Source organism: Miscanthus floridulus, chromosome 3 (genome assembly GCF_019320115.1).
Source record: "Miscanthus floridulus cultivar M001 chromosome 3, ASM1932011v1, whole genome shotgun sequence".
In the NCBI taxonomy this organism is placed as follows: domain Eukaryota; kingdom Viridiplantae; phylum Streptophyta; class Magnoliopsida; order Poales; family Poaceae; genus Miscanthus; species Miscanthus floridulus.
The window spans coordinates 82,891,013-82,963,101 of record NC_089582.1 but is presented as its reverse complement, the minus strand read 5'-3'; the positions used below and the strand labels follow the sequence as shown (position 1 = coordinate 82,963,101).

General features: G+C 46.4%; 2 pseudogenes; one reads left to right on the top strand and one right to left on the bottom strand.

Annotated features, from left to right (window-relative positions):
- Positions 1 to 47,425: 47,425 nt before the first annotated feature.
- On the bottom strand, positions 47,426 to 49,204 carry LOC136543948 (uncharacterized; annotated as a pseudogene).
- A 6,216-nt stretch (positions 49,205 to 55,420) lies between these two features.
- Positions 55,421 to 56,446, top strand: LOC136546008 (carboxylesterase 15-like; annotated as a pseudogene).
- The last annotated feature ends 15,643 nt before the right edge of the window (positions 56,447 to 72,089 follow it).

Below are 72,089 nucleotides of genomic sequence, written 5' to 3'. Positions count from 1 at the left end.
ACTTATCAATAGCAAAAACAACAGTCATGAGTTCTTTTTCAGTTGTTGCATAAGTAAGTTGAGATCCTATCAAAGTTTTGCTAGCATAAGCAATTGCATGATGCTTTTTATCTTTAGTTTGTCCCAAAATTGCCCCCATAGCATAATCACTAGCATCACACATAATTTCAAAAGGAAGCGACCAATCAGGGGGTTGAATGATTGGTGTAGAGATGAGTGCTTTCTTATGAATGTTAAAAGATTTCAAGCATGCATCATCAAATTCAAAGGGAACATCCTTAGCTAAAAGATTTGTAAGTGGTCTAGCAATATGTGAAAAACCTTTTATAAAGCGGCAGTAAAAACCAGCATGACCAAGAAAACTGTGGATCCCTCTAATATTTATGGGAGGAGGTAATTGTTCAATTACTTCAATTTTAGCTCTGTCTACCTCTATCCCTCATTCGGACACCAAATGTCCAAGCACTATGCCTTCTCTAACCATGAAATGACATTTTTCCCAATCAAGGACTAAGTGCTTTTCTTCACATCTTTGCAAGACCTTGTCTAAATTTTCAAGACAATCATCAAAAGTTTTTCCATAAATAGAAAAGTCATCCATGAAAACTTCCATGATTTCTTCAATCATATTAGAAAATATAGACATCATGCATCTTTGGGAAAAAGCTGGAGCATTACATAGCCCAAAAGACATTCTACGATAAGCATAAGTTCCATATGGACATGTAAAGGTGGTTTTGCTTTGGTCATCTAGATGGATCAAAATCTAGTGATAACCTAAATACCCATCAAGGAAACAAAAGAAAGAGTGATTCACCAGTCGCTCCAACATTTCATCAATGAAGGGCAACGGAAAATGATCTTTCTTTGTTGTCTTGTTAAGTTTTCAGTAATCAATGCACATCCGCCATCTAGTGACGGTTCTTTGGAGGATTAACTCATTCTTTTCATTTTTAACAACAGTCATGCCTTCCTTTTTAGGCATAACTTGAACAGGGCTTACCCACCACTATGTGGCACTAGATAGATGATCTCGGCATGCAAGAGTTTCAAAACCTATTTCTTAACAACCTCTCTCATTGCATTATTAAGCCTACGCTATGGCTCCCTAGAAGGTATAGAGGTAGGATCCATAGGGATGCGATGGGTGCAAAGGGCAGGGCTTATTCCCTTAAGGTCATGGAGCGAGTAGCCAAAAGTAGAATGATGCTTTTCTAAGACAGTTAGCAGGCATACGGATTCTTCCTGAGAGAGTTTATCACTCATGATTATAGGAGAATCCTGATCATTATTGAGAAAAGCATATCTAAGACTAGAAGGTAGGGGTTTAAGCTCAATGGTGGGCTTAGGTGGTTCAAGCAATTCATCTAGAGGTTCAGGGTCTATGGGATTTTTGTCTTCCTCCTTGATGAAGAACTAGGCATCATCTTCAAGGCTGGGTTCGATCAAGTCATCAAGAGATGCAACCTTAACCTCTTCCATTGGGTCTTACTCAGGAATTGGCTTAGTCTCAGCATTTAGAGAATGAGTAATGGGTACAGTGAGCTTAAAGTTTTTCCCAAGTCTTATATTCAATTTCCCTAATTGTCCTTCTTGGATAAGTCATTCAATTGGTTATCCTATCAACAGGTCAAACTCCATAATATCAAAGATAAAGAAGCTCAAATGAACTTGGTTCCTTTCACCTAGATAGGAAGGACATACAATATCCCCAAACTCAGGAGAATGTATCCTGAAAGACCTTTCAATAACTTTGTTGTTGGGGTTAATGGCATGTGTTTCAATAAATCATAAGCAAAAGATGCAGACATGATATTAACACCCACAACTGGATTGTAAAGAACATCAAAAGGAGCTTTGTTGAATTGGCAACAAATGGATATAGAAGGTGAATCTAAGCAAATCACATAAGAGGAAAGCTCTGATTCTTCTAGCCATTCATTGCTTATAATGGATACTAGCTCTTTCATAGTCTTTTTAAGCAAAGCTTCCTCAGAAGGGTCTAAAGGTTCTACATGAGATGATGATTTCCTAGACTTCTAGGGTCTCCTCATTGTATGGAAATTCGAGGTATTTACATATTCATCAAAAAGTTCATCCTCAAATTGAAGCATGAAATCCGAAATTGGAGTTTCCTCCTTTTTCGGTGGTTTAGAATCTAGGATAGCTGAGGTTTGTGATTGGTCTGGCAAAGATTCGGGGTCAGCTATCTGGGATTCCTCCTCTAATGGCTTCTCTTCTACTTCTTTAGGGATGTTCTCTAAGATTTTTGTAAGAATGCTTCTTGATGAGGACATGACACCCATGCATATGACCATGTTTGGTGCATGGTATGGAGGGGTAGGAGGCCAGTAAGGGTGTCTAAGTCAAGAAGGAGGCCTGAGGCTAATTTGGTTTGAGTCCCCGAGGTGGAGGCCCAAAGCAACTCAAGTTCGAGTCTGCCTCGGCCTCCAGGACCAGTCTACATTAAACTGGTCACCTAGGATGCATCCGGACTCCGTTTTTGACAATCCACATATAGTTCAAAAGCTAATTTGATATGGAAGCCAATACAAGTGGTCTCATATCAAAAGCTATTCAGAATCTATGGGAATTGTTGAAACAATTTAGCATCTAGAATCTATCTAGGTGCTACATCACCATATCTGGTCCAATGGGCTGTGCATCATCTTTGAGCCTATTAGGGGGGCGCATCTAGGGTAGGCAATGATCCTAAGACCTTTATAATCATATACCACCACCATCATTAGGTTTTGGATTTTACTTAGATTAATCTGTCAAGAATAGTTTTGCTATTCATCGATTTGTGAGACCCCAACTATAGCAGAACCGTCCAATTTATAAGAGCACAAGTACAAAAAATGATCGCTGAAATGATCAAATTCTCACACTTGAGCCCATATAAACCCAATAGTCAACTAAAAACCATGAAGGATTTCAAACCAACTTGCATACAACCAAGATCGCAGTAATTCAACATAACACATCACATGTTACAATATTTCACCAACGGTTCGCAGATAGATTACAACACATCGGAGTCATAGTTATTACAAACCAAGTCTTGTGAAGTAGCAGAAGCAAATAGTTTAACTCACACACACGAGTTTAAATACAAGTATCAGCTTGCCGATCACATCCCACAAAAGCATTCAGATAAGATAAATAGAGATCATGCCCGTGATCTAGTCTTCGTCACCCGCTGGGTGGAGACAGTACTTACAGAAGCCCTGATAAAGAAGGTCATCTGCAACAAGAGGCAATAAACCATGAGTACGAGAATATACTCAGCGAGACTTACCCATCAGAAACCAAAATAATTGACACCAAGGATCATGCATAGCTTAATTTAGTGGATCTGGCTGACACTTTCTTTTTGCAAAAAATCATAAGTAATAATGATCAACTCTTAACCTGAGCTAGCAGTGACTTTTAGCCATTAACCTATCATCTATATTAGCACCTATACTAAGCAATCACTTGATTAAGATGCAAACATTATTAACCATAGCAGGTATAAATTGTGGCAACATTATCATCATCCTCTATTTAACCATATCGTTAGATTAAGTGAATCTACGTTGCCGCTACTCAGTCAAGTTCTCACTATCCAGGAGAGACGGTGACTCAAATCGATTCCTATCCAGCTGGAGGGATATTCCTAACACAAACCTTGCTTCCCCCATCAGGGTCGCAATCAAGTCACCTTTGGTACAACTTAGGAGAAAAAAAGAAAAGTCGTGGGTCCAGACAGTGCCGCATTCTCAAGGGTGACACTCTGCCAGGAAGTACATGACTTTTAAACACCTGACCCCTTGGACTCTCGCCAATGTCCCCAAGCACCTCCTTACTTCCTCCATAATGTGCATGTCCCCCCGGTTCCCGGCCTGAGTCAAACTACTAGGCTTCGCGGTCGGAATGACTTATCCGGCCAGCTAAGTGTTAGGCTGCGTTCAACATGACAAGAGGACGTACAGCGTATCGGTCCTTAAATGACACAGATGGAGTCACTATGTCCAACCCTACACAAGACTCCTCCCGTTCTTAATTCATTATTAACATGGTTCTTTTCCATGATAGCAAATATAGCCAACCGTGACCCACCTCATCCTAAAGCTCGCAGGTGATAGGAAATCACCCGACTTCTACCGCACTAAGCATGGCTAAGCATTTAACCCGTTCCTAAACTTAAATAGGATTCAAGTGCGATATCTGGACAAGGATAGATATATAATGCAATAATTGGTTCCAACCAATTCCTATACTTAATGCATCAGCAACAATAAAAGATACTCAAGATATTTGTAAAAACATGGGAGACTTAATATGCTCCGGGGCTTGTCTTTCAAGAAAGAGGATGGGCGGTGGTCAGGGCACTCGGGCAACTCCTCTTCGGCGGTTGCTTCGTCGGTTGCCTGAACATCGAGCAACTCCTCCTGGCTCGCTCCCTCGAACTCCAGAAGTGTCACTCCCTCCGGCACACCTATTGCATGTATGCGCAAGATAAATATCATGGATGCACATGAACGAAGTTAGGGATGCTCGGGGAATGCACATGCTTACTGCAGTACACATATTCTAACTTGAGCTCTATTCAAATAACTTTAACTTACCAAGTTTAGACAACCTAATATACAATAGCTCATCTTCAGTTAAGGACCTAGCACCTGCACCTAAGCATTTTCTCAAGTTAGCCTAACACCTAAACAATCAACAAGAACGATGCTACAAATCATTCACACCATCATTCATATTTCAGCAAAATTGGGAATATACCACAGCATAGTAAATTTACTATAACTAAAGATTTACAACTCCAAATGACATGCAACAAGACAATTTGGAAAGCTTATGAAATTGCCTAAAATTCATTTTCAGGCCTCAAGGCATGATTCCAAAGTTTATCAGGTTGAATTTACATAAACACATAATCAGGTCTAAACAAGACAAAGAGCAAGCAAAACTGTGATCCAACTTTGAACGACTGTAACCCCTAAACTACTAGGCCAAATGTCACCAAATTTTAACAGGAGCTAGATACATTAGTTATCTACAACCTTTGTACTCCCCACTTTCCTAGCGAACCAAATTATCATGGTGAACTTTGCAAAGTTCCCATAACTATCCAGAAAGACACAATGCAAGAAAATAATTATTAACTTATGTTACAAACATATAAATGGACACAACCAACTTTACTAACTCATCACATATATCAAAAGAACACCAGAAAGTAGGGTGCTCATTACCAATTCATTTCTTTTAATGCCTTTCTTAATTTATTTCATTATTTAAGAGGAATAATAAACATATATGAAAACTGCACCATTTAATCTACAAAACTTATAGTGGGCACTACATGCACCAAGTACGCTACTGTAAAAATGTCAATCAAAGTTACTAATAGAAACGTCCTACACAAAAATAACAAGGCAGCGAGGCTGATTTTGGCCTAAATTAGAAACCCTATTGAAAAGTGTCAAACAATAGATTTCATATTTTTCTTAGCATCCTAAAGTAACTAGGACAACCTCCAATAAATTTCATGGGCATTGGATTCATAGATTAATTATTAAAATTCACTCAAGGATCATCTAATGATAAAAGGGAAATTAATAACTCAAAAACTAGTCACGCAATGACTCTAAAATTTTTACCAGAGCTTCTACTCATCAAGAAGAGATCACAATCCAAATTTCATAATTTTTGGATCACAGGAACTCTAGATATGAGTTAAGCAAGTTTGCATCCATTTAAAAACACATTTCAAGTTACAATTTAATTCTTCTAGAAACCTTACTACAAGTGCTCATGTTATATTTTTACTAAATACTACACTTCACCAAGATCCTAACAAAATTGGAACCACTCAATTTGGATCTAGCAAACTCCAGTTATGAATTTTACAAAACAGCATCAAAATCTGCATTTAAATCACCAAAAACCTAAATATGGTTCACTGACGCGCGGGACCTGCGGGGTCAACGGTCCCACCGGCCAGAGGGAGCAGAGCAGAGGAGCGGCGGTTGACCCATGCTTGCTCACTAGCGGTGAGGACTCCGGCGAGGCCAAGGGCACCGGCGTGCTCGCCTCGACGGGACGCACCAACTATGCGCTCCCCTCAACCACTACCGAGCTCTAGCTAGGACGGCGCCGTGCATGGCAGACGGCAGAGGGAACCCGATGGTGCTCCAGCGAGGTCCGGCCATGTAGGGCATGGCTGAGCTTGGTATGAGCTTCAAGGGCTCATGGGGAAACTGATGGAGGGTAGAAAAGGGAGTGAGAGGGCTCTGGTGGTGGTCGGCCACAGCGAGCTCCAACTCCGGCGAGGTCTGGACAGCGACGGGAACGACAATGCAGCCACAACCGAGGTTGGGCGGTTACGCAGAGATGACAACATGATAGAGGAGCTCAATGCAAGACTATGGGCAAGATGGAGCGAGGTGAGACGCGGCGGCGAGCACGCGAGAGCTCGACGGAACTCTCGGCGGCCATGGCGCCCTACCACGGGGAAGAAGAAAGGCGGCCTCTACCTTTACTCTCTGGCTCAACAGTGAGGTGGACGAGCTAATGGAGACTACTATGGAGTTGTGGGCTAGCTAAAGCGAGCAACGACATGACAGCAAGGGTGCACGGCTAGGCGGAGCAATGGCGATGGCGGTGGCTCTGCTTTCTTGGTGCCTCAGACGCACGCGAGAGGGAGAGAGTGAATGAGAGCGAGTGGGAGGGCAGACGAACACAGCCTCTTGCGGTTGATAGTGACAGTGGCACAAGGCCTACCACAGTGCATAGTGGCCATGTGGCAGTAGTGGCCTGTGGCCGGTCAGCCACTGTGCCGGTCTGAATTTTTTTTATTCAGTGTTCATCGGTGCCGACTGACAAAGCAAGTTCCTCACCCCACAACTCCTAAACCGTGATGATCTAGCTCATGGCATAGTTGACAAAGTTGGAGACCTAAGTGAGGACTACAACTTTGACAATTGGAGCTAGAGCTAGTTTGGCCTGGTTAGGGAGATACAAGGCTCCAAACATCGATACTTGAAATTGAAAATCAGCTCTCAGACTTAGAAAATTTTCTGTCTCCAAATAGCCCCCAAAACTGACTTGTGGGCCCTTTTTGAGCATGTTCTGCACATTTTCATGAGATGGTCATAAAATAACTTTTGTTCCTTATAAATTTTTCTACAACTTTGCTTAAGGGAGCATAGCCATGCAAATAATCTAAGCTATACTTTTTAAATAGTCAAACAAAAGAGCTCTAGGGGTCAACACAAGTCAAACTATTACTTGGAAACACAATTAGGCAATATGGTCAACATGAACATTGTTCCTAATGACATTCTAAGTGTAGCTAAGTTGTTTAATAGGACATTTGACATGAATTTGTATAGACCACACATGAGCACACACAAATGATAGCATAAAACCAAGCAATTCAAATAGAAATACACATGAAATGATAACATGCATCATGGTATGATTCTTATGAATGAGATGATGATGCACATGCTCATGTGATGCAAGTATTTTAGTGCAACCATAACACTAAGGTGTTACATGCCTCCCTCCTTGTAAAAATCTCGTCCCAAGATTTGACAAGCATACCATTGTTGATAGAATTTCTTATAACCTTCCCTCAAATAATCTTCTCTTTCCCAAGTTGCATCGCGTTCACTACCCTGATTACTCCACATGACCTAGTAAAACTTGACCACCCAACTCTGAGTCACTCGCTCATGAGTGTCAATTACTCGGACTAGTTCTTCTTCAAAAGTCAAATCAGATTCTAACTCGATAACCCCTAGTGGAACTCTCTCTTCAGGGACGCGAAGACATTTCTTCAACTGAGATACGTGAAAGACATTGAAGATAGCACTCATCTTAGGAGGTAATTGGATCTTGTATGCTACCATACCACTCTGTCCTATAATTTGAAACAGACCAACATATCTCAGTGCAAGCTTTCGCTTCACACCAAAGCGTTGGACACTCTTCATGGGTGAGACATTCAGATAAACAAAGTCTCCAACTTTGAACTCGATAGGTTTCCTATGGTGATCAGCATAACTTTTCTGCCTAGCTTAAGCTATGGCCATATGGGTTTGTATAGTATAGACTTGTTCTTTAGCTTCGTTAACAAAATCAATACCATAATATCTCCTTTCACCGGCTTCAACCCAATTCAACTGGGTTCTACACTTCTGGCTGTACAAAGCTTCAAACGGTGCCATCTTGATACTCTCTTGATAGCTATTATTATAAGAGAATTCAGCTAAGGGCAACCATTTTTCCCATGAACCCTTAGATGAGATGACACACGCTCTCAACATATCTTCTAAGATTTGGTTCACTCGCTCAGTTTGTCTAGAGGTTTATGGATGATAGGCGGAGCTTCTTACTAACTTAGTTCCCAATAACCCATGCAAGTGCTCCCAAAAGCGAGCAGTGAACTATGGCCCTCGATTAGAGACAATAGTATGAGGTACCCCATGAAGTTAGACTATCTAATTGAAGTACAACTCAGCATAGTCAGTTGGACAGAAGTCTGTGCGAATAGGAATGAAGTGTGCAGACTTGGTCAAACAGTCTACAATCACCCAAATGGAGTTAATATTCCTCTGAGTAGTAGGGAGTCCAACAATAAAATCAATACTTATCTCCTCCCATTTCCAACCTGAAATAGAGAGTGGCTGAAGCAATCCAGCTTTTATGTGCACAGCTTTAACTAGACAACAAGTGTCACACCTAGCCACATAAGTGGCTATCTCTTTCTTCATCTTGGTCCACCAAAAATGAGGCTTCAAATCATGATACATTTTGCTACTACTAGGATGAATAGATAATTTAGAGGAATGTGCTTCGGATATGATTTAATTTCTAAGCTCTCTATCCTTTGGGACCACTAACCTATCCTTGAACCATAACACGTCATTCTCGTCTACCCGAAAATGCTTGGTTTCTTGCTCTTTCATCTTGCTCTTGATGTGGAACACACCTGGATCTGTCTTCTGTAGCTCAATAATTCGACTCTGTAGAGTACAACTGACAGTGATGTTGTGAAGGACTATAGGATGTAGGAGTTTTGACAAATGGAGGTCACTTTCAATCAAAGAGTGGCAATGAGATTTCCTGCTTAAGACATCCACAACAACGTTTGCCTTGCCAAGATGATAGTGCACTAGGAGGTTATAATCCTTGATCAACTCGAGCCATCTTCTCTGACGCATATTCAACTCAGGTTGAGTGAAGATGTACTTAAGACTTTTATGATCAGTGTAGATGTGGCACACATTGCCAAGCAAATAATGTCTCTAGACCTTCAAAGCATGAACGACTACAGTGAGTTCTAAGTCATGCGTAGGATAATTCACCTCATGCTTCCAAAGTTGGTGAGAGGTATAAGCAATGACTCATCCTTCCTATATAAGAACACCTCCTAAACCTGTGCCGAAGGCATCACAAAACACATCAAAAGGTTTCTCAATGTCCGGTTGCGCCAAAACTAGAGCCGAAGTTAGAAGAGTACGTAGGGTGTGAAAAGCCGCATCACACTTGGAAGTCCAGACAAACCTCGTGTCTTTTTGCAGCAACCGAGTCATAGGCTTGGTTATTTTAGAGAAATCTAGGATGAAGCGACGATAATAACCAACCAACCCTAGAAAACTCCGAACCTCATGCACCAAGATTGGAGCCCTCTAGTCCAACACTTCTTGCACCTTGATGGGATCCACCATAATTCCACCATCAGATAACATGTGCCCGAGAAAAGGTACCACTCGAAGCTAGAATTTACACTTGCTAAACTTTACATAATGCTCGTGTTCCTGCAATCTAGTGAGAACCACTCGTAAATGTTCAACATGATCTTCTTCATTCTCAAAATAGATCAAGATATCATCTATAAATACTACCACAAATTTGTCCAGCTCGGGCATAAACACCGAATTCATCAAATACATGAAGTGTGCGGGGGCATTGGTCAATCCAAAAGACATAACAAGATACTCATAAAGACCGTATCTTGTAGAGAAGGAAGTTTTTGGAATATCCTCAGGTCGGATTTTGATTTGATGATACCCAGATCTCAAATCAATCTTGGAAAAGACTTTTGCTTTAGACAACTGATCAAATAAGATATCTATGCGTGGCAGAGGGTACTTATTCTTGATTGTGACTACATTCAAAGGCCTATAATCTACACAAGTGAGTGATCCTTCTTCTTCACAAAAATAGCCAGACACCCCATGGAGATGAACTAGGACGGATAAGGCCTTTCTTTAGAAGTTCATTTAACTAGTTCTTAAGTTCGGCTAGTTCATTGGGAGGCATTCTATAAGGTCTTCTAGATATGGGCACTGTACCAGGTAGCAACTCTATCTTGAACTCCACATCCTGATCTAGGGGCAATCTGGGCAAATCATCGAGAAAAACACCTAGAAAATCACACACTACAGGGATATCTGCAATAGCCTTTGGTTGCACTGCATTTGCCACACAAGAGAGATTGATGTCCCTAGGTACTTGCACTAGAAAACCTTCCTGATTACTAGGGTCTCTGAGCATGACTACTCTAGTCAATGTATCAATAAGCACCCCATGACTGCTCATCCATTTCATTCCCAATATCACATCAATATGCAGCCCCGGTAAAACTATCATATCCACCTGATAACTTCGTCCCTCTATCTCAAGTTGCACACCCCCGACAACTAGCTTTGTTGGGATATTACCACTGGCAGCCCTAATACAATAACCCTCACCCTCGATAGTGTATGTTTTCTATTTACACTTGGATGCAAATGTGGGGCTCATAAAAGAATGGGAAGCACCTGAATCAAATAGTACAACTACAAAGTGTTGATCAACTAGAAACTTACCAGTAGTGACTACCTCTCCTGAAGGAATATCAACAATATTAGTGTAGTTCACCTGCCCCCATTGGCCACCTTGGTTGTTATTCTTCTTGGGATAAGGACACTTCCTCGCCCAGTGACCCGGCTTGTTGCAGTTTCAGCATGGCATGTTGCTTGGAGGAACATTAGAGCTGCCTTGACTAGTAGTGCCCTTTGGAAGACCAACTATAAAAGCCTTGCGAAATCCAGTCTTGCCTGGATTCTTCTTCAGCGGTGGGCGGAACTTAGCAGCTGATGCCGAAGGATGGAATGGAGCCTTAGATGTGACTGGAGCTTTGGACTATGAGGCACCCGCCTCGTAGGCTCTCTTGCGATTCTTTGAAGCAGCATAAATAGCATTGTTGTTTTCTTAAGATAAAGCATCACTAACAAACTCATTAAAGGTAGCACACTTAAAATTTCCCATAGTCTTCATCAACTTGGGACTAAGTCCTCGCTTGAAACTAGCGATCTTCTTTGCATCAGTGTCAACAAACTTAGTAGCATACCTTTCAAGGTTATTAAAAGCCTACAGGTATTCATTCAAGCTCTTGTTCCCCTATGTGAGCTTCATAAATTCAGTGTGCTTGATTACCATGAGACCAGGAGGAATATAATTTTCCTTGAAAGCAGACTTGAACTGATCCCAAGTGATTTGGGCATCAGTAGGCATAGTGGACCGATGATGACTCCAAATACCAGCTGGCCCATGCAGTTGGTGAGATTCATACTCAGTCTTCAGCACCTCAGTCAAGCAAAGCAGACAGAATTTCTGCTTGAGAGTGTTCAACCACTCATCAGCTTGGAGGGGCTCCTCAGCCTCCTTGAAGATTGATGGTTTAGTGTCAAGGAAATCTTTGAAGTCACTATACTAATTTGGTTTAGGTCCTTGGCATGCACCACGGCCATCATGATTTGCAATGGTGCGGAGAGCATTTGCCATAGTGTGCTGTCCTTCAACCAGTATTGCCATCAATTCTGCTAGTGTGGGCGGTGGTGGCGGTGGGAGATCATCATCATCACCAGCCACACCAGTGGCACGAGTACATGGCATCTGCAACAATGCGCAACCAGCAATTATTGGTGATGTCAGCACATTGGAGAGGAATAATGTAATTACGCCAAACTGAATTTATTAGAGAGAATGTAAAATTCATGCGATAAAGTAGAGGCAATAATTCATTCTCCAATCACCACATCATCAATAGATTACTAGTGCCATTCGTAGTGCATTCCAACATGACAAGTTTTAAAATCCACTAACTAAGATAAGCATTCCAAAGGGAGTGAATTAAGGTACATTAGATGCCACGTTCGAATTAAAAGGTACTTCCAACATCTACCATAGTACTGAGTCCATTACACAATGGTGGCAAAAGCTTAAACTAGTGAGACTTGCTAGCTAACTCTCATCAAAGTGGTCACTGTCCACATCGGAGACGCCCTGGACTTCTTTAGGGTCATCCTCTTCCTCTTCATTTGCAGGTTTAGCTGCAATTACATTCATATACACATCCTCTTCTTCTTCATCGGCCTCAATCACTTGATGTCCACCCACATCAGGATACCTTGGAATGGGCTAAGGAATAGGAAATAGGTGATTGTTCAGGTGATGGTGTTTGACCTGAAGCTCCTCTAGCTGCTCTTGGAGCATATTCTCCCTTTGAAAAGCATTGTGGTTAGCCATGATCCATCCCTAATGCCTTTCTTCTACCAACTCTAGGGCTACATCTCTATGATAGGTCACACGGTCCAACTCCTGTACTGCCTCATCTCTCTCTATGGTGAGGTTCATAAGCTGGTTATGAAGCTCATCTCTCTCGCGAGCTACTTGCCCCCACTGCTGCAGACGATAATTTGCAATGCCTCAAATCTCATTTACCTCTAGCTGAGCTTGCCCACATGCCTCCACCCTATGGCGATACTTGCGGGCACGCAACCTGAACTTGCGTTGGGCTACCATTGCCTTGCCAGCTTCTTATAATACACTATAGAGGGTGTCCTGCCTGACTCGACAAAGATTCAAGATGGCCATCATAGCACTCATTTCCACATTATCGCTTTGAACACGTTCACCATGGCCTCGAACCAAGGCATGGCCAGCTTCTTGAGTCCACTCAGCATCTATAGGAGCCACTCGGGGAATGGATGCAGCTGGTCCCCCACCAATTCATATCCGAAACTCTGTGCTATGTCCATAAGCACATCAAGAGCAGCAACTTGCGTGGCTTCCCATGGGCTTTGCCCATTAGAATCGGTGCTCCACCCATGCCACAATAGTCTCGTGGGGTTCTACAGCACCACCAAGGTCACATTGTACCATGGCACATCTCCAAATGGCAATGTCTGCACCCACGTGTAATAGGGCGCCTCCGGGTACCCAACTGAGCTTAGCACCCTCTAGAGCAAGGTAGGCGTACCAAACTAATCCAAAAAGGTGCTGCTACAAGGAGGAAACACCGACGTGGCCATCTGTATCAAAAGGGATGCAACTCTCGTGAGAGGATTATTTTTCAAGGTAGTCATAAGTAAGTTATAAGGGAGGGAGTAATGCAATATGAGTGACATGAGTGAATATGATGTATGCACATTCCATACGTCCTCACAAACCTAAGAAAAGTTAAGTTCTAGCGGAATATATGGTGGCATACACACGTTCTCTCGAATAGCGGTAACTAGTCGATCTACACGATGTGTTGTTAGCAAACCTACAAAAAATTTCATTGTAGTCCAACCCAAAAAGATATAATGCTCACAATGAAAATAGTAAACTAAGATACTCTCCTTATATACATCCCCGGATATATATACTTTGGTACCCAAAACTACACGACAGATATACCCACAATTAAGTACATTCATATGTACATGTATGCAACATGTAAATATTGCAGTAACCACAACTAACTCTGCCCTAGACCGATAGTTGAACGGTCATGCATGCTCTCACAACTCACACTTACATTGGCGTAGAGGCAATTGATCCATACATTACCATTCAAGCGAATGACACCCATGCAATAGCACGCCGAATGGACGACGAAATAGAAACAACCACTTTCCTCCAAGTTAGTAATTATATAAGCCACATAAAAGTCCTTATGTGGGCTACAAGAGATGTGATCACTGGCATACTATAAAATTTCAGATTTTGAAACACCTATATATAACTATAAGTTGGAAAATAGTTTTCACAACAAAATCTTTTGTTTTTAAATACCCGTATGACATGTTTAGTGTTGAATCTAGCTCTGATGCCAGCTATAGCAGAACTGTCCAATTTATAAGAGCACAAGTACAAAAAATGATCGCCGAAATGATCAAATTCTCGCACTTGAGCCCATATAAACCCGGTAGTCAACTAAAAACCATGAAGGATTTCAAACCAACTTGCAAACAACCAAGATTGCAGTAATTCAACATAACACATCACACGTTACAATATTTCACCAACAGTTCACAGATAGATTACAACACATCGGAGTCATAGTTATTACAAACCAAGTCTTGTGAAGTAGTGGAAGCAAATAGTTTGACTCACACACACTAGTTCAAATACAAGTACTAGCTTGTCGATCACATCCCACAAAAGCATTTGGATAAGATAAACAGAGATCATGCCCGCGATCTAGTCTTCATCACCCACCGGGTGGAGATAGTACTTACAGAAGCCCTCATAAAGAAGGTCATCTGCAACAAGAGGGAATAAACCTTGAGTACAAGAATGTACTCAGCTAGACTTACCCACCGGAATCCAAAATAATTAACACCAATGATCATGCATAGCTTAATTTAGTGGATCTGGCTGACACTTTCTTTTTGTAGAAAAGCATAAGTAATAATGATCAACTCTTAACCAGAGCTACCAGTGACTTTTAGCCATTAACCTATCATCTATATTAGCACCTATACTAAGCAATCACTTGATTAAGATGCAAACATTATTAACCATAGCAGGTATAAACTGTGGCAACATTATCATCATCCTCCATTTAACCATATCGTTAGATTAAGTGAATCTACGTTGCCACTGCTCAGTCAAGTTCTCACTATCTGGGAGAGACGGTGACTCGAATTGATTCCTATCCAGCTGGAGAGGTATTCCTAACACAAACCCTGCTTCCCCCATCAGGGTCATAATCAAGTCACCTTTGGTACAACTCAGGAGAAAAAAAAGTCGCGGATCCGGACAGTGCTGCATTCTCAAGGGTGACACTCTGCCAGGAAGTACATGGCTTTTAAACACCTGACCCCTTGGACTCATGCCAATGTCTCCAAGCACCTCCTTACTTCCTCCAGAATGCGCACGTCCCCTCGGTTCTCGGCCTGAGTCGAACTACAAGGCTTCACGGTCGGAACGACTTATACAACCAACTAAGTGTTAGGCTACATTCAACATGACATGAGGACGTACAACGTATCAGTCCTTAAACGACACAGACGGAGTCACTATGTCCAACCCTACACAAGACTCCGCCCGATCTTAATTCATTATTAACATGGTTCTTTTCCACGATAGCAAATATAGCCAACCGTGACCCACCTCATCCTAAGCTCGCAGGTGATAGGAAATCACCTGACTTCTACCGCACTAAGCATGGCTAAGCATTTAACCTGTTCCTGAACTTAAATAGGATTCAAGTGCGATATCTGGACAAGGATAGATATATAATGCAACAATTGGTTCCAACCAATTCCCATACTTAATGCATCAACAACAATAAAAGATACTCAAGATATTTGTAAAAACACAGGAGACTTAATATGCTCCAGGGCTTGCCTTTCAAGAAAGAGGATGGGTGGTGGTCAGGGTACTCAGGCAACTCCTCTTTGGCGGCTACTTTGTCGGTTGCCTGAACCTCGGGTCCTCCTCCTGGCTCGCTCCCTCGAACTCCAGAAGTGTCACTCCCTCTAGCACACCTATTACATGTATGTGCAAGATAAATATCATGGATGCACATTAACGAAGTTAGGGATGCTCGGGGAATGCACATGCTTACTGCAGTACACATATTCTAACTTAAGCTCTATTCAAATCACTTTAACTTACCAAGTATAGACAACCTAATATACAATTGCTCATCTTCAGTTAAGGACCTAGCACCTACACCTAAGCATTTTCTCAAGTTAGCCTAACACCTAAACAATCAACAAGAACGATGCTACAAATCATTCGCACCATCATTCATATTTCAGCAAAACTGGGAATATACCGTAGCATAGTAAATTGACCATAACCGAAGATTTAAAACTCCAAATGACATGCAACAAGACAATTTGGAAAGATTATGAAATTGCCTAAAATGCATTTTCAGACCTCAAGGCATGATTCCAAAGTTTAGCAGGTCGAATTTACATAAACACATAATCAGGTCTAAACAAGACAGAGAGCAAGCAAAACTGTGATCCAACTTTGAATGACTTTAACCCCTAAACCACTAGGCCAAATGCCACCAAATTTTAATAGGAGCTAGATACATAAGTTATCTACAACCTTTGTATTCTCCACTTTCCTAACAAACCAAATTATCATGGTGAACTTTGCAAAGTTCCCAGAACTGTCCAGAAAGACATAATGCAAGGAAATAATTATTAACTTTTGTTGCAAACATATAAATGGACACAACCAACTTTACTAACTCATCACACATATCAAAGAACACCAGAAAGTAGGGTGCTCGTTGCCAATTCATTTCTTTTAATGCCTTTCTTAACTTATTTAATTATTTAAGAGGAATAATAAACATATATGAAAACTACACCATTTAATCTACAAAACTTATAGTAGGCACCACATGCTCCAAGTCGGCTACTGTAAAAATTTCTCCCAAAGTTACCAATAGAAACATCCTACACAAAAATAACAAGGCAGCGAGACTGATTTTGGCCTAAATTAGAAACCCTATTGAAAAGTGTCAAACAACAGATTTCATATTTTTCTTAAAATCCTAAAGGAACCAGGACAACCTCCAATAAATTTCATGGGCATTGGATTCATAGATTAATTATTAAAATTCACCGAAGGATCATCTAATGATAAAAGGGAAATTAATAACTCAAAAACTGTTCATGCAATGACTCTAAAATTCTTACCAGAGCTTCTGCTCATCAAGAAGAGATCACCATCCAAATTTCATAATTTTTGGATCACAAGAACTCTAGATATGAGTTAAGCAAGTTTGCATCCATTTAAAAACACATTTCAAGTTACAATTTAATTCTTCTAGAAACCTTAATACAAGTGCTCATGTTATATTTTTACTAAATACTACACTTCACCAAGATCCTAACAAAATTGGAACCACCCAACTTAGATCTAGCAAACTCTAGTTATGAATTTTACAAAACAGCATCAAAATCTACATTTAAATCACCAAAAACCTAAATATGGTTCACTGACGCGCGAGACCCGTGGGGTCAACGGTCCCACCGGCCAGAGGGAGCAGAGCAGAGGAGCGGTAGTTGACCCATGCTTGCTCACCGATAGTGAGGACTCCGGCAAGGCCAAGGGCACTATGGGGTGTACGACCCCGGATACCCACGGCAGACCACATGGGCTGCGCCCCTAGGGGTGGCCTAGCCCACAAGAAGAAGCCTTGCGGGGCACGACTCTGCTCGGCGCCTTCCGCAAGACATTGGGAAGATATCCTAAAGATATTACAAGATCTATTAGGATATGTATGATCCTAAGATTCCTGTAATCAGTTATTACTTTCCGATTATCTCTCAGATCTAACCGACTTGTAACCTTGCCTCCCAGACTATATAAGGTGAGCAGGGACCCCCTCTAAAATCATGGCATATCATACGATAGCTAATACAAACCAACAGACCATAGGAGTAGGGTATTACGTCATACTGATGGCCTAAACCTGTCTAACTCGTGTGTCTCTGTTGCCTTCTTATTCTTGATCCCACGCTCCTCTGTCGATCAATCTACCTTCGTGGGATACCCCTCGGAGGACTACCGATGATATTCTACCGATAGTTGGCATGCCAGGTAGGGGTGTGTGGGCATGCTATTTCCTTGTCGAACAAGATGGCTTTTTCTGCAGGCCCTTCGTCCCTTCTACAGCCCGGCCAGATCTTCACGGTCAGATCCATCTCGTGGGTCATCAACACTGACGGAGTCGGAGAGCTCCTCGAGCTGGGGCAGATCGGTTCTGCACCGACCACCCCTACACCTGCAACTGCAGATTTGATCTCGAAACCAATTCTAAGGTCTCTTTTAGCAATGACTCGCCGCCCGCTTCCTCATTACCAGAGGAGGCAGATCAACAATGATGATTTGATCGAGTCCATCGATCGCGTTGGACTAAAGCTCATCGACTGTCTCTCCATCGCTGAATTCGCTCTAGACACTCTGGTTCAACGCCGACCACCCTCCGATCTAGATCTATCAGAGGCTGCCCGAGAAACTACAAGGGTTACAGCCCTACCCTTTGGATTCACCAATGCTGCCGCCGCTTACCAAAATGCCCTAAGGGGCAAACTCACTGACCAGGTGGACTCCACCCGTCTACTCGCCGATTAGATCGCCATCCAGCTTCCGCCATCCGTCAAGACGCTACACTTAGGCAAAGCCCCAAGGTGCCCCTCCAGACCATCCTAGAGGAAACTCTAGGCTCCAAGTCTCAAGGCTCTACGGAGACCCTCACCGAAACCTTCTCTAAGCAATTTCTCCTTCCACCCTTCCGGGGGGCACGATCTTCAACGTCAGCATCGACAGCCCTCCTCAGAATGGCAAAATTGAGGAGGAGCGCGTTGCTTGGGAGAACCAGAATGTGAACCACATGTAGTGGTGAGAAAACAAGGCAGCCATCGCAAGGGCCAAGGCTACTTGGAATAATCGACTCGATTCTCAAGGAAGACCGCTCCCGCTCCACTGCGACCTCGATGAAGAATTTCTCCACGTCAACGGCCACGACGTCTTCAAGACTCCAAGCACCAATTTGGCAATAGTCGCCAACGAGCTCGCTCGTTTCCCTCAAACGCTTGAGCTCACCAAGATCACCGCCATGCTTAAAGTGGCTCACTGTTAGGTCAATGAGATTCGTGAGGATCAGAGACCTTCGTGCTCTACGAGCACGATTCACCGATCAGCCGCGCCGAGATCCAATCGCTACCCCAATCAAAGCCATTTCACCAACTAGTCACTACCTCTCCAGGGGGGACCCGGGGGACATTGCGCTGAACACCATCACCAACATGACCAGGAGGTCGAACAGGATGCTCAAGTGCATCTCAGCAACCTCTGGGATGCATGACGGCATATCGAGCAACATCGCTTTGGTCGCCATAAAGACGAAGTGCATCGCCACCAGGAGTATGAAAAGGAGTATGGCAACCCAGACTCAGCCCTCGAGCCTATTCCCGACCGCAATGCCATATATGACGGTGTTGACAACACTAAGGGACCTCCAACTTTCACGAGGGCACTCTGAACGCTTCGGTGGCCCTATGGTTTTAAGATCATCGGGGCCGAGCCCTACAAAGGAAGAATGAACCTGACTCAGTGGCTGTAGGCCTATGCCACTACTGTCCATGCCGCCGGAGGAGACACCAACATCATGGCAAATTATCTCCCCATCATGCTCATGCCACCCGCCATGAGCTAGTTTACTAGCCTTGCGCCGGACTCCATCGGATCATGGGAAGAGCTAAAGAAAGTCTTCACCGACAACTATATGGCCACGTGTACTCGACCTGGCACAAAGCATGATCTTAGCCGCATCAACTAGATGAGGAACTCTATTCCCAACATCACAGAAGTTGAAGTCATCACCGCCTTTATTCGAGGACTCCACCATCGCGAGCTTCGCTCCAAATTCAACCGAAAGCCGCCCATCGGTATCGGTGAAATGATAACTACCGCCAACCAGTACGCCGACATCGAGGAAGCCGAGGTGCGCTTCAATGAGGATGCAAGCACCCAATGCCCGCCTCACCATTACGATGATCGCCTTGATGACCGACGTCACAGTGACCGCCGCCCCGACGACCATAGCTACCATCACGATAGCGGCTGTGATCGGACAGGTGGACATAGGCCTAACCAAAATCGCCACCGCCGGCCAGAACACATCATCGCCGCCGTTAGTCAACCTCGCGCCAAGCGTAACTACAATGAACAATATCAAAAGATCCTTGATGGCCCATGCCCTCTTCACAAGAACGCCAAACACAAGATGAAGGACTGCATGGGTCTAGCTAGGGAGTTCGAGGACAAGAGGCTTGATGACGACGCCAATGATGGAGTCAGAGGTCGCCGACCACCTAAGGGCAACAACAATGCCTTTCAAGACAACGATAAGGTGGTCACCACGATCTTCGGGGGCCTCGCCTCCACTGAGAGTAGAAGGGAACGGAAGCTCGTTGCCCGACAAGTGCTCGCCGTCACTTCAGAGGAAACCACTACTGACCCCAGCTATCACCCATGGTCTGAGGTCCTCATCACATTTAGTAGGGCCAACCAGTGGGCAGACATACCCTACATAGGGCATTTCCCCCTCATCCTCGACGCAACCATCCAGAAGGTGCTCTTTAGAAAAGTCCTTATTGACAGTGGTAGTGCTTTGAACCTACTCTTCGCCGGGGCCCTAAGGGAGTTGGGCCTCGCGATATCAGATCTCACACCCTCAGACTCCTCCTTCTAGGGTGTGGTACCTAGAAGGGCATCCAGACCACTTGGAGAGATCACCCTACCAGTATAGTTTAGCACGGCAAGCAACTACTACGTCAAGCATATCAACTTCTATGTCACTGACTTTGACACCACCTACCATGCCATACTTGGCTAGCTAGCTCTAGCCAAGTTCATGGCCATACCGCAATACACGTATCTAGTGTTGAAGATGGCTTCACCTATAGGAGTCCTGGCTCTGTGGGCCAACCTCTCTATTGCCTATGCCTGCAAGACAGAGAGTCTCGCTCTCACCGTAGCCACCGACCTCTCCATCCAGATGGCTAGTGTGGTCACCGAAGCCAAGAAAGCACCCGCTAATGACATGGAGATTCTAGAGCTAGAGCTTCCCCATGCCTCTGCTAAGTCCAAGGAAATCAAGGAGGTCGGCCTCAGCCTCGACGACACCTCTAAGACCATGAAGATTGGGGCTCACCTTGACCCCAAATAGGAAAGCGCGCTCATCTCCTTCCTACGTGCCAATGCCGATGTGTTTGCTTGGAAACCTGTAGACATGCTGGGGGTACCATGGGAGAAGATCGAGCACTCCTTAAATGTCTCGCCGACCGCCAAACCGATCAAGCAGAAACTCTGCTGATTCACACCAAACAAGAAGGAGGCTATTAGGGTAGAAATAAAATGGCTCTTAGCTGCTGGGTTTATAAAAGAAGTGTATCATCCAGATTGGTTAGCAAACCATGTTCTTGTTCAAAAAAAAGAATAAAGAATAGAGAATGTGCATTGATTATACTGATCTTAACAAACACTGCCCTAAAGACCCCTTTGGCTTGCCTCGGATAGACGAGGTTGTAGACTCTACCGCCGGCTGTGAACTACTCTCCTTCCTTGACTGTTACTCCAGCTATCATCAGATCTCCCTCAAGGAAGAAGACCAAATCAAGACGTCGTTCATTACGCCTTTTGGTGCATACTGCTACAAAACTATGTCCTTTGGACTCAAGAACACCGGGGCTACCTATCAAAGGGCCATCCAGACATGCCTTGACCAACAGACCGGCCGCAACGTTGAAGCCTACATCAATGACGTGGTCGTCAAGACCAAGATAGCCGACAACCTTATTGCCGACCTCGAAGAAACCTTCGCCATCCTGAACAAGTACCGATGGAAGCTGAACCCTTCAAAGTGCGTCTTTGGAGTTCCATCTGGTATACTACTAGGCTACATCGTCAGTGCTCAAGGCATCGAGCCTAATCCTAACAAGGTCTCCGCCATCACCAATATGAAACAACCAACATGCATCAAGGATATACAGAAGCTTATAGGTTGCATGGCTGCTTTAAGCCGCTTCATATCACGCCTCGGTGAAAAAGGGCTACCTTTCTTCAAGCTCCTCAAGGCCTCCGAGCGGTTTGCCTAGTCGGAGGAGGCAGACTCAGCTTTTGAGCAGCTCAAAGTTTTCTTAACAAAGCTACCGATCACGACAATGCCAAGACCAGATGAGACTCTGCTAATATACATCGCCGCCACTTCTCACGTTGTGAGCACAGCTATTGTCGTCGAATGCGAAGAGGCCAGGCATGCTTATAAAGTATAACGTCTGGTTTACTTCATCAGCGAGGTACTTAATGAGCCCAAAACTCATTATCCTCAGGTACAAAAGCTGTTATACACCATTCTTATAACATCGCATAAACTCTGACACTACTTTGAATACTACAAGATCACTATGGTCACTGAGTTCCCTCTAGGGGACATTCTCTACAATAAAGAGGCCAATGGCTACATCATTAAATGGGCTATTGAGCTCGGCACCTATTCCATCGAATTTAGAAGCAGACCTACCATTAAATCACAGGCACTTGTTGACTTCATCGCTGAATGGACCGAGATCCAAGAGCCCATCACCGCTGCTTGCCTCGAACACTGGGTGATGTACTTCGATGGTGCCCTTAACATCAATGGTGCTGGTATAGGTATTCTATTCATCACATCGACCAAGGATAAGCTATGTTATGTTCTCCGGATACACTTCCTGGCCTCCAACAACGCCGTAGAATACGAAGCATGTCTCCATGGTCTTCGTATAGCCGTCGAGCTCAGTATCAAACACCTCATGGTGACTCCGCGCTGGTTATCAACTAGCTCAACAAGGACTGGTCCTGTTCCAGTGAGAAGATGGATGCTTACTGTGCTGAAATCAGAAAGCTTGAAGGAAAATTCTATGGCATCGAGTATCACCATGTGGTACGTGACCAAAATCAACTCGCCGACCACTTATCCAAACTGGGTTCTTCTCAAGCCATGATCCTGTTGGGGGTCTTTGTTTAAGATCTCCCAGCACCATCCATCAAAGAAGATAAGGAAGTCGAAGAGGTTCCCCCTACCGAGTAGTTGGTACTTGCGGTACCTTCACCGATCGTCGATTAGAGGGAGCAATTCATCAAGTACCTAACCAGCGCCGAGGTACCCATAGGCAAGATTGAAACTAAATGCCTAGTTCATCGAAGCAAGCTTTACATGATGGTGGACGGCAGCTTGATGAGGAAAAGTGCCAAGGAAGGGATACTACAGAAATGTATCACCCAAGAGGAGGGAGTCAAGCTACTTCTTGAAATTCACTCTGGTTCCTGCGGCAACCACGTGGCCTAAAGTACACTTATTGGCAAGGCTTTCTGAGCTGGTTTTTATTGGCCCATAGCCATCACTGATGCAGAAGACCTCGTTCAATGTTGTGAAGGATGTTAATTCTTCGCTAAGCAAATACACGTGCCAGTGCAAGAGCTGCAAACCATTCTAGCTTCTTGGCCCTTCGCATGCTAGGGACTGGACATGATCGGGCCTTTCAAGCCAGCACCAGGTGGTTTCCGATACGTATATGTTGCAATTGACAAGTTCTCCAAGTGGATTGAATATAAACCGCTCGTCTTGGCTACTGCAAAGAAGGCAGTTGAGCTCTTCGAAGATATCATCCACATATTTGGTCTACCAAACAGCATCATCATCGATCTCGGAACTACGTTTACTAGCCATCACTTTTGGGACTTCTACGAAGACTGTTGCATCTCCATCAAATATGTCTCCATTGCCCATCCAAGAGCTAACAGCCAGGTCAAACGGGCGAACGGTATGATCCTTGATGCCCTCAAAAAGCGCCTGTATCAGAAAGAAGAAAAGCACCCAGGCAGATGGCTCAAGGAGCTTCTAGTTGTAGTCTAGGGATTGCATACTCAAGCTAGTCACAGCACTGGCATGACTCCATACTTTTTGGTCTATGGCTCAGAAGCCATACCCCCAGCGGACGTTACTTTTCGAGCACCTAGAGTGGAAAACTATAATGAAGAGCAGGCTGAGGCTGTTTGGTCTGAGGACATCGACAGGGTCGAGGAAGAACGCCTAATCACTTGCGTTCATATAGCTAAATATCTGGAAGGCTTGCGGAGGTACTATAGCTAAAACATCAAAGGTCGTTCATTTGCTGTCGGCGATCTCGTTCTCCGTATAAAACAAAAGACTGAAGGGTTGCACAAGCTCTCTTCCCCTTGGGAAGGGCCTTATGTCATCAAAGAGGTTACTCAACCAGGTTCTTATCGCCTAAGTGACTTAGAAGGAGTCGGTGTTCCCAACTCGTGGCACATCGAACACCTTATATGTTTTTATCCTTGAAACACTCCAGATATGTACTCTACAATTTTAGATTCAGTAAAGTTTTGGTCTCCATAACTTGTCTCTGTTTTGTCTCTATTGTGGTTTAACACCCACTTGTGGTCGCCAAGCTCTATGCTACTTCATGACAAACTCCAATACGTAATTGCCGTAACTGCACCGACCACGTTTCTCCAAATCGCCGAACATGATTTCTCTAAATCGCCGAACATGATTTCTCCAAATCATCGAACATGATTTCTCCAAATCACCGAACACGATTTCTCCAAATCGCCGAGCACATTTTCTCCAAATCGCTAAACATTTTTCTTGATCAGAGAGCAACATCCTTTCTCATTTGTTCTCTTTGGAGATGACCCAGTCTCCGATCTCACCCTACACGTGCTACGGGCTCAGCGCTCTGCGTTACGGGTGGTCGGCTGCAGTCCCTTGGTCACACCTATTTGTCCTACATGTCTACGGGCTTTGCGCTCGATGTTATGGACTATGGGTCAGCCAAGGCTGAGAGTTCAACATAGAATACATTGCTCAAACACCGCTTATGCTGCCTTTATCTCCAAGTTCGTATAACAACTGCCGAGCAGCACACGTTCCGCGCTATTTTTTATGGAAAAGGCCCAGTCACCGATTTTTCCCTACACGTGCCATGGGCTCTATGCTCTGTGTCATGGGTGGTCGGCTGCGGTTCCTGGGTCACGTCTGTTACTCCTACACATGCATGGGCTCCATGCTCGACGTTATGGACTATGGGCTGGCCAAGGCCATAGGGATTAGTAGCAGACCAACTGTTTGGACGTTATTTAAACTATGCATAATCATGTTAGGTTTGAAGATGCGAAGATTTTTTCGCTGAACTACAAGCAAACTGCATATATTGCATATACATGCACCTTATAACATTTATTCGATGAATAATTGTTTCTTGCGCTTTCGCACGTTCTAATCACACTATCAAGCTTTTACAGATGATAATCTATGAGCAAATTACTGAGCTTCGCCATTATCATCCATCTCACCAAACAGGTCTATATTGCTGGCCAGCGCCTTTGCTGCGTCCTCCACTTCATCCTCTAGCTGCTGTGTCCCCGCGTCGTCCAGTCCTTCGGCAAACCTACCCCGTATCGACTGAAGGTCGATGGTTGGGTAATGGGACTGAACAACCACGAGGACATGGGTAGCGACGGTTGTAATGGTGTCGCGGTTGAAGGTCTTGAAGTTCTCCCATGCTACCTTGCACCTCTAGATTATGGTGTCGGGACGTTGACGCCTGCCGTCGTGCTGAGCGGCCGGTTCTAGATCGATGCAGTCAAGCACCGGCTTAATTACGGCGATTACAACATCGAAGTTCTCCTTTTGGACCTTGGCCTCCTGCACCAGCACGTCGAACTGCGCTTTGGCTTTATGACGATAGCCTACAAGCGTTACAATGATCCATTATACAAAGAAGCTACTTCAACAGTAATTCCGACAAGGAGGAATTCACCTTTTAGCTCCTCAACAAGTTTGTTCGCTCGCTCTGCTTCCTTTGCCTTCTCCTGGCGAAGTTGGTCGATGGCCTGGCGCATCTAGCCGAGCTCAACGTCTTGCTCTACAAACACAACAGTTGTCAATGAAACTATGGTTGTTTAGCAATACAAAACTACATTTATTGATGTATCATACCTGCTTTCTATTTGGATACACTGTTGAGCTGTTCGATTTTCGTCTCTAGCTGCTCAGAAGCACTTTTTAGTTGGTCGGAGACAGTGGCTAGCTGCTCAGACTGGCTTCGCACCTGCTCGGACACAGCCACTGGCTTTTTGGAAAGGACCCCCTTCTAGTATTCTAGGTCCCACGTGTTCAACTCCGCAAGGTCTTGTTCGCGTTGGGCCCTCTGGATATTCTTCTCCGTGAGGTTCCTAGCCTCTTTGAGTTTTTTGTTCTCCTCGGCAAGGGGCTCCATTTGCTTTATCAGCTGGTGGTGCTGCTCGGCAACTCAAGATATTTCCTGCATAATGCACGATGATAGTATTGTTAACCAATTCCAATAAACAATCAGGACCTTTCTAGACAAAGTATTCACCTTGATTAGTTTCATCACACTAGTAAGGGCAGTCTCCAGTCTCCTGAACTCCTTGGTGGTGTCCTCCTCTTTGACAATCACTATTTCATCGCCGCGCTTTCAGAGGATCTAGACTGCTTGGGGTCGAGGTTCATCACGCATGATCTCCTCCGCCTTGTCCTCCTCCGTTGTAGCCAGGGGGCCACCTGGGGGCTCGATGGTTGGATAGCAGGTCCGACCATGCCCTCCGAAGCATCAGGGACTATCGTCTACTCCTTCAGTGCCAAAAGCTTTTCCGCTCCTGATTCCACCATTGCTGAAGGCGCTGTCGCTGATTTGTTCGCCGTTGTAGGCAGTCACTCGTAGCTATCAAGCCCACCAGGGGCAGCAATTGGCTCCCCCGTGTGCTCCCGAACACTTGGGGACTCTAGGATGTGGTCTACTGGCATCTCCACCGCTCTAGGGCTAGTTTCTGGTTGCTGCTCAGTCTGAGCGGGTGGGGCTGGATTAGTTGTTGGCTTTGCACTATATCAAATCAGTTATTCAGTCACAACAGAAGTAAGGGAAATACAGCAAAGTAACGTTAGCACAAGGACACTTACGGTTTGGTCTGACGGTTCAATTTCTTGAACCGGTGGTGCTGGCCTGAGCCTCTAGGTGTAGCCGTGGGGTCGACTCCTATGCTCGGTAGGGGAATTCTTGGCTCTTCCTCGGCCAGCCTTGGTTCCGCCTGCTACTCCAGGTCTGCTTCTATTTGTTGCTCGGGGACCTCCGTTGCCCGCCCCACAGGGATTTCCGACATCTGCTGCGCAGCAATTCCCTCCGCTCATTGCTCGGGGACTCTCCTTATCGAAGCTTCATGGACTTCTTTGCCTACCCCAGTTTGTTCCTCCACGCATGGGTTGCGTGGAGGCCCTTTCATGCTCAGGGGAGGGTTCATGCGAATCTCGTCGTTGTCAGACCAATCGAACACCGTGGTTCTTCGTGTATGATTGGTCTAGTCATCATCAAGAGAGATGTCACCTAGTTTGTAGGGAGCAATAGCTGTTGTTTTCCTCTTCTTCTGGGCTAGCTCATCTGCCGCCGGCCTCTTTCCCTAGGTTTTTGCCGACACCAGGGGAGGACTCTCCGTCCGACCAGTATCCATACCTTCGGATTCCAAGGAGACACCGATGGAGCTTTCTTTAATTTGAACTGGTCATCGTGCATCCACTTACGGCAGCCAATTGTTTCTCGGCACACCCGAGAAATACACCGCCCTGTCCTGCGAATGGATCTTAACATGAGTAGGATCAGTTTATTGCTCGGTAGTATAAATAAACTTCTTGGAAACACATAGTCAGGATATTCACCTGAGGAGGCAGATTCTTGCAATTGAAGGGCTTCGTGTACCCTGACAACCTGAAGGAGGCTAGCAGAGTGAATAGCTCGGCAGTCTGCTCTTCGACGTTGTTCCTAGATAGTATTTCTGGCCTCTCTCGGGTACCGTCGGTCTCCCCTTTGAATTCAAAGCCTGGGTGCGCCCTCTCTTTATAGGGTTGTATGCGGCGCACTATGAAACTCGCCACCACCAATCCACCATTGGTCTTCACGCCCTTTATCAAGCCGAGGAGTTCATTCACTTGCTCCATGTCGTCATTGCTCAGCAGCTCTGACCAACTCCTTTGGCTTTCTGGGATGTGGTTGGCGTTACAACGAACCGCTAGGTGGCTTTGTTTCATGTAGAACCATCTGGTGTTCCACCCCTTCAGCGACGTGTTCAGTGGTATGGTAAGGTATTCACTCGCCATCCCATCCCGAAGCTAGAGATACACCCCACCGACCACCTTAGAACCAGCGCCACCTCTCTTCTTCAGCCAGAATAGGTGATGGAAAAGATTGAAGTGGGGTAGGATTCCGAGGTATGCCTCACAAAAGTGGATGAAGATTGAGATGTGCAAAATGGTATTGGGGTGGAGATTGCATAGAGTAACCTCCTAGAGCTCCAATAGATCCCTCAGAAATTGGTGAACAGGAAACCCTAACCCACGCCAGAAATAGTCTTCTAATACCACTGCTTCATTAGTATGAGGTGTGGGAAAGGACTCACCGAGAGCTGGCCGCCATCCGGCGGTAGCATGGTCGGGGAGAACGCTGGCTTCCACCAATCGGTTTAGCTCAGCTTCTCCTGTTCATGATGGCACCCACTCCTCATCACGTCGGGCCACGATGTCCGCCTTCTTGGGACTCGTCTTCTTCAATTTTGCAGCTCCTCTCTTCGGTGCCATCTCTTAGATCTGGTTAGGGTTCGACGATGGAGGCAAATGTGGTTGTGGATTCGATGACGCGAAAGATGAGGAGGAAGATGAAGTGGAAAAGGTGCGAACAGGGTCTACAGTGGCACTATTATATATGATTTTCCCCAAACCGTTCCCACGATCTGCGTCGCTCTGATTTCTCCGATGCGGAATATGGGCCATTACCTGGGCTTCTACACAACCGCAGCTCATGTCACTCATTTATCACTGCCATTAGTTGCTCCTCGCCAAAATATCGCCGACTTCTCCACCATTTATTGAGGCTCGATAACTGACACTATACAGCCGTTACTCTAGTTTTTTCTCCACGGTTCGATTTCTCCGATAACTCCGCCTGCAGCTTGGGGACTGGCAGCCTGCTCCATTGGTCTTTGATTGATTTTTCTAGTTTTTGACCCTGGCACCACATGACTACATCATCTGCTGTCAGGCTCAGGGACTAAGTGGGCACACTTCACCTTGTGGTGAATGTGCTTTCTCTCTTTTTGGGCCACGCCCAGGGATTGGCTGCCTCCTTGGTTGGTTTTTCTACTATTCTTCTAGTTTCTGACCCTAGCACCACATGACTACATCATCTGCTGTTAGGCTTGGGGACTAAGTGGGCACACTTCACCTCATGGTGAGTGTGTGGAATTTTTTCTCGATGACTACATGCCTATAGAAGAGTATTGACTCCTATTACTTTGTTCAGACTCTAAGTGGGCACACTTGGTCCACTGCGAAGAAATTTTTGATTCTAAACTTGAGCTCCTTACACCCTTATGGCAAGCCGTACTTGGGTCACACTGCTCGGCGACAGGTCACACTGCTCGGCGGTAGTTCACGCTGCTCGGCGATAGGTCATGCTGCTTGGCAACGGTTCTCACTGCTCGGCGATGGTTCACACTGCTTGGCAGTTCAGCATGGTGGTTGGACCATGAGCTTGACTGCTCGGCGTTATTCGCACCTGCTTGGACGAGCTCAAGACAGTGTTGCACAATGGGTACAAGGCGCTCAAGGACTAGCTGTGGGGAGTACGACCCCGGATACCCATGGCAGACCACATGGGCTACGCCCCTAGGGGTGGCCCAGCCCATAAGAAGAAGCCTTGCGGGGCACGACTCTACTCGGTGCCTTCCGCAAGACATCGGGAAGATATCCTAAAGATACTACGAGATCTGTTAGGATATGTATGATCCTAAGATTCCTGTAATCAGTTATTACTTTTCGATTATCTCTCAGATCTAACCGACTTGTAACCCTGCCTCTCAAACTATATAAGGCGGGCAAGGACCCCCTCTAAAATCATGGCATATCATACGATAGCTAATACAAACCAACAGACCATAGGAGTAGGGTATTACATCATACTGATGGCCTAAACCTGTCTAACTCATGTGTCTCTGTTGCCTTCTTGTTCTTGATCTCACGCTCCTCTACCAATCAATCTACCTTCATGGGATACCCCTCGGAGGACTACCGACGATATTCTATTGATAGGCACTGGCGTGCTCACCTCGACAGGACGCACCTAACTATGCCCTCCCCTCAACTGCTACCGAGCTCTACCTAGGATGGCGGTGTGCATGGTGGATGGCGGAGGGAATCCAACGGTGCTTGAGCAAGGTCCGGCCATGTAGGGCTCGATTAAGCTCGGTATGAGCTTCAAGGGCTCGTGGGGAAACTAATGGAGGGTAGAAAAGGGAGTGAGAGGGCTCCGATGGTGGTCAGCCACAGCGAGCTCCAACTCTGGTGAGGTCTGGATGGCGGCAGGAATGACAATGTGGCCACAACTGAGGTCGGGCAGCTATACAGAGATGACGACATGATAGAGGAGCTCAATGCAGGACTATGGGCAAGATGGAGTGAGGTGAGATGCGGCGGCGAGCGCGTGAGAGCTCGATGGAACTCTTGATGGCCATGGCGCCCTACCGTGGGGAAGAAGAAAGGCTACCTCTACCTTGACTCTCTGGCTCAACGACGAGGTGGATGACCTAACGGAGACTATTGTGGAGTTGTGGGCTAGCTAAAGTGAGCAATGACACGACGGCGAGGGTGCACGGCTCGGAGATCTAAGTGAGGGAGAGAGTTAATGAGAGCGAGTGGGAGGGCAGACAGACATGGCCTCTTGCGGTTGACAGCGGCAGCGGCGCTAGACAGGCCACGGCACGTGGTGGGAGTGGCCTGTGGCTGGTCGGCCACTGTGCCAGTCTGAATTTTTTTGATTCAGTGTTCATCGGTGCTGACTGACAAAGCAAGTTCCTCGCCCCACAACTCCTAAACCATGATGATCTTACTCATGGCATAGTTGACAAAGTTGGAGATCTAAGTGAGGACTACAACTTTGACAATTGGAGCAAGAGCTGGTTCAGCTTGGTTAGGGAGATACAAGGCTCCAAACATCAATACATGAAACTGAAAATCAGCTCTCAGACTTTGAAAATTTTCTAAGTCTCCAAATAGCCCCCAAAACTGACTTGTGGGCCCTTTTTGAGCATGTGCTGCACATTTTCATGAGATGGTCATAAAATAACTTTTGTTCCTTATAAAATTTCCTACAACTTTGCTTAAGGGTGCATAGCCATGCAAACAATCTAAGCTGTACTTTTTAAATAGTCAAACAAAAGAGCTCTAGGGGTCAACACAAGTCAAACTATTACTTGGAAGCATTATTAGGCAATATGGTCGACATGAACATTGTTCCTAATGACATTCTAAGTGTAGCTAAGTTGTTTAAGAGGACATTTGACATGCATTTGCATAGACCACACATGAGCACACACAAATGATAGCATAAAACCAAGCAATTCAAATAGAAATACACACAAAATGATAACATGCATCATGGTATGATTCTTATGAATGAGATGATGATGCACATGCTCATGTGATGCAAGTGCTTTAGTGCAACCATAATACTGAGGTGTTACAGCCCTCCCTCCTTATAAAAATCTCGTCCCAAGATTTGACAAGTATACCTTTGTTGATAGAATTCCTTATAGCCTTCCCTCAAATAATCTTCTCTTTCCCAAGTTGCATCGCGTTCACTACCCTGATTACTCCACATGACCTTGTAAAACTTGACCACCCGACTTTGAGTCACTCGCTCATGAGTGTCAATTACTTGGACCAGTTTTTCTTCAAAAGTCAAATCAGATTCTAACTGGATATCCCCCAGTGGAACTCTCTCTTCAGGGACACGAAGACATTTCTTCAACTGAGATACGTGAAAGACATTGAAGATAGCACTCATCTCAGGAGGTAATTGGATCTTGTATGCTACCTTACCGCTCTGTCCTATAATTTGAAACAGACCAACATATCTCGGCGCAAGCTTTTGCTTCACACCAAAGCATTGGACACTCTTCATGGGTGAGACTTTTAGATAAACGAAGTCTCCAACTTTGAACTTGATAGGTTTTCTACAGCGATCAGCATAACTTTTTTGCCTAACTTGAACTATGGCCATATGGGTTTGGATAGTATGGAGTTGTTCTTCGGCTTCGTTAACAAAATCAATACCATAATATCTCCTTTCACCGGCTTCAACCCAATTCAATGGGGTTCTACACTTCCAGCCATACAAAGCTTCAAACGGTGCCATCTTAGTACTCTCTTGATAGCTATTATTATAAGAGAATTTAGCTAAGGGTAACCATTTTTCCCATGAACCCTTAGATGAGATGACACATGCTCTCAACATATCTTCTAAGATTTGGTTCACTCGCTCAGTATGTCTAGAGGTTTGCGGATGATAGGCAGAGCTTCTTACTAACTTAGTTCCCAATAACCTAGAATAGAGTGGCTAAAGAAATCTAGCTTTTATGTGCATAGCTTTAACTCGACAACAAGTGTCACACCTAGCCACATAAGCGGCTATCTCTTTCTTCATCTTGGTCCACCAAAAATGAGGCTTCAAATCATGATGCATTTTGCTACTACCAGGATGAATAGATAATTTAGAGGAATGTGCTTTGGATATGATTTGATTTCTAAGCTCTCTATCCTTTGGGACCACTAACCTATCCTTGAACCATAACATGTCATTCTCATCTACCCAAAAATGCTTGGTTTCTTGCTCTTTCATCTTGCACTTGATGTGGAACACACTTGGATCTATCTTCTATAGCTCAATAATTCGACTCTGTAGAGTACAACTAACAGTGATGTTGTGAAGGACTATAGGATGTAGGAGTTTTGACAAATGGAGGTCACTTTCAATCAAAGAGTGGCAATGAGATTTCCTACTTAAGGCACCTGCAACAACATTTGCCTTGCCAGGATGATAGTGCACTAGGAGGTTATAATCCTTGATCAACTTGAGCCATCTTCTCTGACGCATATTCAACTCAGGTTGTGTGAAGATGTACTTAAGACTTTTATGATCAGTGTAGATGTGGCACACATTGCCAAGCAAATAATGTCTCTAGACCTTCAAAGCATGAACGACTACAGCGAGTTCTAAGTCATGCGTAGGATAATTCACCTCATGCTTCCAAAGTTGGCGAGAGGTATAAGCAATGACTCGTCCTTCCTGCATAAGAACACCTCCTAAACCTATGCCAGAGGCATCACAAAACACATCAAAAGGTTTCTCAATGTCTGGTTGCGCCAAAACTGGAGCCAAAGTTAGAAGGGTTCGCAGGGTGTGAAAAGCTGCATCACACTCGGAAATCTAGACAAACCTCATGTCTTTTTACAGCAACCGAGTCATAGGCTTGGCTATTTTAGAGAAATCCGGGATGAAGCGATGATAATAACCAGCCAACCCTAGAAAACTCCGAACCTCATGCACCAAGGTTGGAGCCTTCTAGTCCAACACTTCTTGCACCTTGATGGGATCCACCATCGGACAACATGTGCCCGAGAAAAGGTACCTCTCGAATCTAGAATTTACACTTGCTGAACTTTGCATAAAGCTTTTGTTCCCGCAATCTATTGAGAACCACTCGCAAATGTTCAACGTGATCTTCTTCATTCTCAGAATAGACCAAGATATCATCTATAAATACTACCACAAATTTGTCCAACTCGAGCATAAACACCGAATTCATCAAATACATGAAGTGTGCGGGGGCATTGGTCAATCCAAAAGACATAACAAGATACTCATAAAGACCGTATCTTGTAGAGAAGGCAGTTTTTGGAATATCCTCAGGTCGGATTTTGATTTGATGATACCCAGATCTCAAATCAATCTTGGAAAAGACTTTTGCTTTAGACAACTGATCAAATAAGATATCTATGCGTGACAGAGGGTACTTATTCTTGATTGTGACTGCATTCAAAGGCCTATAATCTACACACATGCGCAGTGAGTGATCCTTCTTCACAAAAATAGTCAGACACCCCACGGAGATGAACTAGGATGGATAAGGCCTTTCTTTAGAAGTTCATTTAACTAGGTCTTAAGTTCGGCTAGTTCGTTGGGAGGCATTCTATAAGGTCTTCTAGATATGGGCGTTGTACTAGGTAGCAACTCTATCTTGAACTCCACATCCCGATCCAGGGGCAATCCGGACAAATCATTGAGAAAAACATCTAGAAAATCACACACTACAAGGATATCTGCAATAGCCTTTGCTTGCACTGCATTTGCCGCACAAGAGAGATTGATGTCCCTAGGTAGTTGCACTAGAAAACCTTCCTAATTACTAGGGTCTCTGAGCATGACTACTCTAGTCGATGTATCAATAAGCACCCCATGACTGCTCATCCATTTCATTCCCAATATCACATCAATACCTAGCCCTGGTAAAACTACCAGATCCACCTAATAACTTCGTCCCTCTATCTCAAGTTGCACACCCCCGACAACTAGCTTTGTTGGGATATTACCACTGGCAGCCCTAATACAATAACCCTCACCCTCGACAGTGTATGTTTTATGTTTACACTTGGATGCAAATGTGGGGCTCATGAAAGAATGGGAAGCACCTGAATCAAATAGTATAACTATAGGGTGTTGATCAACCAGAAACTTACCAGCAGTGACTACCTCCCCTGAAGGAATATCAGCAATATTAGTGTAGTTCACCTACCCCTATTGGCCACCTTGGTTATTATTCTTCTTGGGATAAGGACACTTCCTCGCCCAGTGACCCGGCTTTTTGCAGTTCTAGCATGGCATGTTGCTTGGAGGAACATTGGAGCTACCTTGACTAGTGTGCCCTTTGGAAGAGCAACTGTAAAAGCCTCTCGAAATCCAGTCTTGCCTGGATTCTTCTTTAGCGGTGGGTGGAACTTAGCAGTTGATGCCGGAGGACGGAATGGAGCCTTAGATGTGACTGGAGCTTTGGATTGTGAGGCACCCGCCTCGTAGGCTCTCTTGCGATTCTTTGAAGCAGCATAAATAGCATTGTTGTTTTCTTGAGATAAAGCATCACTAACAAACTCATTAAAGGTAGCACACTTACAATTTCCCATAGTCTTCATCAACTTGGGGCTAAGTCCTCGCTTGAAACTAGCAATCTTCTTGGCATCAGTGTCAACAAACTCAGTAACATACCTTACAAGGTTATTGAAAACCTATAGGTATTCATTCAATCTCTTGTTCCCTTGTATTAGCTTCATAAATTCAGTGTGCTTGATTACCATGAGACCAGAAGGAATATAATTTCCCTTGAAAGCAGACTTGAACTGATCCCAAGTGATTTGGGCGTCAGCGGGCATAGTGGATCGATGATGACTCCACCAAATACCAGCTGGCCCGTGCAATTGGTGAGATGCATACTCAGTCTTCAGCACCTCAGTCAAGCGAAGCAGATAGAATTTCTACTCGAGAGTGTTCAACCACTCATCAGCTTGGAGGGGCTCCTCAGCCTCCTTGAAGATCGGTGGTTTAGTGTCAAGGAAATCTTTGAAGTCGCTATACTGATTTGGATCAGGTCCTTGGCGTGCACCACAGCCATCATGATTTGCAATGGTGTGGAGAGCATTTGCCATAGTGCGCTATCCTTCAACCAGTATTGCCATCAATTCTGCTAGTGTGGGTGGTGGTGGCGGTGGGAGATCATCATCATCACCAGCCACACTAGTGGCACGAGTACGTGGCATCTGCAACAATGCACAACCTGCAATTATTGGTGATGTCAGCACATTGGAGAGGAATAATGTAATTATGCCAAACTAAATTTACTAGAGAGAATGTAAAATTCATGCAATAAAACAGAGGCAATAATTCATTCTCCAATCACCACATCATCAATAATTACTAGCGCCATTCACAGTGCATTCCAACATGACAAGGTTTAAAATCCACCAACTAAGATAAGCATCCCGAATGGAGCGAATTAAGGTACATTACATGCCACATTCGAAATAAAAGGTACTTCCAACATCTACCATAGTACTGAGTCCATTACACAATTGTGGCAAAAGCTTAAACTAGTGAGACTTGCTAGCTAACTACTCATCAAAGTGGTCACTGTCCACATCAGACATGCCCTAGACTTCTTCAAGGTCATCCTCTTCCTCTTCCTCTTCATTTACAGGTTCAGCTGCATTGACATTCATCTGCACGTCCTCTTCTTCTTAATCGGCCTCAATCACTTGAGGTCCACCCACATCAGGATACCATGGAATGGGCTGAGGAATAGGAAATAGGCGATTGTTCAGGTGATGGTGTTCGACCTGAAGCTCCTCTAGCTGCTCTTGGAGTGCATTCTCCCTTTGAAAAGCATTGTAGTGAGCCATGATCCATCCCTGACGCCTTTCTTCTGCCAACTCTAGGGCTGCATCTCTATGACAGATTACACGGTCCAACTCCTGTACTACCTCATCTCTCTCTATGGTGAGGTTCATAAGTTGGTTATGAAGCTCATCTCTCTCATGTGCTACTTGCCCCCACTGCTACAAATGATAATTTGCAATGCCCTAAATCTCATCTACCTCTAGCTAAGCTTGCCCACATGCCTTTGTCCTATGGCGATACTTGCGGTCACGCAACCTGAACTTGCGCTGGGCTACCATTGCCTTGCCAGCTTCTTCTAATACACTAGAGAGGGTGTCCTGCCTGACTCAACAAAGCTTCAAGACGACCATCATAGCACTCATTTCCACATGTCGCTCTGAACACGTTCACCATGGCCTCGAACCAAGGCATGGCCAGCTTCTTGAGTCCACTCAGCATCTATAGGAGCCACTCAGGGAATGGATGCAGCTACTCCCCCCACTAATTCATCTTCGAAACTCTATGCTATGTCCATAAGCACATCAAGAGCAGCAACTTGCACGGCTTCCCATGGGCTTTGCCCATTAGACTCGGTGCTCCACCGATGCCATAGCGGTCTCGTGGGGTTCTACGGCACCACCAAGGTCACATTGTACCATGGCACATCTCCAAATGGCAATGTCTGCACCCACGTGTAACGGGGTGCCTCCGGGTATCCAAATGAGCTTAGCACCCTCCAGAGCAAGGTAGGCGTACCAAACTGGTCCAAAAAGGTGCTGCTACAAGGAGGAAACACGAGTGCGGCCATCTATATCAAAAGGGATGCAACTCTCATGAGAGGATTATTTTTCAAGGTAGGCATAAGTAAGTTATAAGGGAGGGAGTAATGCAATATGAGTGACATGAGTGAATATGATGCATGCATGTTCTGTATGTCCTCACAAACCTAAGAAAAGTTAAGTTCTAGAGGAATATACGGTGGCATACACACGTTCTCTCGAATAGCGGTAACTAGTCGATCTACACGGTGCGTTGTTAGCGTACCTACAGAAAATTTCATTGCAGTCCAACCCAACAAGATATAATGCTCACAATGAAAGTAGTAAACTAAGATACTCTCCATATATACATCCCTAGATATATATACTTTGGTATCCAAAACTACTCGACAGATATACCCACAATTAACTACATTCATATGTACATGTATGCAACATTAAATATTCCAGTAACCACAACTAACTCTCCCCTAGACCGATAGTTGGACGGTCATGCTCTCACAACTCACACTTACCTTGGCGTAGAGGCAATTGATCCATACATTACCATTCAAGCGAATGGCACCCATGCAATAGCACGCCGCATGGACAATGAAATAGAAGAAACCACTTTCCTCCAAGTTAGTAATTATATAAGCCACCTAAAAGTCCTTATGTGGGCTACAAGGGATGTGATCACTAGCATACTATAAAATTTTAGATTTTGAAACACTTATATATAACTATAAGTTGGAAAACAGTTTTCACAACAAAAGCTTTTGTTTTTAAATACCCATATGACATGTTTAGTGTTGAATCTAGCTCCGATGACAGCTGTAGCAGAACCGTCCAATTTATAAGAGCACAAGTACAAAAAACGATCGCCGAAATGATCAAATTCTCGCACTTGAGCCCATATAAACCCAGTAGTCAACTGAAAACCATGAAGGATTTCAAACCAACTTGCATACAACCAAGATCACAGTAATTCAACATAACACATCACACGTTACAATATTTCACCAACAGTTCACAGATAGATTACAACACATCGGAGTCATAGTTATTACAAACCAAGTCTTATGAAGTAGCGAAAGCAAATAGTTTAACTCACACACACGAGTTCAAATACAAGTACCAGCTTACCGATCACATCCCACAAAAGCATTCGGATAAGATAAACAGAGATCATGCCCGTGATCTAGTCTTCATCACCCACCGAGTGGAGACAGTACTTATAGAAGCCCTGATAAAGAAGGTCATCTGCAACAAGAGGGAATAAACCTTGAGTACGAGAATGTACTCAACGAGACTTACCCGTCGGAAACCAAAATAATTGACACCAAGGATCATGCATAGCTTAATTTAGTGGATCTGGCTGACACTTTCTTTTTGCGAAAAAGCATAAGTAATAATGATCAACTCTTAACCAGAGCTAGCAGTGACTTTTAGCCATTAACATGTCATCTATATTAGCACCTGTACTAAGCAATCAATTGATTAAGATGCAAACATTATTAACCATAGCAGGTATAAATTGTGGCAACATTATCATCATCCTCCATTTAACCATATCGTTAGATTAAGTGAATCTACGTTGCTGCAGCTCAGTCAAGTTCTCACTATCCGGAAGAGATGGTGACTCAAATCGATTCCTATCCAGCTAGAGGGGTATTCCTAACACAAACCCTGCTTCCCCCGTTAGGGTCGCAATCAAGTCACCTTTGGTACAACTCAAGAGAAAAAAAAAGAAAAGTCGTGGGTCTGGAGCGCCGCATTCTCAAGGGCGACACTCTGCCAGGAAGTACAGGACTTTTAAACACCTAACCCCTTGGACTCACGCCAATGTCCCCAAGCACCTCCTTACTTCCTCCAGAATGCGCACGTCCCCCGGGTTCATGGCCTGAGTCGAACTACTAGGCTTCGCGATCGGAATGACTTATCTAGCTAGCTAAGTGTTAGGTTGCGTTCAATATGATATGAGGACATATAGTGTATTGGTCCTTAAACAACACATACGGAGTCACTATGTCCAACCCTACACAAGACTCCACCCGGTCTTAATTCATTATTAACATGGTTCTTTTCCATGATAGCAAATATAGACAACCGTGACCCACCTCATCCTAAAGCTCATAGGTGACAGGAAATCACCCAACTTCTACCGCACTAAGCATGTCAAAGCATTTAACCCGTTCCTGAACTTAAATAGGATTCAAGTGCGATATCTAGACAAGGATAGATATATAATGCAACAATTGGTTCCAACCAATTCTTATACTTAATGCATCAACAACAATAAAAGATACTCAAGATATTTGTAAAAACATGGGAGACTTAATATGGTCTGGGGCATGCCTTTCAAGAAAGAGGATGGGCAGTGGTCAGGGCACTCGGGCAACTCCTCTTCGGTGGCTGCTTCGTCGGTTGCCTGAACCTCGGGCTCCTCCTCCTGGGTCGCTCCCTCGAACTCCAGAAGTGTCACTCCCTCCGGCACACCTATTGCATGTATGCGCAAGATAAATATCATGGATGCACATGAACGAAGTTAGGGATGCTCGGGGAATGCACATGCTTATTGCAGTACACATATTCTAACTTGAGCTCTATTCAAATCACTTTAACGTACCAAGTTTAGACAATCTAATATACAATTGCTCATCTTCAGTTAAGGACCTAGCACCTGCACCTAAGCATTTTCTCAAGTTAGCCTAACACCTAAACAATCAATAAGAACGATGCTACAAATCATTCACACCATCATTCATATTTCAGCAAAACTGGGAATATACCACAGCATAGTAAATTAACCATAACTGAAGATTTACAACTCCAAATGACATGCAACAAGACAATTTGGAAATATTATGAAATTGCCTAAAATTCATTTTCAGACCTGAAGGCATGATTCCAAAGTTTAGTAGGTCGAATTTACATAAACACATAATTAGGTCTAAACAAGACAGAGAGCAAGCAAAACTGTGATCCAACTTTGAATGACTGTAACCCCTAAACTACTAGGCCAAATGCCACCAACTTTCAACAGGAGCTAGATACATAAGTTATCTACAACCTTTGTATTCCCTACTTTCCTAGCAAACCAAATTATTATGGTAAACTTTGCAAAGTTTCTAGAACTATACAGAAAGACATAATGCAAGAAAATAATTATTAACTTATGTTGCAAACATATAAATGGACACAACCAACTTTACTAACTCATCACACATATCAAAAGAACACCAGAAAGTAGGGTGCTTACTACCAATTCATTTCTTTTAATGCCTTTCTTAATTTATTTAATTATTTAAGAGGAATAATAAACATACATGAAAACTGCACCATTTAATCTACAAATATTATAGTAGGCACTACATGCTCCAAGTAGGCTACTGTAAAAATTTCACCCAAAGTTACCAATAGAAACATCCTACACAAAAATAACAAGGCAGCGAGGCTGATTTTGGCCTAAATTAGAAACCCTATTGAAAACTATCAAACAATAGATTTCATATTTTTCTTAGCATCCTAAAGGAACCAGGACAACCTCCAATAAATTTCATGGGCATTGGATTCATAGATTAATTATTAAAATTCACCCAAGGATCATCTAATGATAAAAGGGAAATTAATAACTCAAAAACTATTCATGCAATGACTCTAAAATTCTTACCAGAGCTTCTACTCATCAAGAAGGGATCACCATCCAAATTTCATAATTTTTGGATCACAAGAACTCTAGATATGAGTTAAGCAAGTTTGCATCCATTTAAAAACACATTTCAAGTTATAATTTAATTCTTCTAGAAACCTTACTACAAGTGCTCATGTTATATCATTACTAAATACTACACTTCACCAAGATCCTAACAAAATTGGAACCACCCAATTTGGATCTAGCAAACTCCAGTTATGAATTTTACAAAACCACATCAAAATCTCCATTTAAATCACCAAAAACCTAAATATGGTTCACTGACGCGCGGGACCCGTGGGGTCAACGGTCCCACCGGCCAGAGGGAGCAGAGCAGAGGAGCGGCGGTTGACCCGCGCTTGCTCACCAATGGTGAGGACTCCGGCGAGGCCAAGGCCACCGACGTGCTCGCCTCGACGGGACGCACCTAACTATGCCCTCCCCTCAACCGCTACCGAGCTCTAGCTAGGACGGCGACGTGCATGGCAGATGACGGAGGGAATCCGATGGTGCTCCGGTGAGGTCCGGCCATGTAGGGCGTGGCTAAGCTTGGTACGAGCTTCAAGGGCTCACGGGGAAACTAATGGAGGGTAGAAAAGGGAGTGAGAGGGCTCCGGTGGTGGTCGGCCACAGCGAGCTCCAACTCCGGTGAGGTCCGGACGGCGGCGGGAACGACAATGCGGCCACAACCGAGGTCGGGCGACTACGTGGAGATGACGACATGATAGAGGAGCTCAATGCAGGACTATGGGCGAGATGGAGCGAGGTGAGATGTGGCGGCGAGCGCGCGAGAGCTCGACGAAACTCTCGGCTGCCTGGCGCCCTACCGCGGGGAAGAAGAAAGGCGGCCTCTACCTTGACTCTCTGGCTCAATGGCAAGGTGGACGAGCTAACAGAGACTACTATGGAGTTGTGGCCTAGCTAAAGCGAGCAACGACATGACAGCAAGGGTGCACGGCTCGGCGGGGCAATGGCGACGGCAGCGGCTCCGCTTTCTTGGTGCCCCAGACGCGTGCGAGAGGGAGAGAGTGAATGAGAGCGAGTGGAAGGGTAGACGGACGCGACCTCTTGTGGTTGACAGTGGCAGCGGCACCAGGCCAGCCATGGCGTGTGGCGGCCACGCGGCGGCAACGGCCTGCGGCTGGTCAGCCACTGTGCCGGTCTGAATTTTTTTGATTCAGTGTTCATCGGTGCCGATTGACAAAGCAAGTTCCTCGCCCCACAACTCCTAAACCGTGATGATCTAGCTCATGGCGTAGTTGAAAAAGTTGGAGACCTAAGTGAGGACTACAACTTTGACAATTGGACCTAGAGCTGGTTCGTCCTAGTTAGGGAGATACAAGGCTCCAAACATCAATACATGAAACTAAAAATCAGCTCTCAGACTTAGAAAATTTTCTAAGTCTCCAAATAGCCCCCAAAACTGACTTGGGGGCCCTTTTTGAGCATGTTCTGCACATTTTCATGAGATGGTCATAAAATAACTTTTGTTCCTTATAAAATTTCCTACAACTTTGCTTAAGGGTGCACAGCCATCCAAATACTCTAAGCTATACTTTTTAAACAATCAAACAAAAGAGCTCTAGGGGTCAACACAAGTCAAACTATTACTTGGAAGCATAATTAGGCAATATGGTCAACATGAACATTATTCCTAATGACATTCTAAGTGTAGCTAAGTTGTTTAAGAGGACATTTGACATGCATTTGCATAGACCACACATGAGCACACACAAATGATAGCATAAAACCAAGCAATTCAAATAGAAATACACACGAAATGATAACATGCATCATGGTATGATTCGTATGAATGAGATGATGATGCACATGCTCATGCGATGCAAGTGTTTTAGTGCAACCATAACACTGAGGTGTTACACCAACATCGTGAAATTAATCATTCATCTGCAATTTGGTTGTTCTCTTTCTTGTTCTTGTTTGTGTTCTTCATTGTGCAAGCAGGGATTAGCCTTCTTGGCGAGATCAACCGAATCCATGTCTCAGTTGATAACCAGAGGAGTTGTGGTGCTAAGATTGCAGGGTTCGATCTTTTGATCTAAAGCCGAATCGATGTGTCATTCTCCACTACAACGATAGTTACCTGTACCTGACGGAAGATCGGGATCCCTGTCCCCATTACTTCTCCCTGAATTGGCAGAGACATGCAAGAACAAACCTCCTTAGATCGTATTAAGAAGCTTCGAGGTTTTCCTATCAAGACCCATATATAAGTGTTGAAGAAGAATAGGGTCTTGAATGGCAAGGTCAGGGCCAGTATTAATGAGAGTATTAAAGCGTTCCCATGCCATGCCTAGAGATTCTTTTTTCTTTTGTTTAAAAGATAGAACCTCTGAACGAAGTCTGACTACCCTAGAGATGGGAAAGCTTGAGCACAAGGCTTCTCAATCTCCTTGTCTACTCCCTATAGTGAGGTTGTACCAACATTGAGCTTTTTCCATCAAATAGAAGGGAAAAAGCTTCCATCGTAAGGTTTCATCTGACATGACTGCTATGCGCAAGCATGCACAGGTCTGCTCAAAATCATTTAGGTGGGAATAGGGGTTTTCAAAAGGGTGGATCCTAAACCATATTAATTAAACGCGGACGTAGCTCATTGCCAGGTGTTAAGATAGGTTTTGAAGTCTCTTGTGGCTGTAGGCGTGCGCTCGTGGGTGCACCATATTGGTAGATAGGGTGGATTCTAGATCCATGGCAAAAAGGAAACAAAAGGTAAAAGATAAAAGAATATGATATAAGGATAAGCTAGGTTCGAAGTTAACTCAGCAACAGTTTCCCCGGCAACGGTGCCAAAAAAGCTTGTTGGTATAAATTAATGCACATAGAATAATCCACAAGCGCACGGATATTATACCGATATAGCACTTCACCGGGAGTACCCAGTTTTATATCAAACTCGAGGAAACATATGTGAGAATAACCAAATCTAACTTAACCCAACTTTACAATCAAGGCTAGATAATAGAAGTATAGAGGAGATTGCTAAGGTCTTCTAGTTCTAACTTTGATAAGCTTTGTCTTCTATTATTCAATTATGGGGATATTACTAGAGAAAACACAGGCAAAGTATGTTGCCTATAGTAACAAGGTTAGGCTAGGCCTACTAATGGGAGGTGGACTACAAAGGATTCAACAAGGCTATAAGAGTCACCATCGCGAGCAACCATCGATATGAAAAGTAGGGTACATCCACGAGTAACCGAGTCTAAGCACCACGCTTACACTACGAATACTACTTTAACTCAGGAGCTACAAGGATTAAAGTACTCAAAAGAGAGTCACAAACCTAAAGAACAATATAAACAAGATGCTTACTTGAATTAGATGTCAATTACCACAGAAATCTCAGAAGCAAGCTCAAGAAGAACTTGATTCTGCTAGGGTACAAGCCTTAGTGAGAGCACCGACAGGCCGGAACTCCTCCAAAACTCTTTCCTCTCACTCTATCCCTCTATCTCTAATACAAGACTAGATCTTATTGAGGACTAATCTTCTCTTGATTGCTAGCCTCGATCTTGGTAAAATATGGATTAGGGTTTCTGGCTTTTTAGCTCTCAGGGTATGACTTGGCATAATGCCCTAAGGGGGGTGCAGGCATGTATATATAGGCCGGAGCGTCAATCCTAAACCCTCGGATCAAACTGACTTGAATAAACGGCGTAAATGCAACATAGGAGGCGGTGGAGAACCGACATAGTAACGAGGGACTAACTGGTGGGCCCCAAGAGGCCAGGTGGCCTGCATGTGGGGCCGTGTCAGTGACATGTGCCCCGCTTTGGTGGAGATCCTCCTGGAGCCTTCTAGAGTCTTCCCACGTCGGTTACGTGGCGGAATTCCGTGATTTTCTTTGACGAATAGGTCCTCCTTGGTGGTTTTTTAATTAAATCCTGCTAGAAACAGAGATTCACCAAAACTCGTAGAATTTGCCAGTTTAAACCTCTAAGTCTATGTTGGTGATCCATTTTAGTCATTTATGCAAGTTATATTGACGGTTTATGATGAATGTTAACTACCATGAACTCTCTCTCTCCCACCTTCGTCTCTCTCACTCTTACGAATCTCTCTCACCCACGTATCTCTCCCCCGCATCTATCTCACAGATCTCTCCCCCGCATCTATCACGGGTCTCTCTCTCACCACCCCAATCTCATGTGGCCTATTGTCTCATTTTCCACAAAGAGCACATAGCTTCAGGCCTACTGCAATATTATATAGGACATTATTCTATTTTCTCGTGGTCTTATGGTCTTTGGAAATTCAAAATTTTAAAGCGGATTGATATTGTATACTATATTATTGAATTATCAAATTTTCTGTAAGGTCATCCTAGCAATTTTCAAAATTAAATTCAGGTCTAGAAAAATTCCATATTTAATCTACTATTTCATTTTGAAAAGTGAAGCTACAAAACTAAATTGCATATTTAGGGTTCCTTTGTCACAGCTCCAGCCTTGTCTTCTTGTGGCTCTTGTCGCGGAGCAATGCTGAACGGCCATCTATTAAACGGCTTCTTGTGATGAGCCCGGAGGAACTAGAACCATTTTTGTACCGAGGAGCCGAAGCTATGAAAACATGGCTTCTCCTGGCTCTTCCTCACAACCTTGACACAAATTATTACATAACTACCACTAGAGCCATTGTTCCAAACGTTTTTCAAAGCAATTTGAGCTCCACTAGAGAAGCTACTCAACAAGAAGAGACGAAGCCATTTTAGAAGTAGCTGGAACCTGCCAAACTAGCCCTTAGATAAGACAACAATTAAACTTTATATTTAATGTTGCACACATGCTTTTATACATGTATATAAAAAAGTACATACATTATATATGCATTTATATGGTGGGTTAATAAAATGGTGTTCTCGAGGGTTATATTCCGCGCGGCTACGTAACCGGCCCTGTCCCCTTCCTCCGGCGACGCCGCCCGGGGGTGCCTTGGGCGATCGTAGCGGCGCCAGGACCGGCGGTATACAGGACGCGGGAGCAGGATGTGCTGTCGCACATAGATAGAACTTGAAAAAAAAAAGACTTTGCATGTAATTCCAGTTATCTGTACTGCTATTTGTAATTACTGTAGCTTTGAAATGGCCCCTCTACACGTCCACGCAAGCTCCGCCACTGGCCTGCCGCGCGGGTGCAACTCACGGTGACGACGGCAAGCAACGGCCGAGAACGGACGGACAGCGCATGCGGGCGCACAATTAACATTGTTGCGCGTGCTTCGGGTCGTATGTGCGGCTCGGGCCGGATGCATGTCGAAGCGCTGTCGGCAACGACGTCATGCGATTCTGAATATGCAAAACCGTGGATGCGATTTGTATAACGTGAACATTCGATTCAGGCAAAAGGAGCCTCGTTGGAATGAACAGGACCAGAATCTGCATGACACGATATTACCGGCCTTAGGGCATGCTGACAGCAGTTCACGTGATGCAGGATGTGAATTAGCATAATACGGCGGCTGGATGGCAGATGGTGTGATCAAAAGCGCACAGGAAGCCACCTGCTGCCGCAATTTTACTAGTTCATAGCAGTTGCTCGCATGGGTGTGTCATCGGTCTGTCTCCCCACCTCGCCATTGTCGCAGTTCTTGTCGGTTCCTACGGCACCAGCGAGTAATAAGTCCAATAAAGCACCACCTACCCTGTTTATGTTTTCCCGGTATGGACTATGGATTTTGGCCAATTTGATGCCTTTGGTTGCCGAATGTTGCTTTCCTCTCTCTCTTTTGGAGGGAGAGGGAGCAGACGGGTCAACTGGACTAGTGGTGGATCCAGAAATTTTATAGAGCCTGGGTGAACATAACAACTGATAAAACATATCCACCATTAACATAAGTGAAGTCAACAACTTAATAGTTATGGAACTAAGATCATCATATACATGCAAAGCTCTAATTCCCCTCGCAATGCTCCTCCAAGTGTATAATATGCCTGGTTTTTGCACTGCCTCACCAAGAATGTGCCCATGCGGCCATTATTCGCTTTCAGCAGACGTGCACAAAGTGAATCTGGATCCTGAATCAGTCTCCATGCCTGACGGGCCAGCATGGCAATATTCACGGTAGCCTAAGACCTACCTTCTCCTTTCTGCACGCTAATGTTTTCCAAGACAGCCAGTGCATTCTCTTCTCCTTTTCCTACTGTGCCCACCAGAAGCGGCATATCATTGCACTTATCCCATCACATAGGCTCTTGGTGAGATCGAAGCACGACATGGCATAGCTCGGGATAGCGTGGGCAATTGCTTTAATCAAGACATCCTTACCAGCCTGGGATAGTAATTTTTCCTTCCACCCCTCAATATCTTTCCACACTCTATCCTTCAGATAAGAGAACATCTTTCCTTTTGATCGGCCCATGTACACAGGTAACCCCAGGTATTTATCTGTACTTGTGTCATGTGGGGCCGCACTTACGCACGTCAGCGGAGGGCCCGTGATGTTAGGCGGGCTGCAGCACGCGCTGAGGCAGCAGGCGCGGGTGATCAGGAGGAAGGTGCGGCTAAGGAAAGTGGCTGATTTGATTAGATGAGTGATTGGCCTAAAGTTTAGGGGATTCATCCCTAATTAGTTATTTCCTATTTTATTGTTGCCAAGTGTGGCAGCCCACGGGCCTATATAAACTGTACTAGAGGTCATGATCAAGTAAGCAATAAAGTTATCCCTAATCTCTCTCTATTCTCTGTAAGCCTACGGTAGAGGGGTATAACCTCACCGGAGAAGACGGCCGACGTCTACGAGCTCCGTAGCCGCAGTCCAGCCAGTCAGGGGTTTGCTGCCCTTGACAACCTGGTATCAGCCTCCAGGCGTTCCCATTCCCGGCGATCCTCGCCCACCCGCTCCACCCAATCCACCACAGCCGCCGCCCACCATCCCAGCAGCCCGCCATCACCACCATCATCCTCCGCGTCCGCGCCGCACCCAGCCACCATGAGTGAGCCGACCATGGCCGATGTGATGGAGATGCTGAAGGCCCTCAATTCGGAACTGTCAACGATGAAGTCCGACATGGCGGCCCTGAAGGACAAGGCGTCGTCCTCAACGGACAGCAGCGCCGGCGGCCGCCAGGACGGGCCGCGCGATCTGGATCGCCCTTCGAAATTCCAGAAATTGGATTTTCCCCGTTACGATGGTAAGACCGATCCGCTGCTCTTCATCAACAAATGCGAATCATACTTTCGCCAGCAGCGTACCATGGCGGAGGAGCGAGTTTGGATGGCCTCGTACAACCTGGAGGACGTCGCCCAGCTCTGGTTCATCCAGCTCCAAGAGGATGAGGGTACGCCACCATGGGGGCGCTTCAAGGACCTCCTGAACCTCCGGTTCGGGCCTCCCCTCCGTTCGGCTCCGTTGTTCGAGCTCGCCGAGTGCCGGCGTATGGGTACAGTAGAGGAGTACTCCAATCGCTTCCAGGCCCTCCTGCCGCGTGCGGGTCGTCTGGAGGAGGCACAGCGCGTCCAGCTCTTCACCGGCGGGCTCCTGCCACCACTCAGCCACGCCGTCCGCATCCACAACCCGGAGACGTTGGCGGCTGCCATGAGCCTGGCCCGCCAGCTGGAGCTGATGGAGGCCGACCGCCCGGCGCCGGCCCCAGCTCGCGCGCCACCGCGCGGCATCATGCCTGCGCCCGCGCCACGACCAGCACTTCCGGCGCCCCCGGCGCAACTGGCGCTTCCGGCTCCACCAGCGGCCGCCCAGCAGGGCCGCATTGAGGGCAATCACCGGCGCCTCACCCCGGACGAGATGGCGGAGCGGCGTCGTCTGGGTCTGTGTTTCAATTGCAATGAAAAATACACACGTGGCCACAATCGGTTCTGCAGGCGCATCTTCTTCGTGGACGGCGTGGAGATTGAGGACGCGCCGGACGCCGCGGACGACGCCGAACACGACGCCACGGCGCCCTGTTTTTCCCTACAGGCAGTGGCTGGGGTCCCCGTGGCGGGCACTATGCAGATCGCCGTGGTTCTCGGTACCGCGGCCCTCGTCGCCCTGCTGGACTCCGGAAGCACGCACAACTTCATTTCGGAGGAGGCAGCTCGACGCTCCGGTCTACCCCTCCACCAGCGGCCTCGCCTCACCGCCTTGGTCGCCAATGGTGAGCGAGTCGCCTGCGCTGGGGTCATCCGCGACGCGCCCCTACTCGTTGATGGCGAGGCGTTCCCGGCCAATCTCTACGTCATGCCGCTGGCCGGGTACGACGTCGTCCTCGGTACCCGGTGGCTCGGTGAGTTGGGGCCCATCGTCTGGGACCTTGGCAACCGGCGCATGACCTTCCAGCGCCACGGGCGCCCCGTCGCGTGGACCGGCGTGGCCTGTCCTTCGGTGCCAGCCTTACGCGCGACAGCACAGGCGCCGAGCGCGTCCCTCCTAGATGAGCTGCTGGCCACATTCAGCGACGTCTTCACCGAGCCCACGGGCTTGCCACCGCCACGCGCCCGCGACCACAGCATCGTCCTCCAACCTGGCGCACCTCCAGTGGCCGTCCGCCCCTACCGGTACCCGGCGGCCCACAAGGACGAGCTCGAACGGCAGTGCGCCGCCATGATCGCCCAGGGGATCATCCGCCGCAGCGACTCGGCGTTCTCCTCGCCGGTCCTCCTCCTCAAGAAGGCGGATGGTTCGTGGCGATTTTGCGTCGACTACCGCGCCCTGAACGCCGTCACCATCAAGGACGCTTTCCCCATCCCCGTCGTCGATGAGCTGCTGGACGAGCTGCACGGGGCACGCTTCTTCACCAAGCTCGACCTCCGGTCGGGGTACCACCAGGTGCGGATGCGGCACGAGGACATCCACAAGACGGCGTTCCGCACCCACGACGGCCTGTACGAGTTCTTGGTGATGCCATTCGGCCTCTGCAATGCCCCAGCAACATTCCAAGCACTCATGAACGACGTGTTGCGTGCCTACCTCCACCGGTTTGTGCTTGTTTTCTTCGACGATATTTTGATCTACAGCTCCAGCTGGGCGGACCACCTCCGACACCTCCGCGTCGTCTTGACTCTACTGCGCCAACACCGCCTCTTCGTCAAGAGGTCGAAGTGCTCGTTCGGCGTCGACTCCGTGAGCTATCTCGGCCACATCATCTCCGCGGCCGGCGTAGCCATGGATCCCGCCAAGGTCCTGGCCATACACGACTGGCCACAGCCTCGCTCCGCGCGTGCTGTACGCGGCTTCCTCGGCCTGGCGGGCTACTACCGGAAGTTCGTCCACAACTACGGCACCATCGCCGCGCCCCTCACCGCGCTCCTGAAGAAGGAGGGGTTCACGTGGAACAACGACGCCACGGCTGCCTTCACCGCCCTTAAGGCGGCTGTGACGTCCGCCCCGGTGCTGGCACTTCCGGACTTCGGCAAGCCCTTCGTCGTCGAGTGCGACGCGTCTACCTACAGCTTCGGGGCGGTCCTCATCCAGGAGGCGCATCCGATTGCGTTCTTCAGCAGGCCGGTGGCGCCACGACACCGCTCCCTTGCGGCATATGAGCGGGAGCTCATTGGCCTTGTCATGGCTGTGCGGCATTGGCGGCCGTACTTGTGGGGACGTCGCTTCTTCGTCAAGACGGACCACTACAGCCTTAAGTACCTCCTCGACCAGCGCCTCGCGATGATCCCCCAGCATCACTGGGTCGGGAAACTACTCGGCTTCGATTTCTCCGTCGAGTACAAGTCGGGGGCGACCAACACGGTGGCTGATGCCCTCTCGCGCCGCGACACCGACGAGAACCCGGCGGTTGCACTCATGGCGATCTCGGGCTCTCACTTCGACTTCATCAGCCGTCTACGCCAGGCCCAGGCAACCAACCCCGCCTTGGTGGCCATCCACGACGAGCTTCGCACGGGCACCCGCGCCGCCCCCTAGGGATTGGCTGACAGCATGGTCACCTACGGTGGACGCCTCTACATTCCGCAGTCATCGCCACTACTGCAAGAGATCCTGGCGGCCGTCCACGACGATGGGCACGAAGGTGTCCAGCGCACCTTGCACCGCCTCCGCCGCGACTTCCATTTTCCCAACATGAGTCGTTGTGTGCAGGACTTTGTGCGCCAGTGCGTCACTTGCCAGAGGTACAAGTCAGAGCATCTTCATCCAGCCGGGCTGCTACTGCCGCTGCCCATTCCCACAGTTGTCTGGGCCCACATTGGCCTCGATTTTGTGGAAGCGCTGCCCCGGGTGGATGGGAAGTCGGTGATCCTCTCCGTCGTCGACCGCTTCAGCAAGTATGGCCACTTCATACCTCTGGCGCACCCGTACACTGCTGAGACAGTGGCTCAGGCGTTCTTCACCGACATCGTGCGCCTCCATGGCCTGCCGCAGTCCATGGTGTCCGACCGTGACCCAGTGTTCACTTCGCTGTTCTGGCGCGAGCTGATGCGCCTCATGGGCACCAAGCTGCACATGACCTCCGCCTTCCACCCCCAGTCCGACGGCCAAACGGAGGCGGCCAACAGGGTCATTGTCATGTACTTACGCTGTTTTACAGGTGACCGACCCCGGCAGTGGCTGCGATGGCTTCCATGGGCTGAGTACGTGTACAACACGGCCTATCAGTCCTCGCTTCGGGAGACGCCGTTCCGCGTGGTGTACGGCCGCGACCCGCCCACCATCCGTTCATACGAGCCTGGTGAGGCGCGAGTTGCGGCAGTGGCGCGCGACATGGAGGAGCGCGAGGCCTTCCTAGCTGATGTTCGCTACCGCTTGGAGCAAGCACAGGGTGTCCAGAAGCGCCACTACGACCAGCAGCATCGCCCGGTGCACTACCAGGTCGGCGATTGGGCGCTGCTGCGCCTTCGACAGCGCACCATGGCGTCCCTTCCGCAGGCGCAGACCGGCAAGCTGAAGCCGCGCTACATCGGGCCCTACCGTGTCTGCGAGATCATCAACGATGTGGCTGTGCGTCTGGAGCTTCCCCCGCAAGCTCGTATACATGATGTGTTTCATGTCGGTACCCTCAAGAAGTTTGCCGGCACCCCCCCGGACGCTCCACCGGCTCTGCCACACATCCACCATGGTACGGTGGCTCCAGAACCCAGCAGGGTTGAGCATGCTCGCTTGGCGCGAGGCGTTCGTCAGCTGCTCGTCCATTGGCGCGGCGAACCTCCAGAGTCGGCCACATGGGAAGATGCTGAATCCTTCCGCGAGCAGTTTCCAGACTTCCAGCTCGAGGACGAGCTGACTCTCGAGGGGGGGAGAGATGTCATGTGGGGCCGCACTTACGCACGTCAGCGGAGGGCCCGTGATGTTAGGTGGGCTGCAGCACGCGCTGAGGCAGCAGGCGCGGGTGATCAGGAGGAAGGTGCGGCTAAGGAAAGTGGCTGATTTGATTAGATGAGTGATTGGCCTAAAGTTTAGGGGATTCATCCCTAATTAGTTATTTCCTATTTTATTGTTGCCAAGTGTGGCAGCCCACGGGCCTATATAAACTGTACTAGAGGTCATGATCAAGTAAGCAATAAAGTTATCCCTAATCTCTCTCTATTCTCTGTAAGCCTACGGTAGAGGGGTATAACCTCACCGGAGAAGACGGCCGACGGCTACGAGCTCCGTAGCCGCGGTCCAGCCAGTCAGGGGTTTGCTGCCCTTGACAACTTGCCTCCTGAGTGATCTCCATCAGTGATAACAATTCATTAATTTTGTGCCTCTAGTGTTGTGTTCTTGCTGAACATTGACCGAAGAATTATCTTTATTTATTGCCTTTCCGGACATTCCTCGTACAACTGCAGCATAGATTGCAGATGATTAGCATTGTCTCCATTCACTTTCATCAGGAGCAACGAGTCATCAACTAACAAAAAGGTGGGTAGCACTGGGTGCATTCTCACAAATGGCAATCCCCTGTAACTTCCCCTCTTCCTCGGCTGCATTCACCAAAGCCAAAAAGCCCTCAACACATATTAGAAATAGATATTGGTACAACGGGTCCCCCTGTCTCAAACCCCTCGGTGGAGGATGAAATTTCTCCATTAAACTTCCAATAACCTTCACTCAATACGAGAATATAGTGACACATTTCATAATTAGATCAATCCATCTTGCTGAGACCCCCACCATCTTCCTCATCATCTCCTTCAGAAACCCCTAGACATGTTGCACAACACCAACTCACGCAATGGTTAGTCTCAACACTAAACCAAAGCCTGGTTACCTCTTGGAAATCACTCGTCATCCTCATACATGGCCACACCCACCATGTGTTCGCACGTGTTTGTTTGCACCTTCGAATGGTACTTCAACTCATCTCACGAGCATGATAATCTTAAACATGTTTCTCAAAAGAATAAAAAGAGAGGATATGTTTCTCTAAAGAAACAATTTAAGGATTATGGCCTGCAATTTTTCCAGTTGTCCAAGGATGGGACGGAGCTGAAATTGCAACGAATAATGTCATGTTGCCAATGGTGTCCCGGTTGAAAGAAAGATAATATGTTGTACTAACTCACTGTAAAATGTAATTTTTATCAAAGATGTAAATGAATGGTTTGAAATGTGCAGTGTCCGATTGTTTCTCTGAAATCAGCAAATGTAATGTTTGGAAGAAAAATGTGAAGAAATGTAAGAAATTCTCTCATTCCTTTTTGACAAAAGAATGGCAGATACTTCTTCTTTAAACAAAAAGGAAGTATGAATCATTCTTTTCGTATGGGACCAGTCATTTATGGAACTAGTGAATTCTCTGACCCTTTTTCACAAAAGAAAAAGACGTGTACTTCTGAATTTTTTCACCTTCACTTTGAGATTGCACATTTTAATTCATTCTGGTCTACGTACCAGTCATAGAAGAGGCTTTAACATACATACTCGTACATATTTATCATTTAGAGGTTTCAAAGGTGCTGAAAAGTTTCTGCCATAGGCAATGCAATGCAAAGTTGCAAACAGACTGAAGCCTGAACAGAATTCGGTTCAGTCAATGGATGAAACATCCAACAGCAGCTACGGAGGCTTGCAGGCACCGGGCAGAGAAGGGACAGAGGAGTGAGGAGCCCATGCAGATGCTGTCGCCTAGCATGCTAAAAAGGGTGTGGCTAGAGCCTGGACATCCGGACACTAGCCCCATCTAGACGCTCGTGCCTGTCCCACCGTGTTGTCCGTCCTCAGTGCTATGCCTCACCTCCTCCTGCATCGAGCATCCACCTACACGCGCTGCTCCCTCAGTCCAGCATGCACCAGTAGTGTCCTCTATCTACTGCATGCAGCTGCAGGAGTGGCAGCAATTTTCCTCCACATGCACGGTTCTCATGCGAATGCGCTCCACTCATGAAGAGATGGAACGGTGTCTACCCTGCCTACAACTATTACGCCTGCACGCCCGCCCCCCGTTGCCACACGCCGCTGCTGCACCGGCACGCCGTGCACATACACATGCAGCTGCGTGTTGATGCGCATGCAGCTGGAGACCGCGCCATATGCCTGTTGACGCGGCACACGCACGTGGGGACCGCTATACCCACAGGGACTGCATCTGCATGTGCCCGCTTCCTACGCCTGCTAATGTTGCAACATGAAAGCACTTCTGCAACATATGTCTGAAAACAGATGAAACATTTACAAGCATACGTTTACAACATATGTGTATATCAACTACAACATCCAGATAAACGCACTTGCAACATTCGTCTGAAACATGCTAATCATCTTGAATAGACTCTTGCAACATATGTCTGAAAAATATGCAACAAATGAAACACTTGCAACATAGGTCTAAAATAGATCAAACATTTGGAACGTACACTTGCAACATACATGTATAGCCACTACACCATATGCAATATCCAGATGAAACACTTGCATCATACGTGTATAGCCATTGCAACATATACAACATCAGATCTACTTTTACAACATACAGATGAAACATATGTAATATGCATCTCAAAGGCATGAAACATACAATTGCAATATGTGCTCGTCTACTTGCTATCGCCCAGCGGAGGCTAGTTGATGCGGCGAGGGCGGGGGCACGAGGCGCGGACGGCGTGAGGCACAGGCGGGTGCGCGAAACGAGGCGTGAGACAATCGGCGCGAGACGGGTCTGGTGCGACCGTGCGAGACGCGAGGTGCAGGGGCGCATGGCGCGAGGTAGGAGGCGCAGGGGCGCACAGCGTGAGGTGCAGGGTCACACGGCGGACGGGACGCGTAGGGGTGCGCGGCCGGCGCGAAGCGGGTCCGTCCCGTCCGGACGGACGTCCACCGCGATAGGAGCATTACCGTGCTGAAAATCGCATGTTTGGTGGGAGGAGTCGCGGTGGTTTCGTGCCATCGTCGTCCATTTGCTCGCTGGAAGCCTAGAAGAAGCCCGTTGCCCTTGTCGTCGTGGTTGCGCGTGCGCCTGGAGCGTGGAGGTGGAGCTAGCCGAGGAGTACGCTGAGGAGCGGAGGTTCGATCGATAATGGGATCACATAGGAGAAAGATTGAACTGGGCGCGCACCGAAATTTCCTTCCCACGTTTTCCCTCAACGAATGGCAGTTGGCCCTGCACAGCCGACCCTGCCGTACACGTCTGTCTGTCTGTCTGAGAGGAACCCTTGGACCAACATTGAGCACAACCTCAAGCTTATCATCCATTCATCCCTCTGCACTACACTAAGGGGAGCTTGTCGCCTTGTCGTCGTCCTCGTCCTCGTCACTCGCACAGTCACTGGCCCCAGCCCTGTTATCTAAATAATAAATCACTAATTAAATTAAGGATCCACAATTGCTTGAGAGAGCTACTGCTAGTGCGCTAGCTATTGAGCTACTGCCTCTCTGACAAGTCCCCAGCTACGCCTGCTACTGCTATGTCGTCGTCCTCGCCCGTATCGGCGGTTTCAGCCACCGCGCCGCACGTCGTGGACGACTGCCTCGGCATCGTGCAGCTTCTTAGCGACGGTACCTTCACGCGCTCCGCGGAGTACTCCGCGCTCCCTCTCCAGGGCGAGGTGCCGTCCAACCTGCCCGTCCAGTCGAAGGACGTCGTCTACGACGCCGCGCACGCGCTCCGCCTCTGCATGTACAGGCCCACCGACGGCAACACGACGACGGCCAATAATAAGCTGTCGGTGCTCGTCTACTTCCACGGCGGCGGCTTCTGCCTGTGCAGCTTCGAGCTGCCCCACTTCCACGCCGGCGCGCTCAGGCTTGCCGCGGAGCTGCCGGTGCTCGTGCTCTCCGCCGACTACCGCCTAGCGCCCGAGCACCGCCTCCCCGCGGCGCACCGCGACGCCGAGGCCGTCCTGTCGTGGCTCCGCGTCTAGGCCGAGGCCGACCCGTGGCTCGCCGACGACTCGGCCGACCTGGTCAGGGTTTTCGTCTGCGGCGACTCGGCCGGCGGCAACATCGCGCACCACGTCGCCGTCCGGTACGGCAGAGGGCTGCTCGCCCTCGACCCCGTCGTCCGGATCGCCGGGTGCATCCTGCTCTGGCCCTTCTTCGCCGCCGAGGAAAGGACGGCGTCCGAGGCGGCCGGCCTTGTTGACGAACACCAGTTCATGGGCACGGCGCTGTCCGACCAGGCGTGGCGCCTGGCGCTGCCCGTCGGCGCGACCAGGGACCACCCGGCGGCCAACCCATTCGGGCCGGACAGCGTCCCGCTGGACGACGTCGCCTTCCTGCCGCTGCTCGTCGTGGACCCGGACCAGGACGTGCTGCACGACCGCATACAGGACTATGCCGCTAGGTTGACGGCGATGGGGAAGCCGGTCGAACTTGCCATGTTCAGAGGCCAGGGCCACGGGTTCTTCATCTTCGACCCGTGTGGTGAAGCTTCCGACCAGCTGATCCACGTCATTAGGCGGTTCGTCCATGGCGGCTAGCTGCCTAGCTTCCATTCCCGCATGAGCTAGCACGTGCCAAGCTGAGGACCGGGTCTAGGGGTGAAGTGAGCGCGTGTTTAGTTCCACCTCAAAATCCCAAAAAGTGCTACAGTACCTATCATATCGAATGTTTGCGGCTCGTGCATGGAGCATTAAATGTAGATGAAAAAAAACTAATTACACAGTTTGGTGGAAAATTACGAGACGAACATTTTGAGCCTAATTAGTCCATATTTGAACACTAATTATCAAATAAAAACGAAAATATTACAGTAGCCCCGATATCCAACTTTAGGGAACTAAACACGCTCTGAAAACCAGATAGCAACCCGTACCTTCACGCCTTCTGTTTTCTATTTTTTAATATCCCACATTTTCATAGTTTTTTTTAAAAAAATCAAGGGGGAACGGAAAATTGAATGCCAAAACTAGGAGATGATTCTGTGTTCGTGCATATTGTGTTGTCAACTTGTCAAGATATCCCGCTTTTTATGCTTTCTTTGTCGGTTTTATGTGACAGCCTGGAACGTGAACTATTAAGGACTCGTTCGTTTATTATGGATTGGTTGCCCTGGAACTATTCCAATTAGAATGGCAGGCTTATTTGTATTAACATGTATTAGCCGGAATAGTTCCACCCTCAAAACCAGACCAAACAAAGAGGCCTAAAACTATGATGTTTATATGAATGTACTCTCTCTTAGGATCGTCCTAGTTAATTGAAATTCTTTTAGATATATGAAAAGATAATAACATTTATAACAACAAATAAATACATTATAAAAATATGTTTCATGACATATCTAGTGATACTAATTTGATGCCAAAAATATTTGTGCTCTTTTTAATAAATTTGGTCAAACTCAAACTAATTTCACTTTGACAATTCTAGAAGTTGTTTTAATTAACTTGAGACAAAGGCATGTGTGTCAGACTGTTACACATTACTAGCTTGTTGATGGTCACTAAACACCCAATTTGACCATCAACATTCCACCTAAATCAAAGTAAAACAACATCACATGTGCCATATTATGTTTATAATTCACCTAGTTCCACTTATACTTGGAAAATTTATTTGTATACAGGAAAAATCATAAAAATGGACAAAAGATGTGCATAGGAGGCAATGGGACGTGGCAGGGGGTGTGGGCCCACATGCCACGTCGGCCGACACCTAGGGGCGTCGCCCAATGGCCCACTAACGGACCAGGGTCCTAGGGGTTCCGCATGGGGGCACTACTTGGATGGGCCCTGGGATGGCCCACGATCTGCTGAAGGACGCAAGACAAGGTGGCGTGGACTTCAAGCTATTCCAGATCGACTTAGTCGGCTTACTATGAAATCGAGATTCTATAATAGGACTAGGACTCTTCTTTTGTAACCGACTAGGACTAGATACGTGCCCTTACCCTCTCTCCAATATAAAGAGAGGTACGGTGCACCCCCTTATAACCCTAACAACCATACCAATCAATCCAACGTAAAAAGCTACACACCTACTGAACGTAAAGGCTATTACTCGATAAGAGGGCCCGAACTAGTATAAATTGTTTGTCTCTTTGCGTTTATTGTCGAATTCTGCGTACGACGAAGCCCTTCGAACATCATCTCGGATAACCCCGTGATGAGTTGTCGATCATCAAACACCGACAGCTGGCGTGCTAGATATAGGTTTTTGGTGACTTCGCGATCGAGAGCTCGGCGGACCTCGATGGCATAATTTTCTCAGTGGGTACCACCTTCATCTTCAGCTCCTGGATCTGCAAGGTAGACAACAACGACAAGCTCCAAAGTCATCTCATGGAGATCTCGGCGCCTGAAGCTATGGGGGGTATAATCTAGGTACCCACGGCAATGGACATGAGCCGCGCCACCAGGGGAGGTCCAGCCCATAAGAACGAGGCCTACGGTGCCCAATTCTATTCGGCGTGCACCGCAAGGTAATCAGAAGATATCTTAGCGATGAAGGAAGATCTTTTCGGATATGATAGATACCGTATTCCATGTAAATACTTACCATATAACCTAATAGATCTAGGCCTAAACCGACTTGTAACCCTACCCCCCAAACTATGTAAGGCGGGTAGGGACCCCCTCGAATTCATCTCATATCTAATACAATCCAACAAAGACATAGGACATAGGGTATTACGTCGATCAGACAGCCCAAACCTGTCTAAATTGCTATCTCTGCGCCTTGTGTCACCATCTGGTTCCTATTATGTGCACCTCCACCGAACATCTACTACCATGGGTATACCCCTCGGTAGACTACCGACCAGATTTCATCGCCAGTGGCACGCCAGGTAGGGGGTGTGCGTGCTGATTCCATGGCCAACCAGATGGTCACTTTCCTGAGTTCCATGGCCTTTCCTGAGCCAGGCTAGATCTTCACGGTCGGATCCATGACTTGGATCATCAGCCCCGATGGCAACAGGGAGATTGTGGAAGCGGTGTAGGATCACCTTGCGCCGATCGTGCTAACACTTGCAAGGACATCTCCAATCCCAACACTCCGCCGCTAGGTTAGGAGATCCATCAGCAATGATGATCTAATCGCATCCATCGATCAGGTCATAGACCTCTTAGCAGAATGTCAACTCCTCATGGGTTTGGTCTTAGATCAATCTAGAGTGAGCGATGAATTTCTCATACTCCAAGATCACCAAGCCGCCACAACCGAGCGACCTGCTCGGCCACTTCGTTCAAGGAGGCCAGATTCCGATCTGGTGATCACGGCAACTCTGGAAGGGCGTATTGTTCAACTCCGACCACTCCCCACCCCGACGGAGAGTATGTCGAAGCCCTTTTCTTTCGGGCTGGTGGGTGTGGGTCTGATCTGTCAGGACACCATGCATCATCTTTTTGCTGACCACACCGAGCGCAGCCGCGTCGACAACCTCTATTCGATCAACTTCCTTAAGGAAGACTAGCCTACGCCAATGGTAAACATGGTGCAAATTCGAACAGACCTTCTAGATGACACACTCCAAATAATCCTAGAGGAAAGCCCCGAGCCATACTCTGAAGGCTCTACCAGCACCTACCCACCTTTTCCTCTAGGCTTTGGGAGAGAGCTCTTCATGGTTAGCCATGATAGCATCGCTATGGATGGAGAAACTAGTGTCCAGTGCCGTGAGTGCAAAGCTAGGAATGCTAATCGCCAGCGACATCACAACGAAGAAGTAGAAAACAACATCCAAGCCGCTGGAGGTGGCCCGCTACCTCTCGCCCGTAATCTTCAACAAGAGTTCCTCATGGTTGACAACCAACATGTGGAGCAGACACCGAGCGCCAATCTAGCTGTGGCCACCCATGAGTTGGCTAGACTCCCACCAACGCCGAAGGTACTCAAGATTCAAGCACTGCTTAAAGAAGCTCAGGTCCAAGTCAACGACATCCGAAACCTAGCTCCATCTTATTCGACAGTGACTACACGCAGTCGTAACCCCCGTAGTTTTTGTCGTGATGGGGGGAGTTGTTACCATAGTGGCCAGATCATCCAAGAGGGGTCTAGGGGCAATGTCGCCATCAATCCTAGATCACAAGGACCGTGAAATCAGCATGGCCGACTAGCTCGTAATGCTAATTAGGAGGTTAATCAACCCCTATGCGGTGATGCCCGTGACCGCATCAACGCTAATCTCGATGTTCACAATCGCATCGAGAACAGTCATGCCCAGCGACATCAGGTAGAACTCTAACACCGATAGGAGTACGACGACCAACATGGCAACCCTGTCGGCCTCCGACCACTCCCCACTATCGAGCCGACAGGACCCCACCCCTTCATAGCAAGGTTGCGAGCTATACAATGGCCCGCAGGCTTCAAGATCTTCGAGGTCGATCCCTACGACGACAAGGCTAATCCCAAGCAGTGGATGTAGCTCTACGAGATCGCCGTACATGCCACCAGGGGAAACAGCGACGTAATGGCAAATTATCTACCTATCATGCTCTCTCAAACATCCAACAATTAGCTTATGGGCCTAAAGGAGGATTCCATCGAATCTTGGGATGATCTCAAGAAAGTCTTCGTTGAGAATTACATGGCAACGTGCCAGTAGCCTAGCACGAAATATGATCTGGATAAACTCCATCAAACCTCTAGGGAACCTCTGTGAAGCTACATCAGGTGCTTCTCTGAGACAAGGAACACCATCCCCAACATCAGGGACAGCGAGGCCACCTCCACTTTCACCAGAGGACTCCATCGCCATTAGGAACTATGCTCCAAACTTTACCGCAAGAGGCCCCAGACCATCTAGTTCCTATTACGCGCACATCCACCGATCATCTACTACCGTGGGTATACCCCTTGGTAGACTGCCAACCAGATTTCGTCAAACTAGATGGCATACCTCAAGGTCAACATCATCCACGACAAATCGGCATCTGCCGGTGGCGGCGCTCGATGTACCGATCAACAATGTGACACCCAGAAGAACTATGTCTCTATGTCTCCATGCCTCAGTGGCAATGAGCAATGCCCCTTGCACCAATGTACTAGTGGTCGTGGATGTCGCTGAGTCCGTATGCTGATGCCCCCTCCACGCTGACAATATCATGATCGGCTTGATCTCATGTTGACATGAGATGCAGTCATCAGGCCTTCGCGGTGGCACCTACTAATGCGGCTCACACCATCAACTCATCATCATCGATTCGCTAGTCCCGCGGCATCCTTCATTGTCGCATCTCGCTATCAACATCGTTGGCTCATCGACCACGTCGCCGGACATGATCTAAAGGAGGGCGTACATCTACAAAGAGACATGCAATGATATGATGCTCGTTAGCACTTTCAAAATCTGACCCCAGCTTGAGATCATCACGTCTAGCTACCCATTAAACAAGCTAAGCTATATTTTTGTTTCAATTAAATATAGGACACATGTATACCCCCTGTACATCTCCATTTGTCTGCATGGCAGTTATTGGTAGGAACCTAACTACGTCCCACGCCGATAATGTGGATCCCGTCATCGTCTCGCGGCGGCCCTTTGTCAGCACGTCCTGGCTCTTGTTCTCGTCCCTTGTCGGCAACACTCGTCATTCAGTCCTTAGGCCACATCGACAGCTCGCTGACATCGCCTGCTCATCGGCGGCTCTGGTCATCAATAGCATGGACCTCATCGTCGGCTTGTCGTCAGCGTGCCGTGACACTCGTTGACTACGCTCCTCGTCATCGATAATGGCTAATCTAGCACGCCATCGATAAGCTCTCCTGAGTCGAACACGATCTACATTACCAAGCAAGCAAGGCCAAGGTGTATATGTGTATGTGCATGCATGAACGTTTTATGCAAACCACGTCCGACTACAGCTACTATGCCTATTTGACTATGACTACACATATGACTCCATGCGTTCATCTTACTGCATCGAGCAGTCTGAGCCCGCCATGCAGCATCGCTTCTTCGACCAGATTGAATGTGGCTACGACAATGATCTCTCCGTATCTAATCTGCCTATGGCCTACCAGTGGCGTAAGGACGATGTCGCCTAGACTACTCATTCTGATCGCCTACCGTGTCGCAATGATCACTGCATAGAACGGTGCTATGACGACCATGACCGCTGCCAAGACGATAGGCTGGAAAGCTCGAGGGCTGGGCAATTTCATCGACGCCGACTAGATAACGTCATACGCCGCCGATCAGACATTTTGACTAAAGCTAAGTACCTCTACTATATCTGCATTTAATATAGCTTTCTCCAATTATTTTCTCTGAGTTTTCGCCATGCTCCTACAATTATTATTTCTCCTGTTATTTCCCATAATTAAATGTCTCCACGTTTAATATCTTCGTGTTTAAGATGTTCCATAATGCAATATTCGACCAGTTGATCGGACTGTTCGATGCTCACTTCTACTCGGCGCTCACTTCGCCACTGACCAGTTGGTTGGGCTGCTTGGTGCTCGATTCTTCACCAACCAACTGGTCGGATTGTCTGTCGCTTCATTGTCAACTATGCTTAGGGAGAACCAAATGGGAATTTTCCATCATCATCACCATCTACGGCGATGACTCAACTCCGTGAGATGGCAATCTCAACTCAAAGCTCCAAGGCACATCGCTCTTCTTAAGAGTTCTCCAGAGGTCCAACGCTGTGCTTCGTCGGCACCAATCAAGGAGACGGCTACATGCAGCAAGCCAGCAACATGTAGGTCAACTTCAAGAATTCGGCTGCATCACCCGACATGGACTCGTCATCATCCTTTGGTGGTGCTCGTTAGCCCTCATCGATAGCCACGTGGTCCTCGCTATCGACTCGACATTACAAGGAACTCACGGCGACACATTGTGATTTTCACTAAGATCAACGTCAACAAGAAAAGGACGACGTATTATCTACAATACCATGCAAGATAACTAAACAAACCATCACGGTGTCTTGACTGCATCTACATATAGCCTCAAGCATGCATGCAAGAAATAAATTCCCTTGCTACCGATCTACACTCATGAAACATGACTCTAACGTCATCAATCCAAACGAGCTAAGTCATGGTTTTTTCCATTTAATATTTTAACATATATATAACTTTGTCTACCTTGATAACTATCAACAGCAGCGGCAACAATGTGCTTTCTCCATTTGTTTTCCATATTTTTTCTCAAATTTCTTATTTCTCCATGTTAAACATCTTTAAGATGACGTATACTATCGCCATTCAAATCGGACTGCACCCTCGCCTCGGTTGGACACGCTCAAGGGCTTTGCCTCCCCACATGAATTGACTCCGCCAGGCTCTGATTACGCCCATTTGCCTATGACTCTGCATAGCCGCCGTGCCATCGAGCCATTGAGCCACCGTGCCGCCGACCCACCGAGCCGCTAAGCGAGCTACTAAGCGAGCCACCTGAGTCATAATCAAGCCACGCCGCGCCACAATGATAACCGCCATGAAGAACTCTCCACGGTTCTCCAATTTTCACCATGGTTCTCCAAATTTCACCATGGTCTCCAAATTTCTCCACGGTCTCCAAATTTCGCCACGGTCTCCACATTTCTCTATGGTCTCCAAATTTTTTCACGGTCTCCAATTTTTGCCATGGTCTCCAAATTGTTCCACGATCTCCATTTTTTGCCACGGTGATAACCGCCATGAAGAACTCTCCACGGTTCTCCAATTTTCACCATGGTTCTCCAAATTTCACCATGGTCTCCAAATTTCTCCACGGTCTCCAAATTTCACCACGGTCTCCACATTTCTCTATGGTCTCCAAATTTTTCCACCGTCTCCAATTTTCGCCACGATCTCCAATTTTCGCCATTGGTCTCCAATTTTCGCCATGGGTCACCAATTTTCATCACAATATCCAATTTTCGCCATGATCTCCAATTTTTGCCACGGTCGCCAATGTTTGCCACGGTATAGTGCTAAGCACTATCCATGTTCTCCAAATTTCTCCATGTTCTCCAAATTTCTCTATGTTCTCCAAATTTCGCCATGTTCGCTAATGTTCGCCACGGTATAGTGCTAAGCACTCTCCATGTTCTCTAAATTTCTCCATGTTCTCCAAATCTCTCCATGTTCTCCAATTTCACCATGGATAATCGTCTATGTGGTCGCACCATCTGGCCTTCGTATTTCTTCGCCGATCAACTGGTCGGACCACTAGGTTCATGACTTCGTCGCCAACCAGTTGGTCGGACCTTTTGGCATTCACTTCTACTCGGCGCTCACTTCGTCGTAGTCTAGTTGGTTGGGCTGCTTGGTACTTGATTCCTCACCAATCAACTGGTCGGATTGTCAGTCGTTTCATCATCAGTTACGGTGGGGGCTCACCAGCTAAGCTAGGGACTTTGTCTGCCGATTCGCTTGTTGGCTTACTATGTTTTGCCGATGCTGCATGTCATGTGTGATATCAAGGTTTTCCATACTGTCCAGATCAGGGTGCTGATCATGGGTGGCATGTCAGGGGCTTTGATAAGTATATCTATCGCAGTAATCCAATGCTAAGCACTTTCCGTTTTCTCCGCATTTTACCGGTCGGTATTATTGAATTTTACTCCACGTACCCAGTGTTAAGCACGAGGACTTCGTCCTTTATACTTTATTCTTTGATCCTGCTACAAGATGTTTCTTTATCTTATAGCAGGCTCGGGGACTAAGTGTGTACACTTCACCTTGCGAAGAATGTACTATTTTTTCTTCTTACTGGTTTTTAGCTAAGCTGGGGACTAGCTATGCTCCCGGCTAAGCTAGGAGTTGGTTATCCTGACTAAGTGATTGTTGAAATTCTTTGATCCTGATACCAGGTGTCTTCTTCACCTACTGTCTAGCTTGGGGACTACAATCTATATATTGCACCTTGAGGCGCATATATCATTACTAATAGCCTCTTTGAATAAGTCATGGATGATGATCATCTGACTTCGCCAATGAAGCCTAAGTGTGTACACTTCACCTAAGGTGGAGAATTTTTAAATTTTAAACTTGAGCTCCTTACATCCTTCTGGCAAGCCTTACTTGGCTAAGTCCAAGATTAGGTCACCTGATAAATTGGATGGCTTCAATTTCCACCAGTCGGATTACCAGTTAAACTGGTCAGCACTTCATTCTGTTGATTGGATTACTAGTTAAATTGGTTGACACTTTGTTTTGTTGATTGGACTACTAGATAAACTGGTCAGATTTCTAGATTTGCTGGCTGACTCTAAGTTAAACTGCTCGAACTTGCTCAAGACAGCGTTGCTCAGCGGATACAAGGCGCTCGAGGACTAGCTATGGGGGGGTATAACCCCAGGTACCCATGGAAATGGACATGAGACGTGCTGCAAGGGGAGGTCCAGCCCAGAAGATCAAGGCCTACGGTGCCTAGTTCTAGTCGGCGTGCACCGCAAGGCAATCAGAAGACATCTTGGCGATGAAGGAAGATCTTTTTGGATATAATAGATATCTTATTCCTTGTAAATATTTATCATATAACCAAATAGATCTAGGCCTAAACCAACATATAACCCTACCCCCCACACTATATAAGGTGGGTAGGGACCCTCCTCGAATTCATCTCATATCCAATACAATCCAATAAAGACACATGACATAGGGTATTACGTCGATGAGACGGCCCAAACCTGTCTAAATCGATGTCTCTACGCCTTGTGTCGCCATCCGGTTCCTATTATGCACACCTCCACTGATCATCTACTAACATGGGTATACCCCTCGATAGACTGTCGACTAGATTTCATCAACGCAAGCTTCACCAGAGGTCTCAATGACCACTCTAGATCAACTCACCGAGAAGTTTTCACACCTCTCGATCTCCAATCCAACTCAGACATAGGAGGTCACCATCAATCAAGTCTTCCACTCGGACATGTCACCTTTGTCTAGTCTAGAGACCCCATCTGAAGTCCAACACGAAGACCCAATTCATTTTCCACTCGGACTTAAGAACTCAGTTTCAATCTATCAAGATACGATGAGCTACCTCATGCAGTCTGAGCAAGAGATCCCTCTAATGGGTGCCTAGAAGGGTTTGGTTCTATCCATCACACCCAAAGGAGGCATTGTCCATTGGCTGGGTGCTCGACCTGATACTTTTTCAAAAGATCCATCTCATCTAGTTGGCATGGTGGAACTCTTGCCTTATCAAGACGGTAGAACTCTTCCAGCAGACAACAATGATCATGGTTCTGCAAAGATATTGGACATCACGATGACTGTAGAATCTAGAACTCACTCGGCCATGAGGCACTCCAGAGAAGTCTTTATGGCTAGGCAACCACCTTAGATCCATATGCCTAACCTACCAGATATCCAAGATGGAGAAGAAGCCTTGTCCAACATCTCCTCGGACATGGCGCCACCTAATGGAGAGACAGATGAGCAGAAGGCGGCTAGGGAAAGGAAGAATAGAGCTCAACAAGCACAATGCAACCGCGCCCAACACCGCAAGGAAGAGTGGTAGCGGTATCAGTCAGCTTGTCAAGACATTGAACAATGGTGCTTGGCTACAAAAGCAGCATATGAACAACGTCTACGGGATGAAGAAGAAGAACAACAGCACTGAGACCATGATGATGTCAGAGCCTCTATAACACGCAACCTTGAGCCTAAGTTAATGGAAGTAGCTGGCCACAGGGTCTTCACTACACCCTACACCAATGTCTGTGCCCTGGTAGAAGAGATGGTAGCCATAAAAAACCATACCCTAGATCAGCAATGACTCAAAGTCATTCTAGAATCCACAGCCCTTTAGATGCAGGCTGCAAAAGCGACATCCCAAGCTAACCCTTCCCAAGGACCGGATGCACAGGCACTAGCCCACTCTCATATGGGACCATAGGGTAACCAAGGAGGAGGACAATGAGTACCAGCCCACTCTCGTCTAGGGCTGTAGGGTACCAAGAATAGGGATCAGGGGGCCACACAGTTAGCTTATCATGGGCACCAGTACAGCAATAGGGAGGGCAGAGGCGAGTCTGAGTATAGAGAGGCTGGCATCTCACTAGACAGGTACCCATGTTTCTCTAATAGACTACTCTCTATCCGGCTTCCCTACAAGTTCAAGCCATCCAACCATATCAAGTATGACGAGAAGATAGAACCCAACCAATGGTTGCGCATCTACTCTCAGTACATCGAGTTGGTAGGCGGTGACGATGACATCAAAGTGTTATATTTTCCTAGGGCACTTGACATTATGCCTCTCGCCTGGTTTAATAAGCTATGAGCCAACTCCATTGATACTTGGGGAAAACTTCAGCACAAATTCTGTGAAAAATTTTGTGGCGTCCTCACCCACCCAAGTACTCGAAATGAGCTCAGAACCTACAAGCAGAAACCAGATGAAACCTTCCTACAATATTATTGCCGCTTTGTTGAGTTATGAGCCCAAGTCTATTGATAAGGACATGAGCTCCATGCATACAACCATGCTTGGAGATAGAGGATGAGGAGATCAGCAAGGGTGTTCTAACCAAGAAGGAGGCCCGAAGCTCATCTGGTTCGAGTCACCAAGGTGGAGGCCCAAATTAAGTTTGAGCCCATCTCGGGTTCTAGGACCAGTCTGTCATAAAACTGGTCACACAGGCGCGTTCGAGCTCCGTTTTTTATGAACCATATATGGATGGAAAGCTAATTAGATAAGGAAGCCAATGCAAGTGGTCTCACATCAAAAGCCCTTCGGAATCAATGGGAATCATTGAAACAAGTCAGCATCCAGAATCCACCAGGGTGCTGTGACACCGTCTTTTGGTCCGTTGGACCGTGTATTGTGTTTGGGCCCATTAGGGGCGCGTCCAGGGGGGTGACATCTGGGGCTCTATAATTAGCAGCCATCACTCTCCTTAGGGTTTGGGGTTTTGTTTAGTTATTGATTTCCTTGTGAAATAGATGTCGTTTTGCTGCAATTGTGCTGCCAGGGCCGCTTGCTGTGAACCAGGGCCCCAGTTCTTGATCTTGTTTAACTGTGCCGATTAGTCCTTTTGAACAAAGACCTGAACTCCTTCTTATTATCATAAGACTCATATTTATTTGCATTTTTAGATTGCATTCATCCTGTTCTTGCTTGTGTTCTCGATTCGCTTGCAGGAAAGCCTTCTCGGCGAGGTCAATCACGTTCGCGTGGTTGATAACCAACGGAGCAGTGGTGTAACGGTTGTGAGGGTCTGAATCAGTCTTGGTTTGAAGCCTAGATCATGAACGTCAAGTCTCCACTAATCGATGCTATCGTACCTATCGAAAGATCAGGCCTTGTCTACATTAAGTGGTATCAGAGCCCTTGTTGTCCGTTAGGTATACTTTTATTTTCCCTTTTAGATTGTTACTGTTTTTGTTTTACCTATAGTCCACAAAAAGCTAAAAAATACACCACCTCATATTCCCTATCCTATAGCCTTGTTGTGCCATGCAATTTCCTCTCTGTTTCGCATTGGTGAATTTGTGTCCTAGGGCAAGATCTGGTTGCTGGTTATAGATTGTTTTTTAGTCCAGTTTGTGCCTTTTCCTTTGTTGTTCATCATAATCCGTGAACACCTTCATGTCTTGTTGTGTTTCCTTTGTATCCATCAAACCCTAGTCCATACCATTTAATTTATTACACTTATCTTCACTGTTTGCATCTATCCATAGCCGCCGCAACAACTTTTGCGCGTATTTTTCCCGTTTTGTCCTGTAATTCGGAGTCAGTTCTTAAAACTAGTCTAGTTTTAGCATACGAACTCAGATTTCGATGTTTCATATATCAAAATCGATGAGAAAAAATTTTGGATCTGCTCGTCCCCTGCTTTATTGGGTTTAGAAAATTTTATTTTGGCCACAAACTGGTCACAAGATCCTCTTTTCATGGTCACATGCTTTTTGTTAATTTTGAGCATGTCTTCTAAATTTTCCATAGGCCATGCCTTTCACTTGTTTAAGCTCATATTTTCTGTGGTCACTTCTTTTGTGCTCCTAAGTGAAGAAAAAATATCAAAAAAATAAAAAGAAAAAGTCAAAGAATCCCAAAAAAACAACGATAGCCAAAAATAGAGAAAAAAGATAGGGGCAAAAGTGGAACAATATCTAGAGGAGCACATAAGGGCAAAAGTTGATGAGCTGAAATTGTTGTCTTCTTTCAATACTTTGGGTTACATTGAATTTGATGTTCCATGTAATCTTAGTTCTTTAGAGGAGAAACTTTATGCATATGCTGATTTGCCATGGTTCTCTAGACATACATATCATGTTTTTGGCAAATATAACAACCAAGGACAATATTTGATACAATGAGTTTACATTTGTACAAATCTGAATTTTCCTTTTATTGTGCAAAGTAATGATCAACTAGAGGATAGTAAAATCAACACTGTTGTTATACCATATTTCTCTAGTTTTGCTTTTCAAAAACAAGTGGAATCCAAAGAAAGGGAGCATATGTTTCTTGTTAGTACTAATCTTTTGCAGGATAGTATTGGCAAAGATCATGTGTATGTCAATCGAGCAGACTACATATCTATAGGACAAGACATGCTACAAACCTAGACATATGGTCATATTCTTTCTCACAACATTGTTCATTCCCATTATTTTGGAAACCTCGTTTGTCTTCATGTTGTACAGGATCAACTTCAAGCAAAATCGACGTTGAGGACGGCTTTTCATTAAGAAAGGGAGGATGATAAGGACATGAGCTCCATGCATATGACCATGCTTGGAGATAGAGGATGAGGAGATCAGCGATGGTGTCCTAACCGAGAAGGAGGCCCAAAGCTCATTCGGTTTGAGTCTCCAAGGTGGAGGCCCAAATCAAGTTCGAGCCCATCTTGGGTTTCAGGACCAGTCTATCATAAAACTGGTCACACGGGCGCGTCTAGGCTCCATTTTTGATGATCCACATATGGATGGAAAGCTAATTAGATAAAGAAGCCAATGCAAGTGGTCTCACATCAAAAGCCCTTTGGAATCAATGGGAATCGTCAAAACAACTTAGTGTCCAGAATCTACCAGGGTGCTGTGACACCGTCTTTTGGTCCGTTGGACCGTGTATCGTGTTTGGGCCCATTAGGGGCACATCCAGGGGGTGATGTTCAGGGCTCTATAATTAACAGTCATCGCTCTCCTTAGGGTTTGGGGTTTTGTTTAGTTCTTGATTTCCTCATAAAATAGATGTCATTTTGCTGCAATTGTGCCGCCAAGGCCGCTTGCTGTGAACCTGGGCCTCGGTTCTTGATCTTGTTCACCTGTGGCGATTAGTCCTTTTGAACAAAGACCTAAATTCCTTCTCGTTATCATAAGCCTCATATTTATTTGCAATTTTAGATTGCGTTCATCCCATTCTTGCTTGTGTTCTTGATTTGCTTGCAGGAAAGCCTTCTCGGCAAGGTCAATCGTGTTCGCGTGGTTGATAACCAATGGAGCAGTGGTGTAACGGTTGCGAGGGTCCAAATCAGTCTTGGTTCGAAGCCTAGATCATGAACATCGAGTCTCTACCAATCAATGCTATCGTACCTATCGGAAGATTGGGCCTTGTCTACATTATCTATGATATCACAGATAGGGAGGTGATAGATCACTTCGCCAATGGGATCAAGTACAAGTGGCAGTTTAAAATTTTTTGCGATGATAATCTAGAGACCATCAAGGAATTCAAGCGTACAGTATAGAAGATGATTGCATTTGAAGAGTGTACTCACAAACGATTCCCAATCAGCCAACTAGACAACAAAGGCTACAACCCTAGAAGCAATTAGGGTGGACAGTCTGGCAAAAAGAGAGGACCCAACAACACCCTTGCTTCCATGGATAGGTCCAAGAAGTCTAACAAAAACAACAAGAAGTTCAAATACCTTAAGAACTTACCCTGCCCTTTCCACAAGAACACCAAGCAGACAGCGGCCAAGTGCAGACAACTCCAAGAACTGGGTTTCTACAGCAAGAGCAACAAGGGAAAGGGTAAAGCTGACAACAACAAAGATGGAGACGACAAAGCTGACCCTAGCTTTCAATAGTCTAAGGGCCAAATCACAGTGATCTTTGTGGGGCTACCATCTTCATCAAACAAGCGCTCAAGGAAGTTGGCTCTTTGGGACATCGTGGCAGGAGAACCCTCAATGCCAAAGTACCTTAACTGGTTCGAGCACCCAATCCAGTTTTCCAGAAAAGATCAATGGACTAGCATGACTAACGTTGACCACTATCCACTCATCCTAGATCGAACAATAGCTAGCATGACAATCCCCAAGGTCCTGATCAATGGTGGCGTAGGATTGAATATAATATTTGTAGATACGCTGAAGAAGATAGGCCTAGACTTTACCAGCCTACTCACCCCCACTAACGTCCCTTTCTATAGGATAGTACTCGGCAAGGCTACCATGCCACTCGGACAGATCATGCTCCCGATCACGTTTGGTAACCCAAACAATTTCCGAACAGAGTTCATCAAGTCTGAGGTGGCTGACTTCGAATCATCATACCATGCTATCTTCAATTGACCTACTTTGGCCAAGTTCATGGCTGTTCCACATTACCCATACCTCTTGCTCAAGATGCCAGGTATCAATGGCGTGCTCTCCTTCTAAGGTGACCTCAAGCGCTCATACGACTGCGACACAGAGTCTGTCTAGATTGCAGCTAGAGCGTAGCAAGCCTATGAAGCACAAGAGATCGCCAACCTTGCATAGCAAACTAAGCTAGAAAGACATGGAGATTCTAACTAAGAAGGCAGGAATTATTGCACCACCCTCTAAGATGGATACCATCGAGACTAATCTAGGTACTGGTGATCCCTCCAAGATAGCTATCATCAGCACCCACCTCTCCAAAGCATAGGAACTCGCGCTCATCAACTTTCTCAGGGAAAACAAGAATATCTTCGCATGGAAGTCGGCTGATATGCCAGGTGTTCCGAGAGAGTTGGCTAAGCACAAATTGGATTTAAACCCTAGCTCAAAGCCGATCAAGCAATGTCTAAGATGGTTCTCACCAGATAAGAAAGCTGCGATCAAGAAGGAAATCACCAAGCTATTGGCAGTCGGGTTCATTAGGGAAATCCTTTACCCTGACTGGTTGGCCAATCCTATACTCGTCCAAAAGAAGAACTCAAAAGAGTGGCACATGTGCATTGACTACATGGATCTCAACAAGCATTGCCCAAAGGATCCCTTTGGCTTACCTCGCACTGATCAGATCGTAGAC